The sequence below is a fragment of the Somniosus microcephalus genome, chromosome 2, assembly GCF_052327205.1.
Source record: "Somniosus microcephalus isolate GS21.2 chromosome 2, FLI_Smic_1.0, whole genome shotgun sequence".
NCBI classification, from domain to species: domain Eukaryota; kingdom Metazoa; phylum Chordata; class Chondrichthyes; order Squaliformes; family Somniosidae; genus Somniosus; species Somniosus microcephalus.
Window position 1 is genome coordinate 154,426,330 of NC_140988.1, and position 72,089 is coordinate 154,498,418.

The 72,089-nt window shown below is 41.7% G+C and overlaps 1 protein-coding gene across 1 annotated transcript; it reads right to left on the minus strand.

Annotated features, from left to right (window-relative positions):
- Positions 1-2,244: 2,244 nt before the first annotated feature.
- LOC147123033 (uncharacterized) lies at positions 2,245-22,404 on the minus strand. The gene is made up of 4 exons (XM_085963912.1): positions 22,322-22,404; positions 19,408-19,491; positions 12,771-12,998; positions 2,245-4,547 (listed from the first exon to the last, which is right to left on the minus strand). Exons 1-4 carry the CDS (start codon positions 22,385-22,387, stop codon positions 2,454-2,456), a joined length of 2,472 nt encoding a protein of 823 aa, XP_085820038.1. The 5' UTR covers positions 22,388-22,404; the 3' UTR covers positions 2,245-2,453.
- Between the last annotated feature and the right edge of the window lie 49,685 nt (positions 22,405-72,089).

A 72,089-nucleotide genomic window follows, 5' to 3' on the forward strand; every position in this document is an offset into this window, starting at 1 on the left:
CGATGGACAAGAATTTTAAAGAGATTGTTGATACCTTACAGGAGCACTTAAACCCAACACCGCTGCTGATAGCGGAACGATTCAAATTCTTCAGGAGGAATCAGCACAAGAATGAAAGTAACGCTGATTACCTCACCGAATTACGAAAGCTGTCAAAGCACTGCCAATTCGGGGCAGGACTGGCAGATTCTCTACGAGACAAATTCGTCTGCGGTCTCCTAAGCAAAGGAACACAGAAAAGACTACTTTCTGAGAAAGATTTGACACTGGACAAGACTTTCAGTGTGGCTGTATCATACGAAGCAGCAGCAAGAGGAGCTGCAGAGATACAGCAAAAGCCACAGGACTTCGGCACCCATGAAATGACACAGGGTTTCGAGAGATGTTATCGCTGCGGCAGATCCACCCATGACCAGAAGGACTGCTGGTTCAAGGACAAAGCATGCAGGCAATGCGGAAAGATGGGACACATTGCACGTGTATGCAGATCTGGAAAGAAATCCGCTGACAGTAAAAAGGTCAATAAGGAAAAGTACAGAAAGGTACAAATGATGACGGACAGTAGCTCCGAAGACCAGAAGAGCGATAGCGACTCCGGAAACAAGAGACTAAGCTGTCTCAAATTACATAATGTAATTGCCAAAGAAGATTACCAGACCATTTGGGTTACCCTCACAATAGCGGAGTCCCCAGTCAAAATGGAGCTAGATACAGGATCAGCTCTGACCGTCATGAGTCGACGGGATTACGAGCGGCTATTTCCGCATATACCTTTGAAAGACATAGCCATTAAAGTTACACTAAGTGATTTGTTGTGGCAAATCATTTATCACTTAGATCCACTCAGAAATCTTTCACTGTCTTCAGGCCTTTTCATGCAAAATTGTGGTACACGGGCATCAAATCACACTACACATGGAAAGTGTATAGATTTGAGAGATTTGTCATGGAACGTCGCACCACACCAAAGCAATTGCCCTAATTATAGTAAATCATTTCTTAAAGTTAGACCACCCTTTAATGTGAAACTTAAAAGAAGATTACTAAGATCACATAATGATACCGCAGAGTGACCGGACACCATTGACACCCATGATTCCCTAATGAGCTCCTGATTTGTCTCCTTGCTATAAAAAATATTTTTCTGGTATTTGGAAACTAAAATATTTCCACTTTGCAGAGACATTTTTGGGTAGTAGAAGCTGACAATACTAGAGGCCTATTATTTTATACTAAGAGTATACTACATTACACTATCTCAGAAAAGCACTCTCCACACTCTTAATCCGAGTCCACTTGTGGGTATCATAATCTCACTGGCGCTTCATTTTTAGGGGCCCAAATGCAGGGCCGTGCACACCGTATAGATTCTATAAAGACAATTGCTCAGAATATTGCCCATAAATCTACGTCAAATTCTAAACAATGCAATACTTTATGATTAGAGATAAAAACAAAAAGTCAGCAACTTCAGGAAAGGTGTGCTGAAAATAAATTAAACTCAAACAGATTAATACAACTCTTCCCAATAATCTGCCAGCTCACAAGCCATTCAGATCTTTTTTCAAGTGACTAGGAGACAACGCTCAGGACTTTAGTCACACACCTGTGGCATTGTGCATACCCAATCAAGAAACCCAGTAAAAAACTTAAACTGACATAATAATAAAAGGTAAAACATGTCATGGGGATTGCAGAGGAAGCCCCTGCAGTGGTAGTCATTAGGGCAGCACTGGAAGCTGCATCTCCTCCATACAATGACCTGTTCTTAAACAGGTGATTTTGTTGCAGGTTTGGGCTTTTCGTCCAAGAGCTATGGACAGTTCCTTTCACAGTCCTCCTGACTTCAATGCCTAGATGCACTGCACTTCATACAATGCTCCAATTGTAAACCCAGCTATAAATTATCTGAATCCACATTTGAATAGCCACTGCAGACCATACACTTTCTTCTTCTTAGGCAGTCCCTTTGGAACCGAGGATGACTTGCTTCCACATTAAAAATGAGTTCGCAGGTGACTGATGAGTCCAATGCAGGACCTACAGTCTCTGTCACAGGTGGGGCAGACGGTGGTTGAAGGGGTGGGTGGGTAGGGTGCTTGGGTTGATCTGCGCTCCTTGTGCTGCCTGCGCTTGGCTTCCGCTTGCTCCCGCCGAAGAGACTGGAGGTGTTCGATGCCTTCCCGGATGCTTCTCCTCCACTTTGTGCGGTCTTGGGCCAAGGATTCCCAGGTGTCGGTGGGGATGTTACACTTTTTCAAGGAGGTTTTGAGGGTGTCCTTGAAGCGTTTCCTCTGCCCACCTGGGGCTCTCTTGCCGTGCCGGAGCTCTGAGTAGAGCGCGTGTTTGAGAGGAAACCATACTCTTGTTTTGGGAGTAAACCATACACTTTACTGGATTGAAGATAGTCCTGTTCATGAAGAATAAATGTTAACCTCAATGTGTAATTTCATCTATAATGTGAATGCTCTGTAATTCAAAGAATACTTATATTTCCAAGGTTTTCCCTTAACTTTCTGAAATCCAACAGTCAGTAGCTCCTCTGTTCCTGGCCAAAGTGTCACATTTACAGGCATCACAGATGAAGAGTACATGTTTACAGTTAGGAAGTCAAATTCAATGTCATACTGCATATGTGGGCAGGCATTAACCACTGCCAGAACAATGCCTGAAGCATACTGTCTTTTGATGAGGTACAGGCAAGACTCGTGAATTAAGCTGAAGTTAGTCTCAGTCCAAGAAACTGATGAGGTCAAAATATTCTTCCAATATGAAATCGATGCTTCATGGCCATTTTCTAAATCACAAATGCATAATCTTAAATCAACATCATGATCAGCACAAACCTCATATGGGCTGTATGGAGTCATACGGTCAAATCCTACTAAAGTCATTGCCGCATCTACCCGAGAACTGAAGTCTATGACCACTAAGTATTTTTCTTCATAGTGACCTGTACTTTCTGAAGCCTTTACATAGAGGTCAAGTTTCACAACGGTCTCATTTTTGTGTTCTTCACGAATTTTCACATTGTCAAATCTAAGGCCAATTAATCTTTGACAGGCTCTGTAGCCTCTGTGCGAGTGTTTTCCAGTTATCTGTTGTTGAAAGATTTCATGATTCATCTGACCAAGTGCAAATTCAGCAAATAGTGCAAAACTAGAATCACTTCGTGCTGGTTTTTCAAAGTCTTGGCAAATGCAAAAGTTTGGAGGAATCCTGGGAATGCTGTTACAGGTCCTACTTGGGGAAACTGGGCTCAGTAACCCATCTGCATTCATTCCATATTTCAAATCTTTCCCTTTCATAGCCCCAACAAGTGGTAATAAACCTTGTAAAGTATGATGAATATCGAGGAGGCTGATCAACCTGCGCTGGTTTGTATGCAAGGATCGAATCTTCTCTTCACCCAGTAAAATGGCTGCTGTGTCTGGGACAATCATAAATAGTGTGGTGTGGAATACCTCAACCTGAGATTCTGTGGTCATCGAAACAAACTGCCCATAATTATTGCCATGATCTGAAAGAATGAAGGTCACAGTGTTTTTTTGATCAGCTAAGAAAGATACATGTTTGGCTAGATCTTCATCCACTTGTTTTAACCTGAGGCCTGTATCTTCGTGATTGGAGTCCAACATGAGAAAACTGAACAGAGGCTTTTGCAGAAAAGAGAAACGAGTGATAAAGTATTCAATATACTGTAGGAGGTAGGTATGTTGATGGATACCATTGTAACATATAGCAGCAGGTCCATGGAACATATCCTTCACCCCATTTTCTTGAAGAATATCACAGCTAGAGTATGAAATATCCACCCTGTCAATTCCACTTCTTTTGACTGCTTCCAAGAACAACTTTAATCTTTCTGAAAATGATGCCTTTTTCTTAAGAGCTCTCAGCTCCTTCACCAAACCCCAATCCCACTTCCAACACAGGTCCTCCAAATATAAAACTTCATATCCAAATTCTTTAAAACGTCCAAGTGTCTTGTTGAGATCCACAGCCTTTGGTGGTAGCACAAATGAACTAAATGGTTTAAGTGGATTGAATGACTCACCACCAAACAGAGCTTGGAGAGACTCAAATGTTCTACTTTTTATACCTTGAACCAACTCAAAGTCAAACACGTGTCCAGTTTTAAACACGTTAGTGTTCAGATTTATGAATGTATTAATAGTTTTTGGCAGAATTCTATAAAAATGATGCCTGGACACAGAGTCTAAGAGTAGAATATTCACATTCAGTGTAGGTTCATTTGTTAATTTATCAGAATTGGCATCTGCACGCAACACAGGAGGCAGAATAAGAAGCTGCGACATCTTTCTTCCATCATGGCTGAGGCAACGTATAAAGCAGTAACCATGGTGATAGGTCCTCCAATCTATTAACAGTTCTTGATTAATAAACGCCATGGCTTCCACGGTGGATTTAAACTTCTTCCACTGGGTAACACCCATGTCTTCGCTGTACAATCCTACCACTACAGAGGACGACTCACTGCACAGATCATGGCGACAGGTTACTTGAGGTTTTTCTGGATTGTATTTCTTACAGAAAGCAACAACAACAAAAATGTAAAGTGCAAGAATTAGAATTGCCACTACAAAGCTTCCTCTGTGAAGCATCACGCAGTGAGCAATTGAGCCATGCAGCCCAGAAACATCCCATGATTGATTCCCATTCTGTGCTTAGTTAGCTGATCTCAGCTGGACAGTGGTTAGGATGGAACAATTAGTCTGAGCACCCCCAAATTAGGGAGTTTAAAATTATCCACTGTTCCCATTCCTCATCACTATCCATTAACCCATAATGGGAGTACATGTATGTGGATGTCAAACTGAGGACAAGATCAGGGTCTCATTGTGATGGCCCTGCAGCTGAATAGTGGACATAGAAACATAGAATAATAGGAGCAGGAGTAGGCCATTCGGTCCTTCGAGCCTGCTCCGCCATTCAATATGATCATGGCTGATTCTCTATCTCAATACCATATTCCCGCTCTCTCCCCATACTCCTTGATGCCATTTGTGTCTAGAAATCTATCTATCTCCTTCTTAAATATATTCAGTGAATTGGCCTCCACAACCTTCTGTGGTAGACAATTCCACAGGTTCACCACCCTCTGTGTGAAGAAATTTCTCCTCATCTCAGTCCTAAATGTCCTACCCCGTATCCTGAGACTGCGACCCCTCATTTTAGACCCCCCAGCCAGGGGAAACATCTTCCACGCATCCAGTCTGTCTAGCCCTGTCAGAATTTTATACGTTTCAATGAGATCCCCTCTTATTCTTCTAAACTCGAGTGAATACAGGCCTAGTCGACCCAAACTCTCCTCAAACGACAGTCCTGCCATCCCAGGAATCAGTCTGGTGAACCTTCGCTGCACTCCCTCTATGGCAAGTATATCCTTTCTTAGGTAAGGAGACCAAAACTGCACACAGTACTCCAGGTGTGGTCTCACCAGGGCCCTGTACAACTGTAGTAAGACATGCTTGCTCCTGTACTCAAATCCTCTTGCAATGAAGGCCAACATACCATTTGCCTTCCTAACTCGTTGCTGCACCTGCATGTTTGCTTTCAGTGACTTTGTGTACAAAGACACCCAGGTCCCTTTGTACATCAACATTTCCCAATCTGTCACCATTTAAAGAATACTCTGCCTTTCTGTTTTTCCTACCGAAGTGGATAACTTCACATTTATCCATGTTATACTGCATCTGCCATGTATTTGCCCACTCACTCAACTTGTCTGAATCACCTTGAAGCCTCTTTGCTTCCTCCTCACATCTCACAATCCCACCTAGTTTTGTGTCATCAACAAACTTGGAAATATTACATTTGGTTCCCTCATCCAAATCATTGATATATATTGTGAATAGCTGGGGCCCAAGCACTGATCCCTGCGGTACCCCACTAGTCACTGCCTGCCACCCCGAAAAAGACCCATTTATTCCTACTCTTTGTTTCCTTCAAGGTTCACGCATGACGAATGACCACTTGAGTGAGAATCATACCCCAGCAAGATGTCATCATTTTAGGAGATGCGGAACAAACAAGGGAGGAGCAAATTGGTGGAAAATAAGTGAGGGGGAAAGAAATCACAAATCTTAAACTATTATACGAATTTAAAAAAATACTAAATAATCCAAAATGATATTTGATAAGAAAACACTATTTTTTCTCCTTTGATTTCCTGTCCTTAAGGCAGTAATTCAAGTTGGAGTACGGTTGTATGGGAATCAGCAGCCCAAATGAACACTTTTCATGTATAAGCCTGCAAGTGAGCATGGCAGGATCAATCCCGTACTCACCCCAACATCGACACACACACACTTTCCAACAGTGTTCACTGGATAGCAATGGGGAGAGGTGGGGGGGAAAAGAGTGGGGAAACTCTGACTGGTGGCTCCCTCTCTAGCCTGAAAATGCTGAGCAAAATTATCGCACCCTCTCACTAATGTCCTGGCTAAGATCAGCACAGATCAAGGGCTAAACATGGGACCTGAGGGTTTTGTGGCTCAATGCTTACAGTTTAGTGGACGCAGGCAGTGCTGTGGTCCCTCACTGTTGGGAAAGCTGCATTCACACATTTTGTGCTTTTTAGCTGAATAATGTAGCTGGTTGAAGAAATAATTTGCAGCCAAAAGGTGGCCAGTTTCAAGCATCTGTGTGGTCTGCAATTCAAACTTGTCTGCATCGATCAACAGAAGCAAACACTGGTGGGAATTTTATATTGAAATCAAGATTTATTGTATAATCGCCTAACCCATTTTCTCCCAGAACCTCAAAACTGTAGTGTATGTGCCTTTAAGAGCCCCCTGTGTACTGTAATGCCAGTAATGGCCACTCGGGCTATATAAGCCTGTATATTGTGTTGTATCAGTTAGTTCACCTCCAGACTTTGTTCAGTAAACACCTGTGAAACCAACTCCTGCCTTCAGTGTCTCTATTAACACACGGACACAACAGTGGCGAAGAATTGGAAACGGACTTACCTGCAATTCGGCAGCACCTCAAGGACATCGATTCCTCAGACGTCCAAAGTCGAAGAAAAGCAAGGAAAAACAAAACAAAACTGTGGTTTCACCAGCTAGCCGAGCTGGTGGCAGGTACTGCAATAATCCTTCCTGGGCGGCGGGCTGGGGCTCCATCGGCTGGCTCTGCAGCGAGGCCAAGCAGCGAAGGCGGAGGCAAACAGAAACAGAGGGGGGGAGCACTCGGGAGACGGCCGGCGCTGCAAAGCAGGTCGGCGTTCGGACCTAGCAGAGGGGGGGAAAAGTCCCAGAGAGTCCGGCGGGAACGAGTCTCCACCTGTAAATAAAAAAAACGCGGAAAACAGCGTTGTCAGCAGCAGCAGCGGTGGGAAAGCGCGGGAAGCGCCATTTTTTTTTTCCAGGATGCCTAAGGCTGGCAATATTGATGCTTTCAATAACGATATAGAGGATTGGACCACATATGTGGAAAGAGTGGAGGTATATTGCACAGCAAATGGAATAGAAAATGATAAAAAGGCGTCAGTACTTCTAAATCTAATGGGCGCAAAGACATACGGGCTGTTACGAAACTTAATCACTCCAGCCAAACCAAAGGACAAGAATTTTAAGGAAATTGTTGATACCCTACAGGAGCACTTAAACCCAACACCGCTGCTGATAGCGGAACGATTCAAATTCTTCAGGAGGAATCAGCACAAGAATGAAAGTAACGCTGATTACCTCACTGAATTAAGAAAGCTATCAAAGCACTGCCAATTCGGGGCAGGACTGGCAGATTCTCTTCAAGACAAATTCGTCTGCGGTCTCCTAAGTGAAGGAACACAGAAAAGGCTGCTTTCTGAGAAAGATTTGACACTGGACAAGGCTTTCAGTATGGCTGTATCATACGAAGCAGCCGCAAGAGGAGCTGCAGAGATACAGCAAAAGACACAAGACTTCGGCACCCATGAAATGACACAGGGTTTCGAGAGATGTTATCGCTGCGGCAGATCCACCCATGACCAGAGGGACTGCTGGTTCAAGGACAAAGCATGCAGGCAATGCGGAAAGATTGGACACATTGCACGTGTATGCCGATCTGGACAAAAAAAATCCACGGACAGGAAAAAAATCAATAAGGAAAAGTACAGAAAGGTACAAATGATGACGGACAGTAGCTCCGAAGACCAGAAGAGCGATAGCGACTCCGGAAACAAGAGACTAAGCTGTCTCAAATTACATAATGTAATTGCCAAAGAAGATTACCAAGCCATTTGGGTTACCCTCACGATAGCAGGGTCCCCAGTTAAAATGGAGCTAGATACAGGATCAGCTCTGACCGTCATAAATCGATGGGATTACGAGCGGCTATTTCCGCATATACCTTTAAAAGACACATCCATTATCTTGAAAACATATACGGGGCAGAAAGTATACCCCAAAGGAAAAATAAGAGTGCCTGTTGTATACAACGGCAAGGAAATACAGAAGTTGTATTTATACGTTCTACAAGATGGTGGTCCACCACTGTTGGGACGTGAATGGATCAGGAAGATACGTTTAGACTGGCACTCCATTCAGGCACTGACGGTGATCAGTAAGAAAAAAAATGATGATGACGTCATACCTGAACGATTAAAAGACATCTTGGCCAACGCCAAGGAAGTGTTTCAAGAGAAACTAGGAACCTTGAAAGGCATCACCGCCTCAATAAAAGTGGAAGATGCGGCAATTCCCAAGTTTTTTAAGGCAAGGCCGGTGCCATACGCAATTCGTCCAGCAGTCGAGGCAGAGCTGGAGAATTTGGAAAAGGCAGGCGTATTATCCAAGATAGATTGGAGCGAGTGGGCAACACCCATCGTCCCGGTCATGAAGAAAACGTTGAATAATGATAAATCTGAAGAACAGAGAAAAATTCGCATCTGTAGAGACTTCAAGGTGACTGTAAACCCGGTCCTTCACACGGTACAGTATCCTCTTCCGAGGATAGAAGATATTTTCGCCTCACTATCCGGAGGGAAACGTTTCACCAAAATTGACTTGGCACAGGCATATCTACAGATGGAGGTTGAAGAGGCCTCTAAAAAGTGTCTCACGATAAATACACACAAAGGCCTGTACCAGTACAATCGACTGGTTTTCGGAGTAGCATCAGCTCCAGCTATCTGGCAAAGAGCTATGGAGCAAGTCCTCCAAGGGATTCCGGGGACTCAATGCTACCTAGACGACATCCTTGTAACAGGAGAAAGCGACAACAAGCACCTTGCCAATTTGGAGCAGGTGCTCACTAGGCTGAGAGAACGGGGCCTACGAGCAAATCGCTCCAAGTGCGAATTTTTCCAGAAACAAATATCATATTGTGGCCACATAATTAACAAGGAAGGGTTGCATAAGTCACCTGAAAAAATTGAAGCGGTCATAAAAGCCCCAGCACCTGAAAATGTCTCACAATTAAGGTCGTTCCTGGGATTGATAAATTACTATCATAAATTTTTACCGAACTTATCAACTCTTCTGCACCCTCTTAATGAACTGCTACAAACAGGAGTAATTTGGAAATGGAGCGAAGACTGTAAACGTGCCTTCTATAAATGCAAAGACTTAATCACGTCCAAGGGAGTTTTGGCTCATTACAACCCATCACTGCCAATCAGACTGGCGTGCGATGCATCCCCTTACGGCGTAGGAGCGGTATTATCGCATAGATTCCCTGATGGCTCGGAGCGGCCGATAGCTTTTGCGTCACGCTCATTGAACTCAGCTGAGCGTAACTATGCCCAGATCAACAGGGAAGCACTCAGCCTGGTGTGGGGGGTGAAGAAATTCAACCATTACCTACACGGACAAAAATTTACCTTGTTGACTGACCATCAACCCCTCATCTCCATATTCAACCCTAAAAAGGGTGTTCCCATTATGACAGCGCAAAGGCTACAGAGGTGGTCCCTTTTTCTAGGGGCACACCAATATGACATAGAATACAAAGGATCAAAACAGCATGGGAATGCTGACGGTTTATCGCGCCTACCGTTGCCAACGGTAGAAGAGGCACCTACAGTAGACCCAGTGGAGATGTTCCACTCTACCATAGTGGAATATCTACCAGTAACAAATTCTGCCATTGAAAAGGAAACGAGAAATGATCCGACTCTCTCACGAGTCTACGATTTAACAGTGAAGGGATGGCCAGCACATGGCGAACCACTGTTGCCAGCATTCTCGCAAAGAAGAGAACAGCTGTCAGTGTGCCGAGGAACCTTGATGTGTGGATCCAGAGTGGTGATCCCACGCAAACTCCAGGATAAAGTGCTAAAGGAGCTTCACGAGGGGCATCTGGGTGCAGTGAAAATGAAGAACCTAGCCAGGGCATTTGTATGGTGGCCAGGTATCGATGGAGACATCGAAGAAATGACCAAGAGCTGCCTAGGATGCCAGAAGGTCCAAAACGCTCCACCACAAGCCCCTCTACATCCATGGGAGTGGCCCTCATCTCCCTGGCAAAGGGTACACATCGACTTTGCTGGTCCATTTATGGACTCAATGTTCTTAATCGCGGTTGATGCACACTCCAAGTGGCCGGAGGTAATAAAGATGTCCTCCACCACCACGGAAAAAACCATCACAGTATTAAGGACCATATTTGCCAGGAATGGGCTGCCTGAACAGATCTGTTCGGACACAAATTGCAGTCCATTATCAGAAGAATTCAGGAAGTTCTTAAAAAACAATGGGGTTAAGCACTACACGTCCGCCCCATACCATCCCGCCACCAATGGATTGGCTGAAAGGTTTGTCCAGACCTTCAAGAAGGCCATAAAGGCCATGGGTAATGAAGACATAAAACTTCAGCATAAGGTAGATAACTTCTTGTTTGCATACAGGAATGCAACACATATGGTTACAAACCAAACTCCCGCCATGATGTTCTTCAATAGAAGCCTAAGATGCCGGCTGGATTTGATCAAGCCAAACATCAGAAGGGACGTGGAGAACCGGCAATTTCAAGGCATGAATGAAAGGCCAACTAGAACCTTCCAGATAGGTCAACAAGTTTCGGCCCGGGACTACCGTACCGAGAAATGGCAGCCTGGAACTATTTGCACACGACTAGGACTGCTGATGTATACCGTGGACATTGGAGAAAGCATAATAAGGCGCCATGCTGACCAGATCATAGAGTCATCCGAAAAGGGACAACCTACACCACAACTCTATACGCCTAATGATGAAGTAGAGATACCCATAGTATCTACCTCCGATCCGGTGGTACTGGAACCAGATGAACCCGACACTGGCATTCAAGCCGAATCAGCCTTGCCAAAAGAATCTACGACACCACCAGAAACTACTACACCACCGAGGCGTTATCCGGACCGAGTCAGGAAGCCTCCAGAGAGACTGACTTATAATTGATTAACTGCAGCAATGTGTAGATTATTGTTCTTGTAACATGTAATTAATAATTACTTAAAATATTATGTACTGAGTGGCTAAAAGGGGAGGAATTGTAGTGTATGTGCCTTTAAGAGCCCCCTGTGTACTGTAATGCCGGTAATGGCCACTCGTGCTATATAAGCCTGTATATTGTGTTGTATCAGTTAGTTCACCTCCAGACTTTGTTCAGTAAACACCTGTGAAACCAACTCCTGCCTTCAGTGTCTCTATTAACACACGGACACAACAAAAACGTGAACTTACATCCCTCAGTCTCTCCTCCTGTGATCGTCAGGATTTTAAAACCCATGTTTTGGCAGAATCACAGAATTTTACAGTACAGAAGCAGGCTATTCAGCCCATCGTGCCTGCACCAGCAATCAAAGAGCTATCCACCGAGTCCCATTCCCCATACCCTACTGCCGTCTATCCACCGAGTCCCATTCCCCATACCCTACTGCCGTCTATCCACCGAGTCCCATTCCCCATACCCTACTGCCGTCTATCCACCGAGTCCCATTCCCCATACCCTACTGCCGTCTATCCACCGAGTCCCATTCCCCATACCCTACTGCCGTCTAACCACCGAGTCCCATTCCCCATACCCTACTGCCGTCTATCCACCGAGTCCCATTCCCCATACCCTACTGCCGTCTATCCACCGAGTCCCATTCCCCATACCTACTGCCGTCTATCCACCGAGTCCCATTCCCCATACCCTACTGCCGTCTATCCACCGAGTCCCATTCCCCATACCCTACTGCCGTCTATCCACCGAGTCCCATTCCCCATACCCTACTGCCGTCTATCCACCGAGTCCCATTCCCCATACCCTACTGCCGTCTATCCACCGAGTCCCATTCCCCATACCCTACTGCCGTCTATCCACCGAGTCCCATTCCCCATACCCTACTGCCGTCTAACCACCGAGTCCCATTCCCCATACCCTACTGCCGTCTATCCACCGAGTCCCATTCCCCATACCCTACTGCCGTCTATCCACCGAGTCCCATTCCCCATACCCTACTGCCGTCTATCCACCGAGTCCCATTCCCCATACCCTACTGCCGTCTAACCACTAATTTAGCTACTCTTCTCTTTTACTATTTTCAATCTTAGTTGTCCTGTACTATAGACCATTAGTTGTCCTGTACTATAGACCATTAGTTGTCCTGTACTATAGACCATTAGTTGTCCTGTACTATAGACCATAGGTTTTCAACTTGGTTTCTCAATTTAAAAAAATTCTATCCAAACTTGACTAGTCATTCTATCAGTCCTCCTGCACAGATATTCTTTTCAAACAACATTTCTTGTTGACGCACCTGTAGGGATTTGAAATACTTGATTAAAAATACATACCGTAATCTCACAAATCATGTTCGACAACTGGTATGAACAGTTAGCAGGTCTTTTATCAGCAAACAACTCTTTCATGATGCGGCAAGAACCTGGTACAAAATCTGCTCGGCGACATGTTACTTCCTCCTGCGGTCTCTCTTTCTGTGAGTGCAGCCTGAAAACTGGGCAGGTGTCATCATACTGGTAAGTTTTCAACCTGGTGCTGACTGTGCTAAGGGTTGTTTTGTACTGTAAAGAATTCAGAATACTACAAGTTAAATGCAACCATAGAATAAACTTTAATGTTTCAGTACCAATTTTTAAAAATTAATTCTTCCACAGCTCCCCCCGCCCCAATTCGACTCTCAGGAAGGGCAGTCGAGCAAACAATCAATGTCACTGATCAGTTTGGCAGAAAACATGCTGAAACTTACAAGAAAGCATGCTAATTTCATTCGTTTTTCCTCCCAATCAGAAAATGCAATCAAGACTGCAAACACACTGGCTCACAGTATACTGAGTAAATATCAATAAAGATTTTGGGTTGTAAGTTGAGACTTCAGTGTTCTAGTGCAGGTAGTGCTCTCAAGCTCAAGCTCTGGCAATCTGACTCCTGAAGCTCTGGTAATGCAGCTCAATTTACTTGTATTTTTTATTTGCTGGTTTGTCCTGTTTGAATTATATGGGCTTCAAGGTTTAGCGAGGACTGCTCTGAGCATTGTTGCCTCATTGATGGATAAATCCTAAATCACAAAACCAAGATCTGTCAGCCTCACCTGAGATATATGCAATTTAAAGGGAACAGGGATTTAGGCATCATTGCCTGGAGTTTCCACATGGGTTCCCCCGATTTTCCGCCCAAGTTTTAGTAGGAAATTGGCGGAAACTCTGGAGACACAGCATAAACCGGCTGTTTACACAGCTTCTCCAGGGTTTCTGCTGATATTTTGCCAAAGTTACAGCAGGAGATAATAAGAATCCCCCTGAAAATTCTATTGTGTCTCCTTCAGGAGTCCATGGTAATGAAGACAAAAAATTGGAACACCCCAGCTCTAGTGGGCCATCCTTTAACATTTGTTAGCAGTTACTCGTCTGCTTCCTAACACCTATGTACAATTAATTATTGCAATTTTTGTGGTGTTTCTGCTCATCATGTTATAGTAAATGATGATTCTGCACTGAGGCCCATTTTGAACAAAGGTTTACGTGTCAGAAGTTCCAAGTGCAGTTGCAGTTCTGATCATCTCTAGGATCCAATGTGTGGTGCGCCTGAGCACCATTCTTTGAGCTCTGCTAGAAAGTGTATGTGCATGGATATCAGGTGAAGACAACAACAACTTGCATTTAAATAGCGCCTTTAACATAGTAAAACGTCCCAAGGTGCTTCACAGGAGCGTTATCAGACAAAATTTGACATCGAGCTACTTAATGAGATATTTGGGCAGGTGACAAAAAGCTTGGTCAAAGAGGTAGGTTTTAAGGAGTGACTTAAAGGAGGAGTGAGAGGTAGAGAGGCGGAGAGGTTTAGGGAGAAAATTCCAGTGCTTAGAGCCTAGGCAGCTGAAGGCATGGCCGCCAATGGTGGAGCGAAGGAAATCGGGGATATGCAAGAGGCTAGAATTGGAGGAGGGCCGAGATCTCGGACAGAATCACTCATGAAACACTGCCAGTTGGGGGAGGGACCACTGCACTGCCTGCATCCACAAAACTGTAAGCAGCATTTGTCAGCAACTTTGAGAAGTGGGGAGAAAACACAACGCATGAAAAAGTGATGTTAATTTACCATTAATGCTAACACTGCTATTTCAAAGATAAAGGATTTCAAAATCCACCCCTCTGAACTTTAAAAAAAAATTAAATGTACAAATTTTACACCTGGATAAGTTAATTTTTCTTACCAGTGTACGTTGTCTGCAAAAAATATATTACAGCTTTGTCTTACATCTCTAAGAATTCCAGTTCTTTTAATAAAATGCTGAATTTTTCAATTTTCCAAAATGATCAGTTTACATAACCATATTTTCGTTATCGTTTTAAACCATATTTTCAAAAATGTTGTGCAATCATGTTTGTCATTTTCATGGGGTGGGGAAGACAATATCCTGCTCATCAAATGAGATATCTCAGTGCTGGAAATGGAATCTATTTCACGTGTTTTTATACCCACTATTAGGTGTAGTACATGTTAGATTCAGAATAGAAATTCCCTTTAATTGGCTCAAGACCGTACCTCAATAGACTATACCAATCCAAATGATCTGCAAAATAGTAACACGAAACCAGCAGAGGAGAAACTTTTGTTGTATCAGTCTGAACTGGAGGCAAATCCAAATACCAGAAGGGCAAAGAACAGTGTTTCAGTTCACTGTGTCCTCCAAATAAATGTACAAAAATAATCAAATTCAAGTAGTGAGCTGATCATTCAGAAAGTGCCTTAGTGATATCTTGCTCCCTCTGTTGCTTTGTAGTGGTATTACAATCAGCAAACTTGTCAGTACATCAGTTGTCAATAATTACTTACCTAGCTCTCATTACATACAGACAGCTCCAATCTCTTCAAAAGGTGGTAGATAATAAGTAAACACCAAGCAGAGGAGGGGGGGGGAAAGGAGGAAGAAGGTCCAGGAGGCAGCAAGTGCACAGATGAAGAGGAGAAGCTTAAGGATATTTTTGAAGGCAGGGAGAGAGGTGGCAAAGCAGGGGTGGGCATAATTGGGATGCCATCAACTGCACTAAGGAGGTCAGCACCCCATCACACCTGCCCTCATCAAGTTCCACTAGTTTCCTGCGCCCATGAGAGTTGACTAATATTCTCATCCTCACCTTCAAATTCCTCTATGGATTCTCCCTACTCACAGCCCCTGCTTCTAGTCTTGTGTCCTTACACGTATCTGATGGTCCTCCAACATTGGCCTACTTCTCACACTCTGACAGTATTTTGGATATTTGTATTCCTAGGAGTTGTGGATTGGGGAAAACTGGCAAAGAAAGCATTGAGCTGTGGGGTGACACAAGCATGGATTAGGGTTTTGGCAGTAGAAGGAGGGGGAGGTAGAAGCAAAGCAAGCGTTGTTGAGGTGAAAGAAAGTGGGTTTGGTGACAGATCAGATGTTGGAGAGGAAGTTGAGCTGAGGGTCAAGCAATAAGCCAGGGCACTGCACCTCTGGGCTCAACCTGAAGTGGTAGCTGGATGGGGTGGTGGGGGGGCGAGGGTTTAAAGACAGCCAGTGGTTTGTGGGTGTGCACGGAAGCTAAAGCTGATGGCTTTGGTTTTGCTTACATTAAGTCGGAATAGGTTTCATCTCATCCAGCTCAGTTCCAGAGAGACAGTTGCAATAACTGTGGGGTCAGTAGAGGTGGTGGCAAGGCATAACATGTGAAAGATGAATCCATGCTTCCAGATAACAACACTGGGGCATTATTTATATTATATAAAAAAAGAATGGAGCTAAGGTTGGAACCATGGATACACCTTGTAGACACAAGAAGAAAACCTTTTGAGGTTTATGTAATCCCTACAGTGCAATAGGTAGGAGTGAAAGCAAGAGAGAGCAGTGCCATGGAGGTGACCATGAAGGGAAGACATTTGAAGAAAACAGAGTGAGCCATGTATGTTTTTGATTAATGCAGAGAAGATTTAGAAAATTAGTTTAAGCCAAGCAAGATAATGCACTGAAGTGGGGTAATGTAGCATGTTCATTATTTTTGTATTATTATGTATTATCAGTTGTACGGGTTGAACTAAATGAATTACAGTAAACTCTTTCTTATCCGGCACCTAGGGGGCCAGGATGGTGCCAGTTGTTGAAAAATTCTGGATAACAGAGACGTATACCTACCAAGGCAATTTTTAGCACAAACAAAAATAAAAACCACTGACTAACTTGGCAAAATGAGTGCTGGATGGATTCGGCAAGATTACCGGTTATCTATTTTGCCAGTTATTAAAGTATTCCGGATGATTAAGTGCTGTTTAAACAAGAGTTTACTGTAGTCTGTAGAATAAAATAAAACAGCTTACCATTCGTATCAAAGCGCATCTGACCAGGTGTCCACTTCAAGAAATACACACACAGAAGACAGGGATATCCCAATCCGGATTAAAAAGGGGTACTATTGTTGCATCCCTAGGCTACACACTTGTGCATGTAGTTATGGGACACTGTGAGACAACGCCCATAAAAGTAAGATGCTCAGAGTACTTAGGGATGCCACTAACCTGAGAAGGTGTCTGGGACTGACCTGAATTCGTAACAAATGCATTTACTAGAATATTCATAATGAGTCATTGCTTGGTGAAGACTTTATAGTGTGATGCTTAACTAAGTTCATAGAGGTCAATTTGCTACAGCAGAGGAATGTGAAGTATGAAGGAGAAATATTTATATTTTTAGTGCCTTATCACATCTCTCAGAAATTCTCAAAATGTTTCACAGACAGTGAATTACTTTGAAGTGAAATGGATAAATATTGAGTATCCACAATAGGGTTGCAAAATTATGGGAATTTTTAAAAGAGGAAACTTTCCATGGGAATTTTTGGGAATTTAGAGTTTTTTTGCACACTGATGGTTTTTGTCTCTGACCCTTATATTATCTTTGTCGTCAAAATAGACATACTGTTCCATACAAATAAAAACAGGCTTTCAAAACTTTATTTAGGTTATAATTTGGAACTTTATTGAACCCCCACAAAAAAGACCCATCTAAAATAAAATAAAAAGAGCATCAGCTTATTTAGCCTGTAATTTGTCCTTATTTTGTCCCTTTGAGTCTTCTACTCATGAGTCTTCTGAGTCTTCTACTCCTCATTGCTCCTCCTGATTCTCTGACTCTGACGTGTCCATTTCCTCCTCTGTGTCAGTGTCTAGCTGTGTGGTGGACACTTCTGTATCTGGCTCAATAAGTTGTAGGTTCGCCCGGATAGCCACCAGTTTCTCCACTCTCTTGTTAGTCAGCCTGTTGCGCACCTTTGTATGCGTATTCCCAAAAAGTGACCAGTTTCGTTCAGAGGCCGCTGATGAAGGTGGGATTTGGAGTATCACCGATGCAATGTACAGTGCTTCCATGGTTCTCAAACCCATGATGTCCTTGAGGAGCAGGTTAAGCCCATGAGCTGCGCACCCAATAGACTTAATATGAGGGTAGGCCTCCTCCACTTGAGCCCAAGCAGCCTTCATATTCGCAGCATTGTCAGTAACTACTGCAAAGACCTTTTGTGATCCAAGATCGTTGATGACCACTTTCAGCTCATCAGCAATGTATGTGCCTGTGTGTCTGTTGTCCTTCGTGTCTGTGCTCTTGAAGAACACTGGGAGAGGAGTGGAGACGATGTAGTTTATGATGCCCTCCCCTCGTACATTTGACCACCCATCTGAGATAACTGCAACACAGTCTGCCATCGTTATCGTTTCTTTGAGCTTTCCTTGGACTCTGTTATACTCAGCCTCCAGCAAATAAGTAGACAAAGCATGTCTGGTGGGAGGACAGTATGCAGGGCGAATAACATTGAAAAATCTCTTCCAGTACACATTGGCTGTGAGCATGAGGGGTGAGCCTGTTGCATATACAGCTCGAGCAAGGCACTCATCTGCATTCTTCTGGCTATGGTTATCCATTGTATCAAAGAACCTTCCAAGTGGGCCAGGAGTTGCTGATGATAAGGAGCCTGATGCTGAATGGGAACCATCATCTTCTTGAATGGAAGCAGAGGAACTCTGGGCTGACTGCTGTGAGCTTTGAGTGAAGTTGTTGCATTTGGATAAATGCTGCTGCATCTTTGTGGCATTCTTTACATATGGCCTTCTACAGTGTTTGCACATGTACATAGTCTTTCCATCTTTAATGCCTGGGGTAAAATGCTTCCACACATCCGACGGTAAACGTGGCATTGTTCTATGCAGAGAAATAAAGGGCATTCATCTCTGTGTCGAACTGCGGTCGATCAGCACGATTGCAACAGGGTGAGTACATTTTTGCTGATGCTCCATGTGATGGAAGCATGACCTGTACACACACGACGCTACATCACCAATAGTGTATTATTTTGTATATTTTAAATTGAAGGACAACAGAGTTCAACAAGTAACTGGTTTATTTGGTATAAAGTCTGATTTACTTACTGCATCATCACAACATCAGCAGAAAACAAAATGACTTCCCTCAGGACCCCTAACCTGGATCTTAAAAAAACTATAGCAGTCTTACAGATGCCTGCAGGCCAATCACAATTCGATATGCAAATATTACAAATAGAGGGAGCTAATCGCTCATCCACTCATCCAACCAATCAGGACACATTTGTTCACAGTCACACACAAAACTTGTAATTATTAAAACAAGCCAAGTAAGAAGATAAACATATTTTAATTAAGAAATTCCTTAATAATTAAGATTCCATCTCTGTTAGTAATTTTAAGAGAGGACCTGTGGAAAAAAAAGAAATACAAAAAAAACAATATTATGCTAGCATGTGCTTTTTTGGGCAAAATTCCCAAAATTCCCAAGCTAAACTTCCCGTGGAAAATTTCCGGAAATTTACCGGAAACTTTCCACCCCTTTGCAACCCTAATCCACAAGATGTACTTCTTTAAAAGATATTCATGATGAGATAACTCATGAATAATGCAACCCATATCCTAGGCAGGTCCAGTACTTACGATGGTCATGTTGTCCTTATATGCATGACCAGATATATGCTGCGTTGGAGTGGGCACCTCGTTAAAAAAAAACTGTAAGCAAACCTGCACAAGAGAGAACAAGGTTGTTTATAAATCAAGAGAAACAATACTGATGGGCCAATGTGTTACTACATTTATTCTGTTAAACATATTAAGATGGGAATGGCATACACTCAGGAGTAATTACAAGTCAGTAATCTCATTTAGGTTTATTAAATTACTTCATGTAAGGGAGCTGAACACCATCTGGATCCTCAACTGAAACTACTGTAGTAGTAATTCCCATATATATCCACCTATTAGTGGGTAATATAAAAGGGAACCCAAAAGTGTTTCATGAATATATAAATAGTAAAAGGGTAGTCAAAGGAAGTGTGGGGCAAATTAGGAACCAAAGAGGAGAGCTTCACTAAAGGAGAGGATACTGCCAATGCCACAGTAAAGGAGGAGGGAGTAGAGAAATTAGATAGGCTAAGCATAGATAAATAAGTACTTAAAAGGTTGGCAATCCTCAAAGTAGAAAAGTCACCCAGTCCAGATGAGATGCATCCTAAGTTGCTGAGTTGCCAGAAATCCCAAGGAAACTAATCTTCTACTTAGGCAGATTAACATTAAGCAGGCTACTGAAGTAGATGAAGATTTGAAATGACTGAGAATGACAATTAGCAAAAGATGTCCTGACACAAGAGAAGCACCACTCCAGATTGCAATGCATGTCAACATTAGAAATGAACTCAGTGTATAGAGAATGGACTGATAGTCAAGGGTTATCAAGTAGTTAAAAGACTCCATCTGAGAGAAGAGATGAAGCACAGACTTCACTTAAGCTACACCAGAATGTAAGGTTATCTCTGGAGAGCTGGAGCACTAATGAACAAGGACATAGAGACACACAGATCAAGATGTGATGAATGTCAACAATTTCAATCAAACAGAGAAAAGAAGTGCCTACTGGCAAATACCAGAAAGCCCCCCACCACCGCCCCCCTGCCGAAAGAAAACAGGGTTTGATCTGTCTGAAGCGGATGGAATAAACTATTTTGTATGTTTTAATTATTGTGCTGATTTCTTTTAAATAAACAGACTGTCTGATTAAAAAAAGGGAAACGTCATAGCTAAAGTGAAAGCTGAGTTTGCACACAGTGGTGCTTCAAATGAGGGTACATCAGACAACAGACCACCATTTAACTTGAGGGAATTCCAACACTTCACAAATTATGAGCTCACCAAGGTATCCACAGTCAAATGGAAAGGCAGAGATTAAAATGTTGAAAATGCAATAGCAGTTGTAACATTTTGGACTTATATGGTCTGGTAGAGAGTTAGCATCAGACTGTTTAATTTTGAATGTTACTGTAGTTTGAAAACAATGGGAAGCACACAGCAAAATCTACAGCCAATCACAGTGGAAACCTATTTTTCTATCAATATAGATGGGTTTCCTTTGTTTTGAAAGGATGAAATACTCATTGTGAGTTATTAAATTTAAAAAAAAGCTTTTTGTCCAAACACAGACATTAGCGACAGGGATCTCTCTCCAGTCAGAGACATACAAAATCTCCCATAGTGCTTGTAATCGAAATCCAGAACCAGCTAGCCTATAAGTGAATTTGTCCTGGAATAGTGGCAGAGCCACATAATTTAGTTATTTTTATGATATCTCGCCAGGGTGCTTTCCAATCAGTACCCTGACTTTTCCATCTGACCTGGAGTGTTTATAAGATTGACAACTACAGCCAATCAGCAGTAAAGTATGCGCGTTAGAAAAAAATAACGTACATTTATAGAGCACTTTCACGTGCTCAAGACCTCCCAAATCCTTTCGCAGCCAATGCAGTACTTTTGAATTGCAGTCACTGTTGCAATGTAGGGAAACACTGAGGCCTAGAAATTGAGTTTTGGCGCAGCCAGGGCTTTAGCGCCGGAAGTTAGTGCCGGAGCTAAGTCGCGCTGGTCGGGCCCAAAATTCAATAATTCTGCGCCCAAACGGCTGCCGGCGCTGCTGAGAGGTGTTTGCGCCTGAAAACTGGCGCTACGTGCTGAATATCGGCGCTATTCCGGCGCTGCGGCGCCCGCTGCGGTGCGGCAGGTTCGGGAAGTGCAGGCCTCCTCCTTCCCTTAAGGAGGAGCTGCCTGCACCCGGCCGCGGCCCGCGAAAATCGTTCTAAAAATGAGCCCGGCACCTCGGACAAGTGCCGGGCTTGCTTCTGTTCCGGGGGGGGGGCGGGGGGAAGTCCGGGGAGGGAGCTGCGGCCAGGCGGCCGGCGGGAAAGCGGCCGGCCGCCGCGGGGCCTTTAATGCGCCGGCGCAAAGTCAGGTAAGACTCTGTTGCCAGAGTCTTAGTTGCGGCTGCCACGGGCGAGGCGGCCGCAACTGAATTTCGGCGCTGGGGCCCGTCGCCATGGCAACCAGGACGCTGCGCACACCGATGACGTCATCGGTGCCGGCGCAGCGCTACCGGTCTAGCGCGGCGGAAGGGCCCCAGGCAATTTCGGCGCCGGCGCCAATTGCAGCGCTAGGCCCTCTAGCGCCGCAAAAGCGGTGCTAAAGCAACTCAATTTCTAGGCCTGAATCTCTTAAATCTAGTTTGCTACCAACCGAACTTGATAACAAAAGCTACAGCCATGATGCGCTCGGGAGCGGAGATCTCACAGATCAAATGACTTTTGGTCACTGTTTGTACCTAATGAGTGGCAGTTATGGTGCGACATCCCTGATTATTCTGATGTTCTTAATATAGGAGCAAAACTAGTCTAACTTTGCATAAGTAACAAAAGCTGTTCGTAAATCGATATTTTTGTCCCCCGATTCTTGATTAGACTTTTGTAAAATACTGTATGTCCCACAAGGAAGTCGCAGATAGTTCCGGCCGCAACAGCGGAAAACCACCCACCAGTGAAAAAAAGGCAACACAAAGTAAAAGGCACCAGGTGCACCGTCTGCGAGCTCTCCTGTTCATGGTGGGGCCGCTTTCATTCCCGGACACAGATTCTCAACGGAATGTGCATATTCTCTCTGAAGACGCCAGCTGACTCTGACGGGGACATGGCTGACACAAACAACTGAACTCCCAGGAGACCGAAACGCACTCCGGCCAGACCTCGGCCCAGAGCAGGACACAACCACGCATGCGTGCCAATGGTGCGAGACAGAGGCTGGAATTTGAAATCGGAGCGGCAGAGAGAACATTGTAACCAGGGAGATCATTGTTACCAGGGAGATCATTGTAACCAGAGAGAACATTGTTACCAGGGAGATCATTGTATCCAGAGAGAACAATGTAACCAGAGAGATCATTGTAACCAGGGAGATCATTGTAACCAGGGAGATCATTGTATCCAGAGAGAACAATGTAACCAGAGAGATCATTGTAACCAGGGAGATCATTGTAACCAGGGAGATCATTGTAACCAGGGAGATCATTGTAACCAGGGAGAAAAATGTAACCAGGGAGAAAAATATAACCAGAGAGAACAATGTAACCAGGGAGATCATTGTAACCAGGGAGAACAATGTAACCAGGGAGATCATTGTTACCAGGGAGATCATTCTAACCACAGAGAACAATGTAACCAGGGAGATCATTGTAACCAGGGAGATCATTGTAACCAGGGAGATCATTGTAACCAGAGAGAACAATGTAACCAGGGAGATCATTGTTACCAGGGAGATCATTGTAACCAGGGAGATCATTGTTACCAGGGAGATCATTGTAACCAGGGAGATCATTGTTACCAGGGAGATCATTGTATCCAGAGAGAACAATGTAACCAGAGAGATCATTGTAACCAGGGAGATCATTGTAACCAGGGAGATCATTGTAACCAGGGAGAAAAATGTAACCAGGGAGATCATTGTAACCAGGGAGAAAAATATAACCAGGGAGAACAATGTAACCAGGGAGATCATTGTAACCAGGGAGAACAATGTAACCAGGGAGATCATTGTTACCAGGGAGATCATTCTAACCACAGAGAACAATGTAACCAGGGAGATCATTGTAACCAGGGAGATCATTGTAACCAGGGAGAACAATGTAACCAGGGAGAACAATGTAACCAGGGAGAACAATGTAACCAGAGAGAACAATGTAACCAGAGAGAACAATGTAACCAGAGAGAACAATGTAACCAGGGAGATCATTGTAACCAGAGAGAACAATGTAACCAGGGAGAACAATGTAACCAGGGAGATCATTGTTACCAGGGAGATCATTGTAACCAGAGAGAACAATGTAACCAGAGAGAACAATGTAACCAGGGAGAACAATGTAAGCAGGGAGATCATTGTTACCAGGGAGATCATTGTAACCAGAGAGAACAATGTAACCAGAGAGAACAATGTAACCAGAGAGAACAATGTAACCAGGGAGATCATTGTTACCAGGGAGGTCATTGTAACCAGAGAGAACAATGTAACCAGGGAGATCATTGTTACCAGGGAGATCATTGTAACCAGAGAGAACAATGTAACCAGAGAGAACAATGTAACCAGGGAGAACAATGTAACCAGAGATAACAATGTAACCAGAGAGAACAATGTAACCAGAGAGAACAATGTAACCAGGGGGAACAATGTAACCAGGGGGAACAATGTAACCAGAGAGAACATTGTAACCAGAGAGAACATTGTAACCAGAGAGAACAATGTAACCAGAGAGAACAATGTAACCAGAGAGAACAATGTAACCAGAGAGAACAATGTAACCAGAGAGAACAATGTAACCAGGGGGAACAATGTAACCAGAGAGAACAATGTAACCAGAGAGAACAATGTAACCAGGGAGAACAATGTAACCAGAGAGAATAATGTAACCAGAGAGAACAATGTAACCAGAGAGAACAATATAATCAGAGAGAAAAATGTAACCAGAGAGAATAATGTAACCAGAGAGAACAATGTAACCAGGGAGAATAATGTAACCGGAGAGAACAATGTAACCAGAGAGAACAATGTTACCAGAGAGAACAATGTAACCAGAGAGAACAATGTAACCAGAGAGAACAATGTAACCAGAGAAAACAATGTAACCAGAGCGAACAATGTAACCAGAGAGAACAATGTAACCAGAGAGAACAATGTAACCAGAGGGAACAATGTAACCAGGGAGAAAAATGTCACCAGGGAGATCATTGTAACCAGGGAGATCATTGTAACCAGCGAGAACAATGTAACCAGAGAGAACAATGTAACCAGGGAGAACAATGTAACCAGGGAGATCATTGTTACCAGGGAGATCCTTGTAACCAGGGAGAACAATGTAACCAGGGAGAACAATGTAACCAGGGAGATCATTGTAACCAGAGAGAACAATGTAACCAGAGAGATCATTGTAACCAGGGAGAAAAATGTAACATTAGAGAACAATGTAACCAGAGAGAACAATGTAACCAGAGAGAACAATGTAACCAGAGAGAACAATGCAACCAGAGAGAACAAGGCAACCAGAGAGAACAATGCAACCAGAGAGAACATTGTAACCAGAGAGAACAATGTAACCAGGGAGAACAATGTAACCAGGGAGATCATTGTTACCAGGGAGATCCTTGTAACCAGGGAGAACAATGGAACCAGGGAGATCACTGTAACCAGAGAGAAAAATGTAACCAGAGAGAACAATGTAACCAGAGAGAACAATATAATCAGAGAGAAAAATGTAACCAGAGAGAATAATGTAACCAGAGAGAACAATGTAACCAGGGAGAATAATGTAACCGGAGAGAACAATGTAACCAGAGAGAACAATGTTACCAGAGAGAACAATGTAACCAGAGAGAACAATGTAACCAGAGAGAACAATGTAACCAGAGAAAACAATGTAACCAGAGCGAACAATGTAACCAGAGAGAACAATGTAACCAGAGAGAACAATGTAACCAGAGGGAACAATGTAACCAGGGAGAAAAATGTCACCAGGGAGATCATTGTAACCAGGGAGATCATTGTAACCAGCGAGAACAATGTAACCAGAGAGAACAATGTAACCAGGGAGAACAATGTAACCAGGGAGATCATTGTTACCAGGGAGATCCTTGTAACCAGGGAGAACAATGTAACCAGGGAGAACAATGTAACCAGGGAGATCATTGTAACCAGAGAGAACAATGTAACCAGAGAGATCATTGTAACCAGGGAGAAAAATGTAACATTAGAGAACAATGTAACCAGAGAGAACAATGTAACCAGAGAGAACAATGTAACCAGAGAGAACAATGCAACCAGAGAGAACAAGGCAACCAGAGAGAACAATGCAACCAGAGAGAACATTGTAACCAGAGAGAACAATGTAACCAGGGAGAACAATGTAACCAGGGAGATCATTGTTACCAGGGAGATCCTTGTAACCAGGGAGAACAATGGAACCAGGGAGATCACTGTAACCAGAGAGAAAAGTGTAACCAGAGAGATCATTGTAACCAGAGAGAACAATGTAGCCAGAGAGATCATTGTAACCAGGGAGAAAAATGTAACCAGAGAGAACAAAGTAACCAGAGAGAACAATGTAAACAGAGAGAACAATGTAAACAGAGAGAACAATGTAACCAGAGAGAACAATGTAACCAGAGAGAACAGTGTAACCAGAGAGAATAATGTAACCAGAGAGAACAATGTAACCAGGGAGAACAATGTAACCAGAGAGAACAATGTAACCAGAGAGAACAATGTAACCAGGGAGATCATTGTTACCAGGGAGATCCTTGTAACCAGGGAGAACAATGTAACCAGGGAGATCATTGTAACCAGAGAGAAAAATGTAACCAGTGAGATCATTGTAACCAGAGAGAACAATGTAACCAGAGAGAACAATGTAACCAGGGGGATCAATGTAACCAGAGAGAATAATGTAACCAGAGAGAACAATATATCCAAAGAGAACAATGTAACCAAAGAGAATAATGTAACCAGAGAGAACAATGTCACCAGGGAGATCCTTGTAACCAGGGAGAACAATGTAACCAGGGAGATCATTGTAACCAGAGAGGACAATGTAACCAGACAGAACAATGTAACCAGAGAGAAAAATGTAACCAGAGAGAACAATGTAACCAGGGAGATCATTGTAACCAGAGAGAACAATGTAACCAGAGAGAACAATGTAACCAGGGAGAACAATGTAAGCAGGGAGATCATTGTTACCAGGGAGATCATTGTAACCAGAGAGAACAATGTAACCAGGGAGATCATTGTTACCAGGGAGATCATTGTAACCAGAGAGAACAATGTAACCAGAGAGAACAATGTAACCAGAGAGAACAATGTAACCAGAGAGAACAATGTAACCAGAGATAACAATGTAACCAGAGAGAACAATGTAACCAGAGAGAACAATGTAACCAGGGGGTACAATATAACCAGGGGGAACAATGTAACCAGAGAGAACAATGTAACCAGAGAGAACAATGTAACCAGCGAGAACAATGTAACCAGAGAGAACAATGTAACCAGAGAGAACAATGTAACCAGAGAGAACAATGTAACCAGGGGGAACAATGTAACCAGAGAGAACAATGTAACCAGAGAGAACAATGTAACCAGAGAGAACAATGTAACCAGAGAGAACAATGTAACCAGAGAGAATAATGTAACCAGAGAGAACAATGTAACCAGCGAGAACAATGTAACCAGAGAGAAAAATGGAACCAGAGAGAATAATGTAACCAGAGAGAACAATGTAACCAGAGAGAACAATGTAACCAGAGAGAAAAATGTAACCAGAGAGAATAATGTAACCAGAGAGAACAATGTAACCAGGGAGAATAATGTAACCGGAGAGAACAATGTAACCAGAGAGAACAATGTTACCAGAGAGAACAATGTAACCAGAGAGAACAATGTAACCAGAGAGAACAATGTAACCAGATAAAACAATGTAACCAGAGCGAACAATGAAACCAGAGAGAATAATGTAACCAGGGAGAACAATGTAACCGGAGAGAACAATGTAACCAGAGAGAATAATGTAACCAGAGAGAACAATGTAACCAGAGAGAACAATGTAACCAGAGAGAAAAATGTAACCGGACAGAACAATGTAACCAGAGAGAATAATGTAACCAGAGAGAACAATGTAACCAGAGAGAACAATGTAACCAGAGAGAACAATGTAACCAGAGGGAACAATGTAACCAGGGAGAAAAATGTCACCAGGGAGATCATTGTAACCAGGGAGATCATTGAAACCAGCGAGAACAATGTAACCAGAGAGAACAATGTAACCAGGGAGAACAATGTAACCAGGGAGATCATTGTTACCAGGGAGATCCTTGTAACCAGGGAGAACAATGTAACCAGGGAGAACAATGTAACCAGGGAGATCATTGTAACCAGAGAGAACAATGTAACCAGAGAGATCATTGTAACCAGGGAGAAAAATGTAACCAGAGAGAACAATGTAACCAGAGAGAACAATGTAACCAGAGAGAACAATGTAACCAGAGAGAACAATGTAACCAGAGAGAACAATGCAACCAGAGAGAACAATGCAACCAGAGAGAACAATGTAACCAGAGAGAACAATGTAACCAGGGAGAAAAATGTCACCAGGGAGATCATTGTAACCAGGGAAATCATTGTAACCAGAGAGAACAATGTAACCAGGGAGAACAATGTAACCAGGGAGATCATTGTTACCAGGGAGATCCTTGTAACCAGGGAGAACAATGGAACCAGGGAGATCACTGTAACCAGAGAGAAAAGTGTAACCAGAGAGATCATTGTAACCAGAGAGAACAATGTAACCAGAGAGATCATTGTAACCAGGGAGAAAAATGTAACCAGAGAGAACAATGTAACCAGAGAGAACAATGTAAACAGAGAGAACAATGTAACCAGAGAGAACAATGTAACCAGAGAGAATAGTGTAACCAGAGAGAATAATGTAACCAGAGAGAACAATGTAACCAGGGAGAACAATGTAACCAGAGAGAACAATGTAACCAGAGAGAACAATGCAACCAGAGAGAACAATGTAACCAGTGAGAACAATGAACCAGAGAGAACAATGTCACCAGGGAGATCATTGTAACCAGGGAGATCATTGTAACCAGAGGGAACAATGTAACCAGGGAGAACAATGTAACCAGGGAGATCATTGTTACCAGGGAGATCCTTGTAACCAGGGAGAACAATGTAACCAGGGAGATCATTGTAACCAGAGAGAAAAATGTAACCAGAGAGATCCTTGTAACCAGAGAGAACAATGTAACCAGAGAGACCATTGTAACCAGGGAGAAAAATGTAACCAGATAGAACAATGTAACCAGGGAGATCCTTGTAACCAGGGAGAACAATGTAACCAGGGAGATCATTGTAACCAGAGAGGACAATGTAACCAGAGAGAACAATGTAACCAGAGAGAACAATGTAACCAGAGAGAACAATGTAACCAGGGAGAACAATGTAACCAGGGAGAAAAATGTAACCAGGGAGATCATTGTAACCAGGGAGATCATTGTAAACAGAGAGAAAAATGTAACCAGAGAGAACAATGTAACCAGGGAGATCATTGTAACCAGAGAGAACAATGTAACCAGAGAGAACAATGTAACCAGGGAGAACAATGTAAGCAGGGAGATCATTGTTACCAGGGAGATCATTGTAACCAGAGAGAACAATGTAACCAGGGAGATCATTGTTACCAGGGAGATCATTGCAACCAGAGAGAACAATGTAACCAGAGAGAACAATGTAATCAGAGAGAACAATGTAACAAGATGGAACAATGTAACCAGGGAGATCATTGTTACCAGGGAGATCATTGTAACCAGAGAGAACAATGCAACCAGAGAGAACAATGTAATCAGGGAGAACAATGTAACCAGAGAGAACAATGTAACCAGAGAGAACAATGTAACCAGAGAGAACAATGTAACCAGGGGGTACAATGTAACCAGGGGGAACAATGTAACCAGAGAGAACAATGTAACCAGAGAGAACAATGTAACCAGCGAGAACAATTTAACCAGAGAAAACAATGTAACCAGAGAGAACAATGTAACCAGAGAGAACAATGTAACCAGAGAGAACAATGTAACCAGGGGGAACAATGTAACCAGAGAGAACAATGTAACCAGAGAGAACAATGTAACCAGAGAGAACAATGTAACCAGAGTGAACAATGTAACCAGAGAGAACAATGTAACCAGAGAGAACAATGTAACCAGAGAGAACAATGTAACCAGAGAGAACAATGTAACCAGAGAGAATAATGTAACCAGAGAGAACAATGTAACCAGCGAGAACAATGTAACCAGAGAGAAAAATGTAACCAGAGAGAATAATGTAACCAGAGAGAACCATGTAACCGGGGAGAATAATGTAACCGGAGAGAACAATGTAACCGGAGAGAACAATGTAACCAGAGAGAACAATGTTACCAGAGAGAACAATGTAACCAGAGAGAACAATGTAAGCAGAGAGAACAATGTAACCAGAGAAAACAATGTAACCAGAGCGAACAATGTAACCAGAGAGAATAATGTAACCAGGGAGAACAATGTAACCGGAGAGAACAATGTAACCAGAGAGAACAATGTAACCAGAGAGAATAATGTAACCAGAGAGAATAATGTAACCAGAGAGAACAATGTAACCAGAGAGAACAATGTAACCAGAGAGAAAAATGTAACCAGACAGAACAATGTAACCAGAGAGAATAATGTAACAAGAGAGAATAATGTAACCAGAGAGAACAATGTAACCAGAGAGAACAATGTAACCAGAGAGAACAATGTAACCAGAGGGAACAATGTAACCAGGGAGAAAAATGTCACCAGGGAGATCATTGTAACCAGGGAGATCATTGTAACCAGCGAGATCAATGTAACCAGAGAGAACAATGTAACCAGGGAGAACAATGTAACCAGGGAGATCATTGTTACCAGGGAGATCCTTGTAACCAGGGAGAACAATGTAACCAGGGAGAACAATGTAACCAGGGAGATCATTGTAACCAGAGAGAACAATGTAACCAGAGAGATCACTGTAACCAGGGAGAAAAATGTAACCAGAGAGAACAATGTAACCAGAGAGAACAATGTAACCAGAGAGAACAATGTAACCAGAGAGAACAATGCAACCAGAGAGAACAATGCAACCAAAGAGAACAATGTAACCAGAGAGAACAATGTAACCAGGGAGAAAAATGTCACCAGGGAGATCATTGTAACCAGGGAAATCATTGTAACCAGAGAGAACAATGTAACCAGGGAGAACAATGTAACCAGGGAGATCATTGTTACCAGGGAGATCCTTGTAAGCAGGGAGAACAATGGAACCAGGGAGATCACTGTAACCAGAGAGAAAAGTGTAACCAGAGAGATCATTGTAACCAGAGAGAACAATGTAACCAGAGAGATCATTGTAACCAGGGAGAAAAATGTAACCAGAGAGAACAATGTAACCAGAGAGAACAATGTAAACAGAGAGAACAATGTAAACTGAGAGAACAATGTAACCAGAGAGAACAACGTAACCAGAGAGAACAGTGTAACCAGAGAGAATAATGTAACCAGAGAGAACAATGTAACCAGGGAGAACAATGTAACCAGAGAGAACAATGTAACCAGAAAGAACAATGCAACCAGAGAGAACAATGTAACCAGTGAGAACAATGAACCAGAGAGAACAATGTGACCAGGGAGATCATTGTAACCGGGGAGATCATTGTAACCAGAGGGAACAATGTAACCAGGGAGAACAATGTAACCAGGGAGATCATTGTTACCAGGGAGATCCTTGTAACCAGGGAGAACAATGTAACCAGGGAGATCATTGTAACCAGAGAGAAAAATGTAACCAGAGAGATCATTGTAACCAGGGAGAACAATGTAACCAGAGAGACCATTGTAACCAGGGAGAAAAATGTAACCAGATAGAACAATGTAACCAGGGAGATCCTTGTAACCAGGGAGAACAATGTAACCAGGGAGATCATTGTAACCAGAGAGGACAATGTAACCAGAGAGAACAATGTAACCAGAGAGAACAATGTAACCAGAGAGAACAATGTAACCAGGGAGAACAATGTAACCAGGGAGAACAATGTAACCAGGGAGATCATTGTTACCAGGGAGATCATTGCAACCAGAGAGAACAATGTAACCAGAGAGAACAATGTAACCAGAGAGAACAATGTAACAAGATGGAACAATGTAACCAGGGAGATCATTGTTACCAGGGAGATCATTGTAACCAGAGAGAACAATGCAACCAGAGAGAACAATGTAATCAGGGAGAACAATGTAACCAGAGATAACAATGTAACCAGAGAGAACAATGTAACCAGAGAGAACAATGTAACCAGGGGGAACAATGTAACCAGAGAGAACAATGTAACCAGAGAGAACAAAGTAACCAGAGAGAACAATGTAACCAGAGTGAACAATGTAACCAGAGAGAACAATGTAACCAGAGAGAACAATGTAACCAGAGAGAACAATGTAACCAGAGAGAACAATATAACCAGAGAGAATAATGTAACCAGAGAGAACAATGTAACCAGCGAGAACAATGTAACCAGAGAGAAAAATGTAACCAGAGAGAATAATGTAACCAGAGAGAACAATGTAACCGGGGAGAATAATGTAACCGGAGAGAACAATGTAACCGGAGAGAACAATGTAACCAGAGAGAACAATGTTACCAGAGAGAACAATGTAACCAGAGAGAACAATGTAACCAGAGAGAACAATGTAACCAGAGAAAACAATGTAACCAGAGCGAACAATGTAACCAGAGAGAATAATGTAACCAGGGAGATCATTGTAACCAGGGAGATCATTGTAACCAGCGAGAACAATGTAACCAGAGAGAACAATGTAACCAGGGAGAACAATGTAACCAGGGAGATCATTGTTACCAGGGAGATCCTTGTAACCAGGGAGAACAATGTAACCAGGGAGAACAATGTAACCAGGGAGATCATTGTAACCAGAGAAAACAATGTAACCAGAGAGATCATTGTAACCAGGGAGAAAAATGTAACCAGAGAGAACAATGTAACCAGAGAGAACAATGTAACCAGAGAGAACAATGTAACCAGAGAGAACAATGTAACCAGAGAGAACAATGCAACCAGAGAGAACAATGCAACCAGAGAGAACAATGTAACCAGAGAGAACAATGTAACCAGGGAGAAAAATGTCACCAGGGAGATCATTGTAACCAGGGAAATCATTGTAACCAGAGAGAACAATGTAACCAGGGAGAACAATGTAACCAGGGAGATCATTGTTACCAGGGAGATCCTTGTAAGCAGGGAGAACAATGGAACCAGGGAGATCACTGTAACCAGAGAGAAAAGTGCAACCAGAGAGATCATTGTAACCAGAGAGAACATTGTAACCAGGGAGAAAAATGTAACCAGAGAGAACAATGTAACCAGAGAGAACAATGTAAACAGAGAGAACAATGTAAACTGAGAGAACAATGTAACCAGAGAGAACAACGTAACCAGAGAGAACAGTGTAACCAGAGAGAATAATGTAACCAGAGAGAACAATGTAACCAGGGAGAACAATGTAACCAGAGAGAACAATGTAACCAGAAAGAACAATGCAACCAGAGAGAACAATGTAACCAGTGAGAACAATGAACCAGAGAGAACAATGTGACCAGGGAGATCATTGTAACCGGGGAGATCATTGTAACCAGAGGGAACAATGTAACCAGGGAGAACAATGTAACCAGGGAGATCATTGTTACCAGGGAGATCCTTGTAACCAGGGAGAACAATGTAACCAGGGAGATCATTGTAACCAGAGAGAAAAATTTAACCAGAGAGATCATTGTAACCAGGGAGAACAATGTAACCAGAGAGACCATTGTAACCAGGGAGAAAAATGTAACCAGATAGAACAATGTAACCAGGGAGATCCTTGTAACCAGGGAGAACAATGTAACCAGGGAGATCATTGTAACCAGAGAGGACAATGTAACCAGAGAGAACAATGTAACCAGAGAGAACAATGTAACCAGAGAGAACAATGTAACCAGGGAGAACAATGTAACCAGGGAGAACAATGTAACCAGGGAGATCATTGTAACCAGGGAGATCATTGTAACCAGAGAGAAAAATGTAACCAGAGAGAACAATGTAACCAGGGAGATCATTGTAACCAGAGAGAACAATGTAACCAGAGAGAACAATGTAACCAGGGAGAACAATGTAAGCAGGGAGATCATTGTTACCAGGGAGATCATTGTAACCAGAGAGAACAATGTAACCAGGGAGATCATTGTTACCAGGGAGATCATTGTTACCAGTGAGATCATTGTTACCAGGGAGATCATTGTAACCAGAGAGAACAATGTAACCAGAGAGAACAATGCAATCAGGGAGAACAATGTAACCAGAGATAACAATGTAACCAGAGAGAACAATGTAACCAGAGAGAACAATGTAACCAGGGGGTACAATATAACCAGGGGGAACAATGTAACCAGAGAGAACAATGTAACCAGAGAGAACAATGTAACCAGCGAGAACATTTTAACCAGAGAGAACAATGTAACCAGAGAGAACAATGTAACCAGAGAGAACAATGTAACCAGAGAGAACAATGTAACCAGGGGGAACAATGTAACCAGAGAGAACAATGTAACCAGAGAGAACAATGTAACCAGAGAGAACAATGTAACCAGAGAGAACAATGTAACCAGAGAGAATAATGTAACCAGAGAGAACAATGTAACCAGCGAGAACAATGTAACCAGAGAGGAAAATGTAACCAGAGAGAATAATGTAACCAGAGAGAACAATGTAACCAGGGAGAATAATGTAACCGGAGAGAACAATGTAACCGGAGAGAACAATGTAACCAGAGAGAACAATGTTACCAGAGAGAACAATGTAACCAGAGAGAACAATGTAACCACTCCAAAGATGTGCAGGTTAGGTTGATTTGGCTATGTTAAATTGACCCTTAATGTTAGGGGATTAAATACGTGGGGTTACAGGGATAGGGTGGGATATGTGTCGTGCAGGCTCGATGGGCCGAAATGGCCTCTCTCTGCAATGTGGGGATACTGTGTATACTGTGTGTAATGTAACCAGAGAGAATAATGTAACCAGAGAGAACAATGTAACCAGAGAGAACAATGTAACCAGAGAGAAAAATGTAACCAGACAGAACAATGTAACCAGAGAGAATAATGTAACAAGAGAGAATAATGTAACCAGAGAGAACAATGTAACCAGAGAGAACAATGTAACCAGAGAGAACAATGTAACCAGAGGGAACAATGTAACCAGGGAGAAAAATGTCACCAGGGAGATCATTGTAACCAGGGAGATCATTGTAACCAGCGAGAACAATGTAACCAGAGAGAACAATGTAACCAGGGAGAACAATGTAACCAGGGAGATCATTGTTACCAGGGAGATCCTTGTAACCAGGGAGAACAATGAAACCAGGGAGAACAATGTAACCAGGGAGATCATTGTAACCAGAGAGAACAATGTAACCAGAGAGATCATTGTAACCAGGGAGAAAAATGTAACCAGAGAGAACAATGTAACCAGAGAGAACAATGTAACCAGAGAGAACAATGCAACCAGAGAGAACAATGCAACCAGAGAGAACAATGTAACCAGAGAGAACAATGTAACCAGGGAGAAAAATGTCACCAGTGAGATCATTGTAACCAGGGAAATCATTGTAACCAGAGAGAACAATGTAACCAGGGAGAACAATGTAACCAGGGAGAACAATGTAACCAGGGAGATCATTGTAACCAGGGATATCATTGTAACCAGAGAGAAAAATGTAACCAGAGAGAACAATGTAACCAGGGAGATCATTGTAACCAGAGAGAACAATGTAACCAGTGAGAACAATGTAACCAGAGAGAACAATGTAACCAGAGAGAACAATGTAACCAGGGAGATCATTGTTACCAGGGAGGTCATTGTAACCAGAGAGAACAATGTAACCAGGGAGATCATTGTTACCAGGGCGATCATTGTAACCAGAGAGAACAATGTAACCAGAGAGAACAATGTAACCAGAGAGAACAATGTAACCAGAGAGAACAATGTAACCAGGGAGATCATTGTTACCAGGGAGATCATTGTAACCAGAGAGAACAATGTAACCAGAGAGAACAGTGTAACCAGGGAGAACAATGTAACCAGAGATAACAATGTAACCAGAGAGAAAAATGTAACCAGATAGAACAATGTAACCAGGGAGATCCTTGTAACCAGGGAGAACAATGTAACCAGGGAGATCATTGTAACCAGAGAGGACAATGTAACCAGAGAGAACAATGTAACCAGAGAGAACAATGTAACCAGAGAGAACAATGTAACCAGGGAGAACAATGTAACCAGGGAGAAAAATGTAACCAGGGAGATCATTGTAACCAGGGAGATCATTGTAAACAGAGAGAAAAATGTAACCAGAGAGAACAATGTAACCAGGGAGATCATTGTAACCAGAGAGAACAATGTAACCAGAGAGAACAATGTAACCAGGGAGAACAATGTAAGCAGGGAGATCATTGTTACCAGGGAGATCATTGTAACCAGAGAGAACAATGTAACCAGGGAGATCATTGTTACCAGGGAGATCATTGCAACCAGAGAGAACAATGTAACCAGAGAGAACAATGTAACCAGAGAGAACAATGTAACAAGATGGAACAATGTAACCAGGGAGATCATTGTTACCAGGGAGATCATTGTAACCAGAGAGAACAATGCAACCAGAGAGAACAATGTAATCAGGGAGAACAATGTAACCAGGGAGAACAATGTAACCAGAGAGAACAATGTAACCAGAGAGAACAATGTAACCAGGGGGTACAATGTAACCAGGGGGAACAATGTAACCAGAGAGAACAATGTAACCAGAGAGAACAATGTAACCAGCGAGAACAATTTAACCAGAGAGAACAATGTAACCAGAGAGAACAATGTAACCAGAGAGAACAATGTAACCAGGGGGAACAATGTAACCAGAGAGAACAATGTAACCAGAGAGAACAATGTAACCAGAGAGAACAATGTAACCAGAGTGAACAATGTAACCAGAGAGAACAATGTAACCAGAGAGAACAATGTAACCAGAGAGAATAATGTAACCAGAGAGAACAATGTAACCAGCGAGAACAATGTAACCAGAGAGAAAAATGTAACCAGAGAGAATAATGTAACCAGAGAGAACCATGTAACCGGGGAGAATAATGTAACCGGAGAGAACAATGTAACCGGAGAGAACAATGTAACCAGAGAGAACAATGTTACCAGAGAGAACAATGTAACCAGAGAGAACAATGTAAGCAGAGAGAACAATGTAACCAGAGAAAACAATGTAACCAGAGCGAACAATGTAACCAGAGAGAATAATGTAACCAGGGAGAACAATGTAACCGGAGAGAACAATGTAACCAGAGAGAACAATGTAACCAGAGAGAATAATGTAACCAGAGAGAATAATGTAACCAGAGAGAACAATGTAACCAGAGAGAACAATGTAACCAGAGAGAAAAATGTAACCAGACTGAACAATGTAACCAGAGAGAATAATGTAACAAGAGAGAATAATGTAACCAGAGAGAACAATGTAACCAGAGAGAACAATGTAACCAGGGAGAAAAATGTCACCAGGGAGATCATTGTAACCAGGGAGATCATTGTAACCAGCGAGATCAATGTAACCAGAGAGAACAATGTAACCAGGGAGAACAATGTAACCAGGGAGATCATTGTTACCAGGGAGATCCTTGTAACCAGGGAGAACCATGTAACCAGGGAGAACAATGTAACCAGGGAGATCATTGTAACCAGAGAGAACAAAGTAACCAGAGAGATCACTGTAACCAGGGAGAAAAATGTAACCAGAGAGAACAATGTAACCAGAGAGAACAATGTAACCAGAGAGAACAATGTAACCAGAGAGAACAATGCAACCAGAGAGAACAATGCAACCAGAGAGAACAATGTAACCAGAGAGAACAATGTAACCAGGGAGAAAAATGTCACCAGGGAGATCATTGTAACCAGGGAAATCATTGTAACCAGAGAGAACAATGTAACCAGGGAGAACAATGTAACCAGGGAGATCATTGTTACCAGGGAGATCCTTGTAAGCAGGGAGAACAATGGAACCAGGGAGATCACTGTAACCAGAGAGAAAAGTGTAACCAGAGAGATCATTGTAACCAGAGAGAACAATGTAACCAGAGAGATCATTGTAACCAGGGAGAAAAATGTAACCAGAGAGAACAATGTAACCAGAGAGAACAATGTAAACAGAGAGAACAATGTAAACTGAGAGAACAATGTAACCAGAGAGAACAACGTAACCAGAGAGAACAGTGTAACCAGAGAGAATAATGTAACCAGAGAGAACAATGTAACCAGGGAGAACAATGTAACCAGAGAGAACAATGTAACCAGAAAGAACAATGCAACCAGAGAGAACAATGTAACCAGTGAGAACAATGAACCAGAGAGAACAATGTGACCAGGGAGATCATTGTAACCGGGGAGATCATTGTAACCAGAGGGAACAATGTAACCAGGGAGAACAATGTAACCAGGGAGATCATTGTTACCAGGGAGATCCTTGTAACCAGGGAGAACAATGTAACCAGGGAGATCATTGTAACCAGAGAGAAAAATGTAACCAGAGAGATCATTGTAACCAGGGAGAACAATGTAACCAGAGAGACCATTGTAACCAGGGAGAAAAATGTAACCAGATAGAACAATGTAACCAGGGAGATCCTTGTAACCAGGGAGAACAATGTAACCAGGGAGATCATTGTAACCAGAGAGGACAATGTAACCAGAGAGAACAATGTAACCAGAGAGAACAATGTAACCAGAGAGAACAATGTAACCAGGGAGAACAATGTAACCAGGGAGAACAATGTAACCAGGGAGATCATTGTAACCAGGGAGATCATTGTAACCAGAGAGAAAAATGTAACCAGAGAGAACAATGTAACCAGGGAGATCATTGTAACCAGAGAGAACAATGTAACCAGGGAGAACAATGTAAGCAGGGAGATCATTGTTACCAGGGAGATCATTGTAACCAGAGAGAACAATGTAACCAGGGAGATCATTGTTACCAGGGAGATCATTGCAACCAGAGAGAACAATGTAACCAGAGAGAACAATGTAACCAGAGAGAACAATGTAACAAGATGGAACAATGTAACCAGGGAGATCATTGTTACCAGGGAGATCATTGTAACCAGAGAGAACAATGCAACCAGAGAGAACAATGTAATCAGGGAGAACAATGTAACCAGAGATAACAATGTAACCAGAGAGAACAATGTAACCAGAGAGAACAATGTAACCAGGGGGAACAATGTAACCAGAGAGAACAATGTAACCAGAGAGAACAAAGTAACCAGAGAGAACAATGTAACCAGAGTGAACAATGTAACCAGAGAGAACAATGTAACCAGAGAGAACAATGTAACCAGAGAGAACAATGTAACCAGAGAGAACAATGTAACCAGAGAGAATAATGTAACCAGAGAGAACAATGTAACCAGCGAGAACAATGTAACCAGAGAGAAAAATGTAACCAGAGAGAATAATGTAACCAGAGAGAACAATGTAACCGGGGAGAATAATGTAACCGGAGAGAACAATGTAACCGGAGAGAACAATGTAACCAGAGAGAACAATGTTACCAGAGAGAACAATGTAACCAGAGAGAACAATGTAACCAGAGAGAACAATGTAACCAGAGAAAACAATGTAACCAGAGCGAACAATGTAACCAGAGAGAATAATGTAACCAGGGAGATCATTGTAACCAGGGAGATCATTGTAACCAGCGAGAACAATGTAACCAGAGAGAACAATGTAACCAGGGAGAACAATGTAACCAGGGAGATCATTGTTACCAGGGAGATCCTTGTAACCAGGGAGAACAATGTAACCAGGGAGAACAATGTAACCAGGGAGATCATTGTAACCAGAGAGAACAATGTAACCAGAGAGATCATTGTAACCAGGGAGAAAAATGTAACCAGAGAGAACAATGTAACCAGAGAGAACAATGTAACCAGAGAGAACAATGTAACCAGAGAGAACAATGTAACCAGAGAGAACAATGCAACCAGAGAGAACAATGCAACCAGAGAGAACAATGTAACCAGAGAGAACAATGTAACCAGGGAGAAAAATGTCACCAGGGAGATCATTGTAACCAGGGAAATCATTGTAACCAGAGAGAACAATGTAACCAGGGAGAACAATGTAACCAGGGAGATCATTGTTACCAGGGAGATCCTTGTAAGCAGGGAGAACAATGGAACCAGGGAGATCACTGTAACCAGAGAGAAAAGTGCAACCAGAGAGATCATTGTAACCAGAGAGAACATTGTAACCAGGGAGAAAAATGTAACCAGAGAGAACAATGTAACCAGAGAGAACAATGTAAACAGAGAGAACAATGTAAACTGAGAGAACAATGTAACCAGAGAGAACAACGTAACCAGAGAGAACAGTGTAACCAGAGAGAATAATGTAACCAGAGAGAACAATGTAACCAGGGAGAACAATGTAACCAGAGAGAACAATGTAACCAGAAAGAACAATGCAACCAGAGAGAACAATGTAACCAGTGAGAACAATGAACCAGAGAGAACAATGTGACCAGGGAGATCATTGTAACCGGGGAGATCATTGTAACCAGAGGGAACAATGTAACCAGGGAGAACAATGTAACCAGGGAGATCATTGTTACCAGGGAGATCCTTGTAACCAGGGAGAACAATGTTACCAGGGAGATCATTGTAACCAGAGAGAAAAATTTAACCAGAGAGATCATTGTAACCAGGGAGAACAATGTAACCAGAGAGACCATTGTAACCAGGGAGAAAAATGTAACCAGATAGAACAATGTAACCAGGGAGATCCTTGTAACCAGGGAGAACAATGTAACCAGGGAGATCATTGTAACCAGAGAGGACAATGTAACCAGAGAGAACAATGTAACCAGAGAGAACAATGTAACCAGAGAGAACAATGTAACCAGGGAGAACAATGTAACCAGGGAGAACAATGTAACCAGGGAGATCATTGTAACCAGGGAGATCATTGTAACCAGAGAGAAAAATGTAACCAGAGAGAACAATGTAACCAGGGAGATCATTGTAACCAGAGAGAACAATGTAACCAGAGAGAACAATGTAACCAGGGAGAACAATGTAAGCAGGGAGATCATTGTTACCAGGGAGATCATTGTAACCAGAGAGAACAATGTAACCAGGGAGATCATTGTTACCAGGGAGATCATTGTTACCAGTGAGATCATTGTTACCAGGGAGATCATTGTAACCAGAGAGAACAATGTAACCAGAGAGAACAATGCAATCAGGGAGAACAATGTAACCAGAGATAACAATGTAACCAGAGAGAACAATGTAACCAGAGAGAACAATGTAACCAGGGGGTACAATATAACCAGGGGGAACAATGTAACCAGAGAGAACAATGTAACCAGAGAGAACAATGTAACCAGCGAGAACAATTTAACCAGAGAGAACAATGTAACCAGAGAGAACAATGTAACCAGAGAGAACAATGTAACCAGAGAGAACAATGTAACCAGGGGGAACAATGTAACCAGAGAGAACAATGTAACCAGAGAGAACAATGTAACCAGAGAGAACAATGTAACCAGAGAGAACAATGTAACCAGAGAGAATAATGTAACCAGAGAGAACAATGTAACCAGCGAGAACAATGTAACCAGAGAGGAAAATGTAACCAGAGAGAATAATGTAACCAGAGAGAACAATGTAACCAGGGAGAATAATGTAACCGGAGAGAACAATGTAACCGGAGAGAACAATGTAACCAGAGAGAACAATGTTACCAGAGAGAACAATGTAACCAGAGAGAACAATGTAACCACTCCAAAGATGTGCAGGTTAGGTTGATTTGGCTATGTTAAATTGACCCTTAATGTTAGGGGATTAAATACGTGGGGTTACAGGGATAGGGTGGGATATGTGTCGGTGCAGGCTCGATGGGCCGAAATGGCCTCTCTCTGCAATGTGGGGATACTGTGTATACTGTGTGTAATGTAACCAGAGAGAATAATGTAACCAGAGAGAACAATGTAACCAGAGAGAACAATGTAACCAGAGAGAAAAATGTAACCAGACAGAACAATGTAACCAGAGAGAATAATGTAACAAGAGAGAATAATGTAACCAGAGAGAACAATGTAACCAGAGAGAACAATGTAACCAGAGAGAACAATGTAACCAGAGGGAACAATGTAACCAGGGAGAAAAATGTCACCAGGGAGATCATTGTAACCAGGGAGATCATTGTAACCAGCGAGAACAATGTAACCAGAGAGAACAATGTAACCAGGGAGAACAATGTAACCAGGGAGATCATTGTTACCAGGGAGATCCTTGTAACCAGGGAGAACAATGAAACCAGGGAGAACAATGTAACCAGGGAGATCATTGTAACCAGAGAGAACAATGTAACCAGAGAGATCATTGTAACCAGGGAGAAAAATGTAACCAGAGAGAACAATGTAACCAGAGAGAACAATGTAACCAGAGAGAACAATGCAACCAGAGAGAACAATGCAACCAGAGAGAACAATGTAACCAGAGAGAACAATGTAACCAGGGAGAAAAATGTCACCAGTGAGATCATTGTAACCAGGGAAATCATTGTAACCAGAGAGAACAATGTAACCAGGGAGAACAATGTAACCAGGGAGAACAATGTAACCAGGGAGATCATTGTAACCAGGGATATCATTGTAACCAGAGAGAAAAATGTAACCAGAGAGAACAATGTAACCAGGGAGATCATTGTAACCAGAGAGAACAATGTAACCAGTGAGAACAATGTAACCAGAGAGAACAATGTAACCAGAGAGAACAATGTAACCAGGGAGATCATTGTTACCAGGGAGGTCATTGTAACCAGAGAGAACAATGTAACCAGGGAGATCATTGTTACCAGGGAGATCATTGTAACCAGAGAGAACAATGTAACCAGAGAGAACAATGTAACCAGAGAGAACAATGTAACCAGAGAGAACAATGTAACCAGGGAGATCATTGTTACCAGGGAGATCATTGTAACCAGAGAGAACAATGTAACCAGAGAGAACAGTGTAACCAGGGAGAACAATGTAACCAGAGATAACAATGTAACCAGAGAGAAAAATGTAACCAGATAGAACAATGTAACCAGGGAGATCCTTGTAACCAGGGAGAACAATGTAACCAGGGAGATCATTGTAACCAGAGAGGACAATGTAACCAGAGAGAACAATGTAACCAGAGAGAACAATGTAACCAGAGAGAACAATGTAACCAGGGAGAACAATGTAACCAAGGAGAAAAATGTAACCAGGGAGATCATTGTAACCAGGGAGATCATTGTAAACAGAGAGAAAAATGTAACCAGAGAGAACAATGTAACCAGGGAGATCATTGTAACCAGAGAGAACAATGTAACCAGAGAGAACAATGTAACCAGGGAGAACAATGTAAGCAGGGAGATCATTGTTACCAGGGAGATCATTGTAACCAGAGAGAACAATGTAACCAGGGAGATCATTGTTACCAGGGAGATCATTGCAACCAGAGAGAACAATGTAACCAGAGAGAACAATGTAACCAGAGAGAACAATGTAACAAGATGGAACAATGTAACCAGGGAGATCATTGTTACCAGGGAGATCATTGTAACCAGAGAGAACAATGCAACCAGAGAGAACAATGTAATCAGGGAGAACAATGTAACCAGAGAGAACAATGTAACCAGAGAGAACAATGTAACCAGAGAGAACAATGTAACCAGGGGGTACAATGTAACCAGGGGGAACAATGTAACCAGAGAGAACAATGTAACCAGAGAGAACAATGTAACCAGCGAGAACAATTTAACCAGAGAAAACAATGTAACCAGAGAGAACAATGTAACCAGAGAGAACAATGTAACCAGAGAGAACAATGTAACCAGGGGGAACAATGTAACCAGAGAGAACAATGTAACCAGAGAGAACAATGTAACCAGAGAGAACAATGTAACCAGAGTGAACAATGTAACCAGAGAGAACAATGTAACCAGAGAGAACAATGTAACCAGAGAGAACAATGTAACCAGAGAGAACAATGTAACCAGAGAGAATAATGTAACCAGAGAGAACAATGTAACCAGCGAGAACAATGTAACCAGAGAGAAAAATGTAACCAGAGAGAATAATGTAACCAGAGAGAACCATGTAACCGGGGAGAATAATGTAACCGGAGAGAACAATGTAACCGGAGAGAACAATGTAACCAGAGAGAACAATGTTACCAGAGAGAACAATGTAACCAGAGAGAACAATGTAAGCAGAGAGAACAATGTAACCAGAGAAAACAATGTAACCAGAGCGAACAATGTAACCAGAGAGAATAATGTAACCAGGGAGAACAATGTAACCGGAGAGAACAATGTAACCAGAGAGAACAATGTAACCAGAGAGAATAATGTAACCAGAGAGAATAATGTAACCAGAGAGAACAATGTAACCAGAGAGAACAATGTAACCAGAGAGAAAAATGTAACCAGACAGAACAATGTAACCAGAGAGAATAATGTAACAAGAGAGAATAATGTAACCAGAGAGAACAATGTAACCAGAGAGAACAATGTAACCAGAGAGAACAATGTAACCAGAGGGAACAATGTAACCAGGGAGAAAAATGTCACCAGGGAGATCATTGTAACCAGGGAGATCATTGTAACCAGCGAGATCAATGTAACCAGAGAGAACAATGTAACCAGGGAGAACAATGTAACCAGGGAGATCATTGTTACCAGGGAGATCCTTGTAACCAGGGAGAACAATGTAACCAGGGAGAACAATGTAACCAGGGAGATCATTGTAACCAGAGAGAACAATGTAACCAGAGAGATCACTGTAACCAGGGAGAAAAATGTAACCAGAGAGAACAATGTAACCAGAGAGAACAATGTAACCAGAGAGAACAATGTAACCAGAGAGAACAATGCAACCAGAGAGAACAATGCAACCAGAGAGAACAATGTAACCAGAGAGAACAATGTAACCAGGGAGAAAAATGTCACCAGGGAGATCATTGTAACCAGGGAAATCATTGTAACCAGAGAGAACAATGTAACCAGGGAGAACAATGTAACCAGGGAGATCATTGTTACCAGGGAGATCCTTGTAAGCAGGGAGAACAATGGAACCAGGGAGATCACTGTAACCAGAGAGAAAAGTGTAACCAGAGAGATCATTGTAACCAGAGAGAACAATGTAACCAGAGAGATCATTGTAACCAGGGAGAAAAATGTAACCAGAGAGAACAATGTAACCAGAGAGAACAATGTAAACAGAGAGAACAATGTAAACTGAGAGAACAATGTAACCAGAGAGAACAACGTAACCAGAGAGAACAGTGTAACCAGAGAGAATAATGTAACCAGAGAGAACAATGTAACCAGGGAGAACAATGTAACCAGAGAGAACAATGTAACCAGAAAGAACAATGCAACCAGAGAGAACAATGTAACCAGTGAGAACAATGAACCAGAGAGAACAATGTGACCAGGGAGATCATTGTAACCGGGGAGATCATTGTAACCAGAGGGAACAATGTAACCAGGGAGAACAATGTAACCAGGGAGATCATTGTTACCAGGGAGATCCTTGTAACCAGGGAGAACAATGTAACCAGGGAGATCATTGTAACCAGAGAGAAAAATGTAACCAGAGAGATCATTGTAACCAGGGAGAACAATGTAACCAGAGAGACCATTGTAACCAGGGAGAAAAATGTAACCAGATAGAACAATGTAACCAGGGAGATCCTTGTAACCAGGGAGAACAATGTAACCAGGGAGATCATTGTAACCAGAGAGGACAATGTAACCAGAGAGAACAATGTAACCAGAGAGAACAATGTAACCAGAGAGAACAATGTAACCAGGGAGAACAATGTAACCAGGGAGAACAATGTAACCAGGGAGATCATTGTAACCAGGGAGATCATTGTAACCAGAGAGAAAAATGTAACCAGAGAGAACAATGTAACCAGGGAGATCATTGTAACCAGAGAGAACAATGTAACCAGGGAGAACAATGTAAGCAGGGAGATCATTGTTACCAGGGAGATCATTGTAACCAGAGAGAACAATGTAACCAGGGAGATCATTGTTACCAGGGAGATCATTGCAACCAGAGAGAACAATGTAACCAGAGAGAACAATGTAACCAGAGAGAACAATGTAACAAGATGGAACAATGTAACCAGGGAGATCATTGTTACCAGGGAGATCATTGTAACCAGAGAGAACAATGCAACCAGAGAGAACAATGTAATCAGGGAGAACAATGTAACCAGAGATAACAATGTAACCAGAGAGAACAATGTAACCAGAGAGAACAATGTAACCAGGGGGAACAATGTAACCAGAGAGAACAATGTAACCAGAGAGAACAAAGTAACCAGAGAGAACAATGTAACCAGAGTGAACAATGTAACCAGAGAGAACAATGTAACCAGAGAGAACAATGTAACCAGAGAGAACAATGTAACCAGAGAGAACAATGTAACCAGAGAGAATAATGTAACCAGAGAGAACAATGTAACCAGCGAGAACAATGTAACCAGAGAGAAAAATGTAACCAGAGAGAATAATGTAACCAGAGAGAACAATGTAACCGGGGAGAATAATGTAACCGGAGAGAACAATGTAACCGGAGAGAACAATGTAACCAGAGAGAACAATGTTACCAGAGAGAACAATGTTACCAGAGAGAACAATGTAACCAGAGAGAACAATGTAACCAGAGAGAACAATGTAACCAGAGAAAACAATGTAACCAGAGCGAACAATGTAACCAGAGAGAATAATGTAACCAGGGAGATCATTGTAACCAGGGAGATCATTGTAACCAGCGAGAACAATGTAACCAGAGAGAACAATGTAACCAGGGAGAACAATGTAACCAGGGAGATCATTGTTACCAGGGAGATCCTTGTAACCAGGGAGAACAATGTAACCAGGGAGAACAATGTAACCAGGGAGATCATTGTAACCAGAGAGAACAATGTAACCAGAGAGATCATTGTAACCAGGGAGAAAAATGTAACCAGAGAGAACAATGTAACCAGAGAGAACAATGTAACCAGAGAGAACAATGTAACCAGAGAGAACAATGTAACCAGAGAGAACAATGCAACCAGAGAGAACAATGCAACCAGAGAGAACAATGTAACCAGAGAGAACAATGTAACCAGGGAGAAAAATGTCACCAGGGAGATCATTGTAACCAGGGAAATCATTGTAACCAGAGAGAACAATGTAACCAGGGAGAACAATGTAACCAGGGAGATCATTGTTACCAGGGAGATCCTTGTAAGCAGGGAGAACAATGGAACCAGGGAGATCACTGTAACCAGAGAGAAAAGTGCAACCAGAGAGATCATTGTAACCAGAGAGAACATTGTAACCAGGGAGAAAAATGTAACCAGAGAGAACAATGTAACCAGAGAGAACAATGTAAACAGAGAGAACAATGTAAACTGAGAGAACAATGTAACCAGAGAGAACAACGTAACCAGAGAGAACAGTGTAACCAGAGAGAATAATGTAACCAGAGAGAACAATGTAACCAGGGAGAACAATGTAACCAGAGAGAACAATGTAACCAGAAAGAACAATGCAACCAGAGAGAACAATGTAACCAGTGAGAACAATGAACCAGAGAGAACAATGTGACCAGGGAGATCATTGTAACCGGGGAGATCATTGTAACCAGAGGGAACAATGTAACCAGGGAGAGCAATGTAACCAGGGAGATCATTGTTACCAGGGAGATCCTTGTAACCAGGGAGAACAATGTAACCAGGGAGATCATTGTAACCAGAGAGAAAAATTTAACCAGAGAGATCATTGTAACCAGGGAGAACAATGTAACCAGAGAGACCATTGTAACCAGGGAGAAAAATGTAACCAGATAGAACAATGTAACCAGGGAGATCCTTGTAACCAGGGAGAACAATGTAACCAGGGAGATCATTGTAACCAGAGAGGACAATGTAACCAGAGAGAACAATGTAACCAGAGAGAACAATGTAACCAGAGAGAACAATGTAACCAGGGAGAACAATGTAACCAGGGAGAACAATGTAACCAGGGAGATCATTGTAACCAGGGAGATCATTGTAACCAGAGAGAACAATGTAACCAGAGAGAACAATGTAACCAGAGAGAAAAATGTAACCAGAGAGATCATTGTAACCAGGGAGAACAATGTAACCAGAGAGACCATTGTAACCAGGGAGAAAAATGTAACCAGATAGAACAATGTAACCAGGGAGATCCTTGTAACCAGGGAGAACAATGTAACCAGGGAGATCATTGTAACCAGAGAGGACAATGTAACCAGAGAGAACAATGTAACCAGAGAGAACAATGTAACCAGAGAGAACAATGTAACCAGGGAGAACAATGTAACCAGGGAGAACAATGTAACCAGGGAGATCATTGTAACCAGGGAGATCATTGTAACCAGAGAGAAAAATGTAACCAGAGAGAACAATGTAACCAGGGAGATCATTGTAACCAGAGAGAACAATGTAACCAGGGAGAACAATGTAAGCAGGGAGATCATTGTTACCAGGGAGATCATTGTAACCAGAGAGAACAATGTAACCAGGGAGATCATTGTTACCAGGGAGATCATTGCAACCAGAGAGAACAATGTAACCAGAGAGAACAATGTAACCAGAGAGAACAATGTAACAAGATGGAACAATGTAACCAGGGAGATCATTGTTACCAGGGAGATCATTGTAACCAGAGAGAACAATGCAACCAGAGAGAACAATGTAATCAGGGAGAACAATGTAACCAGAGATAACAATGTAACCAGAGAGAACAATGTAACCAGAGAGAACAATGTAACCAGGGGGAACAATGTAACCAGAGAGAACAATGTAACCAGAGAGAACAAAGTAACCAGAGAGAACAATGTAACCAGAGTGAACAATGTAACCAGAGAGAACAATGTAACCAGAGAGAACAATGTAACCAGAGAGAACAATGTAACCAGAGAGAACAATGTAACCAGAGAGAATAATGTAACCAGAGAGAACAATGTAACCAGCGAGAACAATGTAACCAGAGAGAAAAATGTAACCAGAGAGAATAATGTAACCAGAGAGAACAATGTAACCGGGGAGAATAATGTAACCGGAGAGAACAATGTAACCGGAGAGAACAATGTAACCAGAGAGAACAATGTTACCAGAGAGAACAATGTAACCAGAGAGAACAATGTAACCAGAGAGAACAATGTAACCAGAGAAAACAATGTAACCAGAGCGAACAATGTAACCAGAGAGAATAATGTAACCAGGGAGATCATTGTAACCAGGGAGATCATTGTAACCAGCGAGAACAATGTAACCAGAGAGAACAATGTAACCAGGGAGAACAATGTAACCAGGGAGATCATTGTTACCAGGGAGATCCTTGTAACCAGGGAGAACAATGTAACCAGGGAGAACAATGTAACCAGGGAGATCATTGTAACCAGAGAGAACAATGTAACCAGAGAGATCATTGTAACCAGGGAGAAAAATGTAACCAGAGAGAACAATGTAACCAGAGAGAACAATGTAACCAGAGAGAACAATGTAACCAGAGAGAACAATGTAACCAGAGAGAACAATGTAACCAGAGAGAACAATGCAACCAGAGAGAACAATGCAACCAGAGAGAACAATGTAACCAGAGAGAACAATGTAACCAGGGAGAAAAATGTCACCAGGGAGATCATTGTAACCAGGGAAATCATTGTAACCAGAGAGAACAATGTAACCAGGGAGAACAATGTAACCAGGGAGATCATTGTTACCAGGGAGATCCTTGTAAGCAGGGAGAACAATGGAACCAGGGAGATCACTGTAACCAGAGAGAAAAGTGCAACCAGAGAGATCATTGTAACCAGAGAGAATATTGTAACCAGGGAGAAAAATGTAACCAGAGAGAACAATGTAACCAGAGAGAACAATGTAAACAGAGAGAACAATGTAAACTGAGAGAACAATGTAACCAGAGAGAACAACGTAACCAGAGAGAACAGTGTAACCAGAGAGAATAATGTAACCAGAGAGAACAATGTAACCAGGGAGAACAATGTAACCAGAGAGAACAATGTAACCAGAAAGAACAATGCAACCAGAGAGAACAATGTAACCAGTGAGAACAATGAACCAGAGAGAACAATGTGACCAGGGAGATCATTGTAACCGGGGAGATCATTGTAACCAGAGGGAACAATGTAACCAGGGAGAACAATGTAACCAGGGAGATCATTGTTACCAGGGAGATCCTTGTAACCAGGGAGAACAATGTAACCAGGGAGATCATTGTAACCAGAGAGAAAAATTTAACCAGAGAGATCATTGTAACCAGGGAGAACAATGTAACCAGAGAGACCATTGTAACCAGGGAGAAAAATGTAACCAGATAGAACAATGTAACCAGGGAGATCCTTGTAACCAGGGAGAACAATGTAACCAGGGAGATCATTGTAACCAGAGAGGACAATGTAACCAGAGAGAACAATGTAACCAGAGAGAACAATGTAACCAGAGAGAACAATGTAACCAGGGAGAACAATGTAACCAGGGAGAACAATGTAACCAGGGAGATCATTGTAACCAGGGAGATCATTGTAACCAGAGAGAAAAATGTAACCAGAGAGAACAATGTAACCAGGGAGATCATTGTAACCAGAGAGAACAATGTAACCAGAGAGAACAATGTAACCAGGGAGAACAATGTAAGCAGGGAGATCATTGTTACCAGGGAGATCATTGTAACCAGAGAGAACAATGTAACCAGGGAGATCATTGTTACCAGGGAGATCATTGTTACCAGTGAGATCATTGTTACCAGGGAGATCATTGTATCCAGAGAGAACAATGTAACCAGAGAGAACAATGCAATCAGGGAGAACAATGTAACCAGAGATAACAATGTAACCAGAGAGAACAATGTAACCAGAGAGAACAATGTAACCAGGGGGTACAATATAACCAGGGGGAACAATGTAACCAGAGAGAACAATGTAACCAGAGAGAACAATGTAACCAGCGAGAACAATTTAACCAGAGAGAACAATGTAACCAGAGAGAACAATGTAACCAGAGAGAACAATGTAACCAGAGAGAACAATGTAACCAGGGGGAACAATGTAACCAGAGAGAACAATGTAACCAGAGAGAACAATGTAACCAGAGAGAACAATGTAACCAGAGAGAACAATGTAACCAGAGAGAACAATGTAACCAGAGAGAACAATGTAACCAGAGAGAATAATGTAACCAGAGAGAACAATGTAACCAGCGAGAACAATGTAACCAGAGAGGAAAATGTAACCAGAGAGAATAATGTAACCAGAGAGAACAATGTAACCAGGGAGAATAATGTAACCGGAGAGAACAATGTAACCGGAGAGAACAATGTAACCAGAGAGAACAATGTTACCAGAGAGAACAATGTAACCAGAGAGAACAATGTAACCACTCCAAAGATGTGCAGGTTAGGTTGATTTGGCTATGTTAAATTGACCCTTAATGTTAGGGGATTAAATACGTGGGGTTACAGGGATAGGGTGGGATATGTGTCGGTGCAGGCTCGATGGGCCGAAATGGCCTCTCTCTGCACTGTGGGGATACTGTGTATACTGTGTGTAATGTAACCAGAGAGAATAATGTAACCAGAGAGAACAATGTAACCAGAGAGAACAATGTAACCAGAGAGAAAAATGTAACCAGACAGAACAATGTAACCAGAGAGAATAATGTAACAAGAGAGAATAATGTAACCAGAGAGAACAATATAACCAGAGAGAACAATGTAACCAGAGAGAACAATGTAACCAGAGGGAACAATGTAACCAGGGAGAAAAATGTCACCAGGGAGATCATTGTAACCAGGGAGATCATTGTAACCAGCGAGAACAATGTAACCAGAGAGAACAATGTAACCAGGGAGAACAATGTAACCAGGGAGATCATTGTTACCAGGGAGATCCTTGTAACCAGGGAGAACAATGTAACCAGGGAGAACAATGTAACCAGGGAGATCATTGTAACCAGAGAGAACAATGTAACCAGAGAGATCATTGTAACCAGGGAGAAAAATGTAACCAGAGAGAACAATGTAACCAGAGAGAACAATGTAACCAGAGAGAACAATGTAACCAGAGAGAACAATGTAACCAGAGAGAACAATGTAACCAGAGAGAACAATGCAACCAGAGAGAACAATGCAACCAGAGAGAACAATGTAACCAGAGAGAACAATGTAACCAGGGAGAAAAATGTCACCAGGGAGATCATTGTAACCAGGGAAATCATTGTAACCAGAGAGAACAATGTAACCAGGGAGAACAATGTAACCAGGGAGATCATTGTTACCAGGGAGATCCTTGTAAGCAGGGAGAACAATGGAACCAGGGAGATCACTGTAACCAGAGAGAAAAGTGCAACCAGAGAGATCATTGTAACCAGAGAGAATATTGTAACCAGGGAGAAAAATGTAACCAGAGAGAACAATGTAACCAGAGAGAACAATGTAAACAGAGAGAACAATGTAAACTGAGAGAACAATGTAACCAGAGAGAACAACGTAACCAGAGAGAACAGTGTAACCAGAGAGAATAATGTAACCAGAGAGAACAATGTAACCAGGGAGAACAATGTAACCAGAGAGAACAATGTAACCAGAAAGAACAATGCAACCAGAGAGAACAATGTAACCAGTGAGAACAATGAACCAGAGAGAACAATGTGACCAGGGAGATCATTGTAACCGGGGAGATCATTGTAACCAGAGGGAACAATGTAACCAGGGAGAACAATGTAACCAGGGAGATCATTGTTACCAGGGAGATCCTTGTAACCAGGGAGAACAATGTAACCAGGGAGATCATTGTAACCAGAGAGAAAAATTTAACCAGAGAGATCATTGTAACCAGGGAGAACAATGTAACCAGAGAGACCATTGTAACCAGGGAGAAAAATGTAACCAGATAGAACAATGTAACCAGGGAGATCCTTGTAACCAGGGAGAACAATGTAACCAGGGAGATCATTGTAACCAGAGAGGACAATGTAACCAGAGAGAACAATGTAACCAGAGAGAACAATGTAACCAGAGAGAACAATGTAACCAGGGAGAACAATGTAACCAGGGAGAACAATGTAACCAGGGAGATCATTGTAACCAGGGAGATCATTGTAACCAGAGAGAAAAATGTAACCAGAGAGAACAATGTAACCAGGGAGATCATTGTAACCAGAGAGAACAATGTAACCAGAGAGAACAATGTAACCAGGGAGAACAATGTAAGCAGGGAGATCATTGTTACCAGGGAGATCATTGTAACCAGAGAGAACAATGTAACCAGGGAGATCATTGTTACCAGGGAGATCATTGTTACCAGTGAGATCATTGTTACCAGGGAGATCATTGTATCCAGAGAGAACAGTGTAACCAGAGAGAACAATGCAATCAGGGAGAACAATGTAACCAGAGATAACAATGTAACCAGAGAGAACAATGTAACCAGAGAGAACAATGTAACCAGGGGGTACAATATAACCAGGGGGAACAATGTAACCAGAGAGAACAATGTAACCAGAGAGAACAATGTAACCAGCGAGAACAATTTAACCAGAGAGAACAATGTAACCAGAGAGAACAATGTAACCAGAGAGAACAATGTAACCAGAGAGAACAATGTAACCAGGGGGAACAATGTAACCAGAGAGAACAATGTAACCAGAGAGAACAATGTAACCAGAGAGAACAATGTAACCAGAGAGAACAATGTAACCAGAGAGAACAATGTAACCAGAGAGAACAATGTAACCAGAGAGAATAATGTAACCAGAGAGAACAATGTAACCAGCGAGAACAATGTAACCAGAGAGGAAAATGTAACCAGAGAGAATAATGTAACCAGAGAGAACAATGTAACCAGGGAGAATAATGTAACCGGAGAGAACAATGTAACCGGAGAGAACAATGTAACCAGAGAGAACAATGTTACCAGAGAGAACAATGTAACCAGAGAGAACAATGTAACCACTCCAAAGATGTGCAGGTTAGGTTGATTTGGCTATGTTAAATTGACCCTTAATGTTAGGGGATTAAATACGTGGGGTTACAGGGATAGGGTGGGATATGTGTCGGTGCAGGCTCGATGGGCCGAAATGGCCTCTCTCTGCACTGTGGGGATACTGTGTATACTGTGTGTAATGTAACCAGAGAGAATAATGTAACCAGAGAGAACAATGTAACCAGAGAGAACAATGTAACCAGAGAGAAAAATGTAACCAGACAGAACAATGTAACCAGAGAGAATAATGTAACAAGAGAGAATAATGTAACCAGAGAGAACAATATAACCAGAGAGAACAATGTAACCAGAGAGAACAATGTAACCAGAGGGAACAATGTAACCAGGGAGAAAAATGTCACCAGGGAGATCATTGTAACCAGGGAGATCATTGTAACCAGCGAGAACAATGTAACCAGAGAGAACAATGTAACCAGGGAGAACAATGTAACCAGGGAGATCATTGTTACCAGGGAGATCCTTGTAACCAGGGAGAACAATGAAACCAGGGAGAACAATGTAACCAGGGAGATCATTGTAACCAGAGAGAACAATGTAACCAGAGAGATCATTGTAACCAGGGAGAAAAATGTAACCAGAGAGAACAATGTAACCAGAGAGAACAATGTAACCAGAGAGAACAATGCAACCAGAGAGAACAATGCAACCAGAGAGAACAATGTAACCAGAGAGAACAATGTAACCAGGGAGAAAAATGTCACCAGTGAGATCATTGTAACCAGGGAAATCATTGTAACCAGAGAGAACAATGTAACCAGGGAGAACAATGTAACCAGGGAGAACAATGTAACCAGGGAGATCATTGTAACCAGGGATATCATTGTAACCAGAGAGAAAAATGTAACCAGAGAGAACAATGTAACCAGGGAGATCATTGTAACCAGAGAGAACAATGTAACCAGTGAGAACAATGTAACCAGAGAGAACAATGTAACCAGAGAGAACAATGTAACCAGGGAGATCATTGTTACCAGGGAGGTCATTGTAACCAGAGAGAACAATGTAACCAGGGAGATCATTGTTACCAGGGAGATCATTGTAACCAGAGAGAACAATGTAACCAGAGAGAACAATGTAACCAGAGAGAACAATGTAACCAGAGAGAACAATGTAACCAGGGAGATCATTGTTACCAGGGAGATCATTGTAACCAGAGAGAACAATGTAACCAGAGAGAACAGTGTAACCAGGGAGAACAATGTAACCAGAGATAACAATGTAACCAGAGAGAACAATGTAACCAGAGAGAACAATGTAACCAGGGGGAACAATGTAACCAGGGGGAACAATGTAACCAGAGAGAACAATGTAACCAGAGAGAGCAATGTAACCAGAGAGAGCAATGTAACCAGAGAGATCAATGTAACCAGAGAGAACAATGTAACCAGAGAGAACAATGTAACCAGAGAGAACAATGTAACCAGAGAGAACAATGTAACCAGAGAGAACAATGTAACCAGGGGGAACAATGTAACCAGAGAGAACAATGTAACCAGAGAGAACAATGTAACCAGGGAGAACAATGTAACCAGAGAGAATAATGTAACCAGAGAGAACAATGTAACCAGAGAGAACAATGTAACCAGAGAGAAAAATGTAACCAGAGAGAATAATGTAACCAGAGAGAACAATGTAACCAGGGAGAATAATGTAACTGGAGAGAACAATGTAACCAGAGAGAACAATGTTACCAGAGAGAACAATGTAACCAGAGAGAACAATGTAACCAGAGAGAACAATGTAACCAGATAAAACAATGTAACCAGAGCGAACAATGTAACCAGAGAGAATAATGTAACCAGGGAGAACAATGTAACCAGAGAGAACAATGTAACCAGAGAGAACAATGTAACCAGAGAGAATAATATAACCAGGGAGAACAATGTAACCAGAGAGAATAATGTAAGCAGAGAGAACAATGTAACCAGAGAGAACAATGTAACCAGAGAGAAAAATGGAACCAGACAGAACAATGTAACCAGAGAGAATAATGTAACCAGAGAGAACAATGTAACCAGAGAGAACAATGTAACCAGAGAGAACAATGTAACCAGAGGGAACAATGTAACCAGGGAGAAAAATGTCACCAGGGAGATCATTGTAACCAGGGAGATCATTGTAACCAGCGAGAACAATGTAACCAGAGAGAACAATGTAACCAGGGAGAACAATGTAACCAGGGAGATCGTTGTTACCAGGGAGATCCTTGTAACCAGGGAGAACAATGTAACCAGGGAGAACAATGTAACCAGGGAGATCATTGTAACCAGAGAGAACAATGTAACCAGAGAGATCATTGTAACCAGGGAGAAAAATGTAACCAGAGAGAAAAATGTAACCAGAGAGAACAATGTAACCAGAGAGAACAATGTAACCAGAGAGAACAATGCAACCAGAGAGAACAATGCAACCAGAGAGAAGAATGTAACCAGAGAGAACAATGTAACCAGGGAGAAAAATGTCACCAGGGAGATCATTGTAACCAGGGAAACCATTGTAACCAGAGAGAACAATGTAACCAGGGAGAACAATGTAACCAGGGAGATCATTGTTACCAGGGAGATCCTTGTAACCAGGGAGAACAATGGAACCAGGGAGATCACTGTAACCAGAGAGAAAAGTGTAACCAGAGAGATCATTGTAACCAGAGAGAACAATGTAACCAGAGAGATCATTGTAACCAGGGAGAAAAATGTAACCAGAGAGAACAATGTAACCAGAGAGAACAATGTAAACAGAGAGAACAATGTAACCAGAGAGAACAATGTAACCAGAGAGAACAGTGTAACCAGAGAGATTAATGTAACCAGAGAGAACAATGTAACCAGGGAGAACAATGTAACCAGAGAGAACAATGTAACCAGAGAGAACAATGCAACCAGAGAGAACAATGTAACCAGAGAGAACAATGTAACCAGTGAGAACAATGTCACCAGGGAGATCATTGTAACCAGGGAGATCATTGTAACCAGAGAGAACAATGCAACCAGAGAGAACAATGTAACCAGAGAGAACAATGCAACCAGAGAGAACAATGTAACCAGAGAGAACAATGAACCAGAGAGAACAATGTCACCAGGGAGATCATTGTAACCAGGGAGATCATTGTAACCAGAGAGAACAATGTAACCAGGGAGAACAATGTAACCAGAGAGAATAATGTAACCAGAGAGAACAATGTAACCAGAGAGAACAATGTAACCAGAGAGAAAAATGTAACCAGAGAGAGCAATGTAACCAGAGGGATCAATGTAACCAGAGAGAACAATGTAACCAGAGAGAACAATGTAACCAGAGAGAACAATGTAACCAGAGAGAACAATGTAACCAGGGGGAACAATGTAACCAGAGAGAACAATGTAACCAGAGAGAACAATGTAACCAGGGAGAACAATTTAACCAGAGAGAATAATGTAACCAGAGAGAACAATGTAACCAGAGAGAACAATGTAACCAGAGAGAAAAATGTAACCAGAGAGAATAATGTAACCAGAGAGAACAATGTAACCAGGGAGAATAATGTAACCGGAGAGAACAATGTAACCAGAGAGAACAATGTTACCAGAGAGAACAATGTTACCAGAGAGAACAATGTAACCAGAGAGAACAATGTAACCAGAGAGAACAATGTAACCAGATAAAACAATGTAACCAGAGCGAACAATGTAACCAGAGAGAATAATGTAACCAGGGAGAACAATGTAACCAGAGAGAACAATGTAACCAGAGAGAACAATGTAACCAGAGAGAATAATATAACCAGGGAGAACAATGTAACCAGAGAGAACAATGTAACCAGACAGAACAATGTAACCAGAGAGAACAATGTAACCAGAGAGAATAATGTAACCAGAGAGAACAATGTAACCAGAGAGAACAATGTAACCAGAGAGAACAATGTAACCAGCGAGAACAATGTAACCAGAGAGAACAATGTAACCAGGGAGAACAATGTAACCAGGGAGATCGTTGTTACCAGGGAGATCCTTGTAACCAGGGAGAACAATGTAACCAGGGAGAACAATGTAACCAGGGAGATCATTGTAACCAGAGAGAACAATGTAACCAGAGAGATCATTGTAACCAGGGAGAAAAATGTAACCAGAGAGAAAAATGTAACCAGAGAGAACAATGTAACCAGAGAGAACAATGTAACCAGAGAGAACAATGCAACCAGAGAGAACAATGCAACCAGAGAGAACAATGTAACCAGAGAGAACAATGTAACCAGGGAGAAAAATGTCACCAGGGAGATCATTGTAACCAGGGAAACCATTGTAACCAGAGAGAACAATGTAACCAGGGAGAACAATGTAACCAGGGAGATCATTGTTACCAGGGAGATCCTTGTAACCAGGGAGAACAATGGAACCAGGGAGATCACTGTAACCAGAGAGAAAAGTGTAACCAGAGAGATCATTGTAACCAGAGGGAACAATGTAACCAGAGAGATCATTGTAACCAGGGAGAAAAATGTAACCAGAGAGAACAATGTAACCAGAGAGAACAATGTAAACAGAGAGAACAATGTAACCAGAGAGAACAATGTAACCAGAGAGAACAGTGTAACCAGAGAGAATAATGTAACCAGAGAGAACAATGTAACCAGGGAGAACAATGTAACCAGAGAGAACAATGTAACCAGTGAGAACAATGAACCAGAGAGAACAATGTAACCAGTGAGAACAATGAACCAGAGAGAACAATGTCACCAGGGAGATCATTGTAACCAGGGAGATCATTGTAACCAGAGGGAACAATGTAACCAGGGAGAACAATGTAACCAGGAAGATCATTGTTACCAGGGAGATCCTTGTAACCAGGGAGAACAATGTAACCAGGGAGATCATTGTAACCAGAGAGAAAAATGTAACCAGAGAGATCATTGTAACCAGGGAGAACAATGTAACCAGAGAGACCATTGTAACCAGGGAGAAAAATGTAACCAGATAGAACAATGTAACCAGGGAGATCCTTGTCACCAGGGAGAACAATGTAACCAGGCAGATCATTGTAACCAGAGAGGACAATGTAACCAGAGAGAACAATGTAACCAGAGAGAACAATGTAACCAGAGAGAACAATGTAACCAGGGAGAACAATGTAACCAGGGAGAAAAATGTAACCAGGGAGATCATTGTAACCAGGGAGATCATTGTAACCAGAGAGAAAAATGTAACCAGAGAGAACAATGTAACCAGGGAGATCATTGTAACCAGAGAGAACAATGTAACCAGAGAGAACAATGTAACCAGGGAGAACAATGTAAGCAGGGAGATCATTGTTACCAGCGAGATCATTGTAACCAGAGAGAACAATGTTACCAGGGAGATCATTGTAACCAGAGAGAACAATGTAACCAGAGAGAACAATGTAACCAGAGAGAACAATGTAACAAGATGGAACAATGTAACCAGGGAGATCATTGTTACCAGGGAGATCATTGTAACCAGAGAGAACAATGCAACCAGAGAGAACAATGTAATCAGGGAGAACAATGTAACCAGAGATAACAATGTAACCAGAGAGAACAATGTAACCAGAGAGAACAATGTAACCAGGGGGTACAATGTAACCAGGGGGAACAATGTAACCAGAGAGAACAATGTAACCAGAGAGAACAATGTAACCAGCGAGAACAATGTAACCAGGGGGAACAATGTAACCAGAGAGAACAATGTAACCAGAGAGAACAATGTAACCAGAGTGAACAATGTAACCAGAGAGAACAATGTAACCAGAGAGAACAGTGTAACCAGAGAGAATAATGTAACCAGAGAGAACAATGTAACCAGCGAGAACAATGTAACCAGAGAGAAAAATGTAACCAGAGAGAATAATGTAACCAGAGAGAACAATGTAACCAGGGAGAATAATGTAACCGGAGAGAACAATGTAACCGGAGAGAACAATGTAACCAGAGAGAACAATGTAACCAGAGAGAACAGTGTAACCAGAGAGAATAATGTAACCAGAGAGAACAATGTAACCAGCGAGAACAATGTAACCAGAGAGAAAAATATAACCAGAGAGAATAATGTAACCAGAGAGAACAATGTAACCAGGGAGAATAATGTAACCGGAGAGAACAATGTAACCGGAGAGAACAATGTAACCAGAGAGAACAATGTAACCAGAGAGAACAATGTTACCAGAGAGAACAATGTAACCAGAGAGAACAATGTAACCAGAGAGAACAATGTAACCAGTGAAAACAATGTAACCAGAGCGAACAATGTAACCAGAGAGAATAATGTAACCAGGGAGAACAATGTAACCGGAGAGAACAATGTAACCAGAGAGAACAATGTAACCAGAGAGAATAATGTAACCAGGGAGAACAATGTAACCAGAGAGAATAATGTAACCAGAGAGAACAATGTAACCAGAGAGAACAATGTAACCAGAGAGAAAAATGTAACCAGACAGAACAATGTAACCAGAGAGAATAATGTAACAAGAGAGAATAATGTAACCAGAGAGAACAATGTAACCAGAGAGAACAATGTAACCAGAGAGAACAATGTAACCAGAGGGAACAATGTAACCAGGGAGAAAAATGTCACCAGGGAGATCATTGTAACCAGGGAGATCATTGTAACCAGCGAGAACAATGTAACCAGAGAGAACAATGTAACCAGGGAGAACAATGTAACCAGGGAGATCATTGTTACCGGGGAGATCCTTGTAACCAGGGAGAACAATGTAACCAGGGAGAACAATGTAACCAGGGAGATCATTGTAACCAGAGAGAACAATGTAACCAGAGAGATCATTGTAACCAGGGAGAAAAATGTAACCAGAGAGAACAATGTAACCAGAGAGAACAATGTAACCAGAGAGAACAATGTAACCAGAGAGAACAATGCAACCAGAGAGAACAATGCAACCAGAGAGAACAATGTAACCAGAGATAACAATGTAACCAGGGAGAAAAATGTCACCAGGGAGATCATTGTAACCAGGGAAATCATTGTAACCAGAGAGAACAATGTAACCAGGGAGAACAATGTAACCAGGGAGATCATTGTTACCAGGGAGATCCTTGTAACCAGGGAGAACAATGGAACCAGGGAGATCACTGTAACCAGAGAGAAAAGTGTAACCAGAGAGATCATTGTAACCAGAGAGAACAATGTAACCAGAGAGATCATTGTAACCAGGGAGAAAAATGTAACCAGAGAGAACAATGTAAACAGAGAGAACAATGTAAACAGAGAGAACAATGTAAACTGAGAGAACAATGTAACCAGAGAGAACAACGTAACCAGAGAGAACAGTGTAACCAGAGAGAATAATGTAACCAGAGAGAACAATGTAACCAGGGAGAACAATGTAACCAGAGAGAACAATGTAACCAGAGAGAACAATGCAACCAGAGAGAACAATGTAACCAGTGAGAACAATGAACCAGAGAGAACAATGTGACCAGGGAGATCTTTGTAACCGGGGAGATCATTGTAACCAGAGGGAACAATGTAACCAGGGAGAACAATGTAACCAGGGAGATCATTGTTACCAGGGAGATCCTTGTAACCAGGGAGAACAATGTAACCAGAGAGAACAATGTAACCAGAGAGAACAATGTAACCAGGGAGAACAATGTAACCAGGGAGAACAATGTAACCAGGGAGATCATTGTTACCAGGGAGATCATTGTAACCAGTGAGAACAATGTAACCAGGGAGATCATTGTTACCAGGGAGATCATTTTAACCAGAGAGAACAATGTAACCAGAGAGAACAATGTAACCAGAGAGAACAATGTAACCAGGGAGATCATTGTTACCAGGGAGATCATTGTAACCAGAGAGAACAATGTAACCAGAGAGAACAATGTAACCAGGGAGTACAATGTAACCAGAGATAACAATGTAACCAGAGAGAACAATGTAACCAGAGAGAACAATGTAACCAGGGGGTACAATGTAACCAGGGGAACAATGTAACCAGAGATAACAATGTAACCAGAGAGAACAATGTAACCAGAGAGAACAATGTAACCAGAGAGAACAATGTAAACAGAGAGAAAAATGTAACCAGAGAGAATAATGTAACCAGAGAGAACAATGTAACCAGGGAGAATAATGTAACCGGAGAGAACAATGTAACCAGAGAGAACAATGTAACCAGAGAGAACAATGTAACCAGAGAGAACAATGTAACCAGAGAAAACAATGTAACCAGAGCGAACAATGTAACCAGAGAGAATAATGTAACCACGGAGAACAATGTAACCAGAGAGAATAATGTAACCAGAGAGAACAATGTAACCAGAGAGAATAATGTAACCAGGGAGAACAATGTAACCGGAGAGAACAATGTAACCAGAGAGAACAATGTAACCGGAGAGAACAATGTAACCAGAGAGAATAATGTAACCAGGGAGAACAATGTAACCAGAGAGAATAATGGAACCAGAGAGTACAATGTAACCAGGGAGAATAATGTAACCAGGGAGAACAATGTAACCAGAGAGAATAATGTAACCAGAGAGAACAATGTAACCAGAGAGAACAATGTAACCAGAGAGAAAAATGTAACCAGAGAGAACAATGTAACCAGGGAGAAAAATGTAACCAGAGAGAACAATGCAACCAGAGAGAACAATGCAACCAGAGAGAACAATGTAACCAGAGAGAACAATGTAACCAGGGAGGAAAATGTCACCAGGGAGATCATTGTAACCAGGGAAATCATTGTAACCAGGGAGAACAATGTAACCAGGGAGATCATTGTTACCAGGGAGATGCTTGTAACCAGGGAGAACAATGTAACCAGGGAGATCACTGTAACCAGAGAGAAAAGTGTAACCAGAGAGATCATTGTAACCAGAGAGAAAAATGTAACCAGAGAGAACAATGTAACCAGGGAGAACAATGTAACCAGAGAGAACAATGTAACCAGAGAGAACAATGCAACCAGAGAGAACAATGTAACCAGTGAGAACAATGAACCAGAGAGAACAATGTCACCAGGGAGATCATTGTAACTGGGGAGATCATTGTAACCAGAGAGAACAATGTAACCAGGGAGAACAATGTAACCAGGGAGATCATTGTTCCCAGGGAGATCCTTGTAACCAGGGAGAACAATGTAACCAGGGAGATCATTGTAACCAGAGAGAAAAATGTAACCAGAGAGATCATTGTAACCAGAGAGAAAAATGTAACCAGAGAGATCATTGTAACCAGATAGAACAATGTAACCAGAGAGGACAATGTAACCAGAGAGAACAATGTAATCAGACAGAGCAATGTAACCAGGGAGAACAATGTAACCAGAGAGAACAATGAAATCAGAGAGAACAATGTAACAAGAGAGAACACTGCAACCAGAGAGAACAATGTAACCAGAGAGAATAATGTAACCAGCGAGAACAATGTAACCAGAGAGAACAATGTAACCAGAGAGAACAATGTATCCCGAGAGAAAAATGTAACCAGAGAGAACATTGTAACCAGAGAGAACAATGTAACCAGGGAGAACAATGTAACCAGAGAGAACAATGTAACCAGAGAGAAAAATGTAACCAGAGAGAACAATGTAACCAGAGAGAACAATGTAACCAGGGAGAACAATGTAACCAGAGACAACAATGTAACCAGACAGAACAATGTAACCAGAGAGAACAAGGTCACCAGAGAGAACAATGAAACCAGAGAGAACAATGGAACCAGAGAGAACAATGGAACCAGAGAGAACAATGTAACCAGAGAGAATAATGTAACCAGGGAGAACAATGTAACCAGAGAGAACAATGTAACCAGAGAGAACAATGTCACCAGAGAGAACAATGTAACCAGGGAGAACAATGTAACCAGAGAGAACAATGTAACCAGAGAGAACAATGTAACCAGAGAGAACAATGTAACCAGACAGAACAATGTAACCAGGGAGAAAAATGTAACCAGAGAGAACAATGTAACCAGAGAGAATAATGTAACCACAGAGAACAATGTAACCAGAGAGAACAATGTAACCAGAGAGAACAATGTCACCAGAGAGAACAATGTAACCAGGGAGAACAATGTAACCAGGGATAACAATGTAACCAGAGAGGACAATGTAACCTGAGAGAACAATGTAACCAGAGAGAACAATGTAACCAGAGAGATCAATGTAACAAGAGAGAACAATGTAACCAGAGAGAACAATGTAACCAGAGAGAACAATGTAACCAGGGAGAACAATGTAACCAGAGAGAACAATGTAACCAGAGAGAACAATGAAACCAGGGAGAACAATGAACCAGAGAGAACAATGAAACCAGAGAGAACAATGTAACCAGAGAGAACAATGTAACCAGAGAGAACAATGAAACCAGGGAGAACAATGTAACCAGAGACAACAATGTAACCAGAGAGAACAATGTAAACAGAGAGAACAATGTAACCAGAGAGAACAATGTAACCAGGGAGATAATTGTAACCAGAGAGAACAATGTAACCAGAGAAAACAATGTAACCAGAGAGAACAATGTAACCAGAGAGATCAATGTAACCAGAGACAACAGTGTAACCAGAGAGAACAATGTAACCAGAGAGAACAATGTAACCAGAGAGAACAATGTAACCAGAGAGAACAATGTAACCAGAGAGAACAATGTAACAAGAGAGAATAATTTAACCAGAGAGAACAATGTAACCAGGGGGAACAATGTAACCAGAGAGAACAATGTAACCAGAGAGAATAATGTAACCAGAGAGAACAATATATCCAAAGAGAACGATGTAACCAGAGAGAATAATGTAACCAGAGAGAACAATGTAACCAGACAGAACAATGTAACCAGAGAGAACAATGTAACCAGAGTGAACAATGTAACCAGAGAGAACAATGTAACCAGAGAGAACAATGTAACCAGAGAGTTAAATGTAACCAGAGAGAACAATGTAACCAGCGACAATAATGTAACCAGAGAGAACAATGTAACCAGGGAGAACAATGTAACCAGCGAGAACAATGTAACCAGAGAGAACAATGTAACCAGAGAGAACAATGTAACCAGAGAGAACAATGTAACCAGAGAGAACAATGTCACCAGAGATAACAATGTAACCAGGGAGAACAATGCAACCAGAGAGAACAATGTAACCAGAGAGAACAATGTAACCAGAGAGAATAATGTAACCAGGGAGAACAATGTAACCAGAGAGAACAATGTAACCAGAGAGAACAATGTCACCAGAGAGAACAATGTAACCAGGGAGAACAATGTAACCAGAGAGAACAATGTAACCAGAGAGAACAATGTAACCAGAGAGAACAATGTAACCAGACAGAACAATGTAACCAGGGAGAAAAATGTGACCAGAGAGAACAATGTAACCAGAGAGAATAATGTAACCACAGAGAACAATGTAACCAGAGAGAACAATGTAACCAGAGAGAACAATGTCACCAGAGAGAACAATGTAACCAGGGAGAACAATGTAACCAGGGATAACAATGTAACCAGAGAGGACAATGTAACCTGAGAGAACAATGTAAACAGAGAGAACAATGTAACCAGAGAGATCAATGTAACAAGAGAGAACAATGTAACCAGAGAGAACAATGTAACCAGAGAGAACAATGTAACCAGGGAGAACAATGTAACCAGAGAGAACAATGTAACCAGAGAGAACAATGAAACCAGGGAGAACAATGAACCAGAGAGAACAATGAAACCAGAGAGAACAATGTAACCAGAGAGAACAATGTAGCCAGAGAGAACAATGAAAACAGGGAGAACAATGTAACCAGAGACAACAATGTAACCAGAGAGAACAATGTAAACAGAGAGAACAATGTAACCAGAGAGAACAATGTAACCAGGGAGATAATTGTAACCAGAGAGAACAATGTAACCAGAGAAAACAATGTAACCGGAGAGAACAATGTAACCAGAGAGATCAATGTAACCAGAGAAAACAGTGTAACCAGAGAGAACAATGTAACCAGAGAGAACAATGTAACCAGAGAGAACAATGTAACCAGAGAGAACAATGTAACCAGAGAGAACAATGTAACCAGAGAGAACAATGTAACAAGAGAGAACAATTTAACCAGAGAGAACAATGTAACCAGGGGGAACAATGTAACCAGAGAGAACAATGTAACCAGAGAGAATAATGTAACCAGAGAGAACAATATATCCAAAGAGAACGATGTAACCAGAGAGAATAATGTAACCAGAGAGAACAATGTAACCAGACAGAACAATGTAACCAGAGAGAACAATGTAACCAGAGTGAACAATGTAACCAGAGAGAACAATGTAACCAGAGAGAACAATGTAACCAGAGAGTTAAATGTAACCAGAGAGAACAATGTAACCAGCGAGAATAATGTAACCAGAGAGAACAATGTAACCAGGGAGAACAATGTAACCAGCGAGAACAATGTAACCAGAGAGAACAATGTAACCAGAGAGAACAATGTAACCAGAGAGAACAAGGTAACCAGAGAGGACAATGTAACCAGAGAGAACAATGTAACCAGAGAGAACAATGTAACCAGAGAGAACAATGTAACCAGAGAGAGCAATGTAACCAGGGAGAACAATGTAACCAGGGAGAACAATGTAACCAGAGAGAACAATGTAACCAGAGAGAACAATGTAACCAGAGAGAACAATGTAACCAGAGAGAACAAGGTAACCAGAGTGAATAATGTAACCAGAGAGATCATTGTAACCAGGGGGAACAATGTAACCAGAGAGAACAATGTAACCAGAGAGAATAATGTAACCAGAGAGATCAATGTAAACAGAGAGAATAATGTAACCAGAGAGAATAATGTAAGCAGAGAGAACAATGCAACCAAAGAGAATAATGTAACCAGAGAGAACAGTGTAACCAGAGAGAACAATGTAACCAGAGAGAACAATGTAACCAGAGAGAACAATGTAAACAGAGAGAACAATGTAACCAGAGAGAACAATGTAACCAGAGAAAACAATGTAACCAGGGAGAACAATGTAACCAGAGAGAACAATGTAACCAGAGAGAACAATGTAACCAGAGAAAACAATGTAACCAGAGAGAACAATGTAACCAGGGAGAACAATGTAACCAGAGAGAACAATGTAACCAGGGAGAAAAATGTGACCAGGGACAACAATATAACTAGAGAGAACAATGTAACCAGAGAGAACAATGTAACCAGAGAGAACAATGTAACGAGAGAGAAAAATGTAACCAGAGAGAATCATGTAACCAGAGAGAACAATGTAACCAGAGAGAACAATGTAACCAGAGAGAACAATGTAACGAGACAGAAAAATGTAACCAGAGAGAATCATGTAACCAGAGAGAACAATTTAACCAGAGAGAACAATGCAACAAGAGAGAATAATGTAACCAGAGAGAATAATGTAACCAAAGAGAACAATGTAACCAGAGAGAACAATGTAACCAGAGAGAACAATGTAACCAGAGAGAACAATGTAACCAGAGAGAATAATGTAACCAGAGTGAATAATGTAACTTTAGAGAACAATGAAACCAGAGAGAACAATGTAATCATGGAGAACAATGTAACCAGAGAGAACAATGTAACCAGAGAGACCAATGAAACCAGAGAGAACAATGAAACCAGAGAGAACAATGTAACCAGAGTGAACAATGTAACCAGAGAGAACAATGTAACCAGAGAGAACAATGTAACCAGAGAGAACAATGTAACCACGGAGAACAATGTAACCTGCGAGAACAATGTAACCAGAGAGAACAATGTAACCAGAGAGAACAAGGTAACCAGAGAGAACAATGTAACCAGAGAGAACAATGTAACCAGAGTGAACAATGTAACCAGAGAGAACAATGTAACCAGGGAGAACAATGTAACCAGAGAGAACAATGTAACCAGAGAGAACAATGTAACCAGAGAGAACAATGTAACCAGAGAGAACAAGGTAACCAGAGAGAATAATGTAACCAGAGAGAATAATGTAACCAGAGAGAACAATATATCCAAAGAGAACGATGTAACCAGAGAGAATAATGTAACCAGAGAGAACAATGTAACCAGACAGAACAATGTAACCAGAGAGAACAATGTAACCAGAGTGAACAATGTAACCAGAGAGAACAATGTAACCAGAGAGAACAATGTAACCAGAGAGTTAAATGTAACCAGAGAGAACAATGTAACCAGCGAGAATAATGTAACCAGAGAGAACAATGTAACCAGGGAGAACAATGTAACCAGAGAGAACAATGTAACCAGAGAGAACAATGTAACCAGAGAGTTAAATGTAACCAGAGAGAACAATGTAACCAGCGAGAATAATGTAACCAGAGAGAACAATGTAACCAGGGAGAACAATGTAACCAGCGAGAACAATGTAACCAGAGAGAACAATGTAACCAGAGAGAACAATGTAACCAGAGAGAACAAGGTAACCAGAGAGGACAATGTAACCAGAGAGAACAATGTAACCAGAGAGAACAATGTAACCAGAGAGAACAATGTAACCAGAGAGAGCAATGTAACCAGGGAGAACAATGTAACCAGGGAGAACAATGTAACCAGAGAGAACAATGTAACCAGAGAGAACAATGTAACCAGAGAGAACAATGTAACCAGAGAGAACAAGGTAACCAGAGTGAATAATGTAACCAGAGAGATCATTGTAACCAGGGGGAACAATGTAACCAGAGAGAACAATGTAACCAGAGAGAATAATGTAACCAGAGAGATCAATGTAAACAGAGAGAATAATGTAACCAGAGAGAATAATGTAAGCAGAGAGAACAATGCAACCAAAGAGAATAATGTAACCAGAGAGAACAGTGTAACCAGAGAGAACAATGTAACCAGAGAGAACAATGTAACCAGAGAGAACAATGTAAACAGAGAGAACAATGTAACCAGAGAGAACAATGTAACCAGAGAAAACAATGTAACCAGGGAGAACAATGTAACCAGAGAGAACAATGTAACCAGAGAGAACAATGTAACCAGAGAAAACAATGTAACCAGAGAGAACAATGTAACCAGGGAGAACAATGTAACCAGAGAGAACAATGTAACCAGGGAGAAAAATGTGACCAGGGACAACAATATAACTAGAGAGAACAATGTAACCAGAGAGAACAATGTAACCAGAGAGAACAATGTAACGAGAGAGAAAAATGTAACCAGAGAGAATCATGTAACCAGAGAGAACAATGTAACCAGAGAGAACAATGTAACCAGAGAGAACAATGTAACGAGACAGAAAAATGTAACCAGAGAGAATCATGTAACCAGAGAGAACAATTTAACCAGAGAGAACAATGCAACAAGAGAGAATAATGTAACCAGAGAGAATAATGTAACCAAAGAGAACAATGTAACCAGAGAGAACAATGTAACCAGAGAGAACAATGTAACCAGAGAGAACAATGTAACCAGAGAGAATAATGTAACCAGAGTGAATAATGTAACTTTAGAGAACAATGAAAACAGAGAGAACAATGTAATCATGGAGAACAATGTAACCAGAGAGAACAATGTAACCAGAGAGACCAATGAAACCAGAGAGAACAATGAAACCAGAGAGAACAATGTAACCAGAGTGAACAATGTAACCAGAGAGAACAATGTAACCAGAGAGAACAATGTAACCAGAGAGAACAATGTAACCACGGAGAACAATGTAACCTGCGAGAACAATGTAACCAGAGAGAACAATGTAACCAGAGAGAACAAGGTAACCAGAGAGAACAAGGTAACCAGAGAGGACAATGTAACCAGAGAGAACAATGTAACCAGAGTGAACAATGTAACCAGAGAGAACAATGTAACCAGGGAGAACAATGTAACCAGAGAGAACAATGTAACCAGAGAGAACAATGTAACCAGAGAGAACAATGTAACCAGAGAGAACAAGGTAACCAGAGAGAATAATGTAACCAGAGAGATCATTGTAACCAGGGGGAACAATGTAACCAGAGAGAACAACGTAACCAGAGAGAATAATGTAACCAGAGAGAACAATGTAAACAGAGAGAACAATGTAACCGCAGAGAATAATGTAAGCAGAGAGAACAATGTAACCAGAGAGAACAATGTAACCAGAGAGAACAATGTAACCAGAGAGAACAATGTAACCAGAGAGAACAATGTAAACAGGGAGAATAATGTAACCAGAGAGAACAGTGTAACCAGAGAGAACAATGTAACCAGAGAGAATAATGTGCCCGGAGAGAACAATGTAACCAGAGAGAACAATGTAACCAGAGAGAACAATGTAACCAGAGAGAACAATGAAACCAGCGAGGACAATGTAACCAGGGAGAAAAATGTAACCAGAGAGAACAATGTAACCAGGGAAAACAATGTAACAAGGGAGAAAAATGTAACCAGAGACAACAATGAAACCAGAGAGAACAATGAAACCAGAGAGAACAATGTAACCAGGGGGAACAATGTAACCAGAGAGAACAATGTAACCAGAGAGAACAATGTAACCACAGAGAACAATGTAACCAGAGAGAATAATGTAACCAGAGAGAGCAATGGAACTAGAGAGAACAATGTAACCAGAGAGAATACTGTAACCAGAGAGAACAATGTAACCAGAGAGAACAATGTAACCAGAGAGAACAATGAAACCAGAGAGAACAAAGTAATCAGGGAGAAAAATGTAACCAGAGAGAACAATGTAACCAGAGAGAACAATGTAACCAGAGAGAACAATGTAACCAGAGAGAACAATGTAACCAAGGAGAACAATGTAACCAGAGAGAATAATGTAACCAGGTAGAATAACGTAACCAGAGAGAATAATGTAACCAGAGAGAACAATGTAACCAGAGAGAACAATGTAACCAGGGAGAACAATGTAACCAGAGAGAACAAGGTAACCAGAGAGAACAACGTAACCAGAGAGAACAATGTAACCAGAGAGAACAATGTAACCAGAGAGAATAATGTAACCAGAGAGATCATTGTAACCAGGGGGAACAATGTAACCAGAGAGAACAACGTAACCAGCGAGAATAATGTAACCAGAGAGAACAATGTAAACAGAGAGAACAATGTAACCACAGAGAATAATGTAAGCAGAGAGAACAATGTAACCAGAGAGAACAATGTAACCAGAGAGAACAATGTAACCAGAGAGAACAATGTAACCAGAGAGAACAATGTAAACAGGGAGAATAATGTAACCAGAGAGAACAATGTAACCAGAGAGAACAATGTAACCAGCGAGGACAATGTAACCAGGGAGAAAAATGTAACCATAGAGAACAATGTAACCAGAGAAAACAATGTAACAAGGGAGAAAAATGTAACCAGAGAAAGCAATGAAACCAGAGAGAACAATGAAACCAGAGAGAACAATGTAACCAGGGGGAACAATGTAACCAGAGAGAACAATGTAACCAGCGAGAACAATGTAACCAGAGAGAACAATGTAACCAGAGAGAACAATGTAACCAGAGAGAACAAGGTAACCAGAGAGGACAATGTAACCAGAGAGAACAATGTAACCAGAGAGAACAATGTAACCAGAGAGAACAATGTAACCAGAGAGAGCAATGTAACCAGGGAGAACAATGTAACCAGGGAGAACAATGTAACCAGAGAGAACAATGTAACCAGAGAGAACAATGTAACCAGAGAGAACAATGTAACCAGAGAGAACAAGGTAACCAGAGTGAATAATGTAACCAGAGAGATCATTGTAACCAGGGGGAACAATGTAACCAGAGAGAACAATGTAACCAGAGAGAATAATGTAACCAGAGAGATCAATGTAAACAGAGAGAATAATGTAACCAGAGAGAATAATGTAAGCAGAGAGAACAATGCAACCAAAGAGAATAATGTAACCAGAGAGAACAGTGTAACCAGAGAGAACAATGTAACCAGAGAGAACAATGTAACCAGAGAGAACAATGTAAACAGAGAGAACAATGTAACCAGAGAGAACAATGTAACCAGAGAAAACAATGTAACCAGGGAGAACAATGTAACCAGAGAGAACAATGTAACCAGAGAGAACAATGTAACCAGAGAAAACAATGTAACCAGAGAGAACAATGTAACCAGGGAGAACAATGTAACCAGAGAGAACAATGTAACCAGGGAGAAAAATGTGACCAGGGACAACAATATAACTAGAGAGAACAATGTAACCAGAGAGAACAATGTAACCAGAGAGAACAATGTAACGAGAGAGAAAAATGTAACCAGAGAGAATCATGTAACCAGAGAGAACAATGTAACCAGAGAGAACAATGTAACCAGAGAGAACAATGTAACGAGACAGAAAAATGTAACCAGAGAGAATCATGTAACCAGAGAGAACAATTTAACCAGAGAGAACAATGCAACAAGAGAGAATAATGTAACCAGAGAGAATAATGTAACCAAAGAGAACAATGTAACCAGAGAGAACAATGTAACCAGAGAGAACAATGTAACCAGAGAGAACAATGTAACCAGAGAGAATAATGTAACCAGAGTGAATAATGTAACTTTAGA

What these genes read in the sequence shown, in the direction of transcription:
- LOC147123033 (XM_085963912.1), bottom strand. Translation starts at nt 22,387, where the DNA reads ATGAACAGGAGAGCTCGCAGACGGTGCACCTGGTGCCTTTTACTTTGT. An exon ending in GTGTTGCCTTTTTTTCACTG is followed by an intron (nt 19,492 to 22,321) that starts GTGGGTGGTTTT and finishes TCTCTTGTGCAG; the next exon opens with GTTTGCTTACAGTTTTTTTT. An exon ending in ACATGATTTGTGAGATTACG is followed by an intron (nt 4,548 to 12,770) that starts GTATGTATTTTT and finishes GCTTTCTGTAAG; the next exon opens with AAATACAATCCAGAAAAACC.